This window comes from Cupressus sempervirens, chromosome 5, assembly GCF_028749045.1.
Source record: "Cupressus sempervirens isolate cs-2001-9-10 chromosome 5, ASM2874904v1, whole genome shotgun sequence".
Taxonomy (NCBI): Eukaryota; Viridiplantae; Streptophyta; class Pinopsida; order Cupressales; family Cupressaceae; genus Cupressus; species Cupressus sempervirens.
Window position 1 is genome coordinate 55,551,315 of NC_143122.1, and position 72,089 is coordinate 55,623,403.

A 72,089-nucleotide genomic window follows, 5' to 3' on the forward strand; every position below is an offset into this window, starting at 1 on the left:
GGTTTTAGAGGCCATAGTTAGAATGGGTCAAAATTTTGCAACATAAGTATTTGGGAGACAAATTGGTGGTTTTGAGGGAAGTTTAAGACACAATCATTTGGAATTGTTCAAAATTCAGGAAGCATAATGCTAAAGATAGGTGTAGGTTGTTAAGTTTTTTTTAATAATGTCATGAGCCCTTCTAGAATGGGACCCAATGATTATAATTGATTAAAAACATTAAATATTAAAATATAATAATAATAAGATAATACGATATATTATGATTGGGATATAATTAATTCTTAATCAAAATATCATTATATAAATATGAATACATGTGTGTGTGTGTGTGTGTGTGTGTGTGTGTGCATATATATATGCACGTATATATATGTATGTATATATAGATATATATGTATGTATATATAGATATATATATATGTGTGTATGTATGTATGTATGTATATATATATATATATATATACATATATGTATACATATATGCACATACACACACACACACACACACACACACACACATATATATATATCTACATATATGCACATATATATATATATATATATATATATATAGATATATATATATATATATATATATATATATATATATATATATATATATATATATAGATATATATATATATATATATATATATATGCACACACACACACACACACACACACACACACATATATATATATATATATATATGTATGTATGTATGTATGCACACATATATATATATATATATATATATATATATATATATATATATATATATATATATATATATATATATATATATGGTTCAATAAACTTACAAAGAGTTATCCATTATGAATGACATGGAAAAAATATTCTCGTGATCAAAACATCTTGATTACAATGCTGGTATAGAACTATTAGAAATGATCCTTAATGATTGGAGACAGAGAGTCAACATTATTACAATAACATCATCAACAAACATATGAATATATAATAATCCTTGATATTTGATTATTCAATTCAATTATTGATTTATATTGTATTCAAGATAATAATTATATTTTATTATGCAATTATATACATTAGTAATAATAGTGTTAATAACTTAGCAAACTTATCATAATTTTCCTCGTAGATCCATCAAGTTCAAAATGGCACTACTACATTTGCACCCAAATTATGACAACACATTCATCACAGTTATGGTATCGCAACCTATAGTCGTCACAATTACGACAACAGGTCATCGCAATTATGACGATGCAGGTTGCGATGCCATAATTGCGACAGACACGTTGTCACAATTTGGGTGCAAATGTAGAAGTGTGGGGTTCCACCCTTTAGGTCGTGGGGCCCCACACCAACTAAAAAAGTACCACCCATGAGATGATATAAACGTGACATCAAAGAATATAGAGGGAATATACTGGAATAAAGAATTTGAAGGTGGAAGGGTCTTACATACTTGACTAATTGAAGAAGACCTTGAATGTTATTGGCCATCGATAATTGGTGTGGGCTATCCTCCTGACAAAATGCACCCTGGAGTCTTCAAAAAAAAATCTTTAGCTTTGCAAAAATGCAACAATTTGTTCCTAAATTTTGTGATGTTTTCTACTATTTACCATCGAAATCAACATGAATTCACTATGAAATTTTCATAGAAGCCCATCATGTTTTAGTAATTTTGAAAAAAAAGTCAAAGGTGCATTTTGTCTAGAGGATAGGCACATCCCTAATAATTGAGGGCATCAAAGAGTGTGGAAGTAAATAAATATAGTTGAATAGTGGCAACAATAGATCAAAGTGAAAAGAGATAGGAGCAGGGAAAGTGGTGGATAATATAGGGAGCAGTAGATAAGGAATATTAATAAGTAATTTGCCATCATAACATATCATAAATAGAAGGTTTGTATGAGGATTCTGGGGAGATTCAATATTTAAATAAAATAATAAAAATCCTGAAGAAGAGAAAATTTTATCAAAGGAAATAAAGTAAATAAGGGAAAGTCAAATAAAGAGTAAACTTGTATATTCGTGGAAATAGTTCTTTTATATTTGATATGAAGAAGTTGTAAACATATTTATAAGTCATCTACAACATTCCAAATTAATTTAGGGGTTAAAACAAAATTTAGGGTAAACACCAAGTGGGGTCATTACAGATAAAGGATGGGGTTATATTCTTGATAAATCTATGTTGGAACAAGTTATGTATGCTATAAATAGTAGATTTTCATGGGTAATGATCCAAAAGATGGGTTTCCTAGGTTCTTTGAGGTGTGAGTTACACAAAAGTTTAGATGAGACAATAAACTAACTCCTATTGATTTGTCCATTTTCACAGGAGTGTTCATATGGTTATGTGTCAAATTTGACTAGCTTTATCCCTAACAAGTGACAAGCTAAGATTATTTTAGTCATAGTAGACATTTTGAATTATAAGGCAACCTATTCCAATCTTTGGATCAATAACCGCTCCATTTTAATTTGGAAGCTTTAGAAAAGTGTAACTACAACATCATTCTAGATAAACCAATGAGGTTGGTTTCCTTTTTGTCTAAGGTGAAAGTGTCTGTTGAACTTCCCAATTGGATGTATAATTAAGCTATGCATCTTCAACTCACAATTAGACATCCATACTAGGTATTTATCTTTCTTGTGGCGAAGGCTTATTTACTGTTGAAATATAGATGAAGTAACTGAGAGGGGAGGGGTGAATCAATTACCACAAACTACAATTACAAAAATAAATCCCTTAGATGTCTTTACTGTTGATTCTTGGTAAACAATGCAAGAATATTGTAACTCGGTAGATTAACTAATTACTGATTATCTAGCATTCATAGTCATTAATATGCTTGCAAAGATTAAGATAAATGAACACAGGAGACACCAGATTTAACATGGAAACCAATATGGGAAAAACCACCAAGTAACTAGTCACCAATTTTCACTCTTCTGAAGTGAGCCCTGTTAGGAGCCAACCCTGTTAAAGGTTACAAAACACACTGTAGGTGTGACCTTGTTAGAGGATTTAATCACCCTATTAGGAGTGGCCTAGTTAGAGGTCTTGAGAACAATTCAACTGAACTGTCACCTTGTTAGAGGATTTATAAAATGGCTGTTAAACCAACTTTGTTAAGAGATTCTAGATTCACTGTTACAATGATTAGAAAGCAACAATGAGGTGACCTGAATGATATGTAACTTATCTTTTGCTGATTACAAATCTCTTTTCTGCTTTACTGAATCCTTACTGATCGAATACAACTTTGCAACTCCTCCAGGATATCTAATCCTTCATTAGAATTCGCTCAATATTCACTTATTTCATCCTCATCCATATATTCACTCTCACTCCAATTCACAACTTGAACATCTATATATATACCTTTCAGATTATCAAGTCAGCTTAAATATAGGTTACAAAAAAATAAAATCATTACATCAGTTGGCCGCATGAAACAATTAAACTTAATATCAAAACAGTAAAATCCTTTGCTGGTCAACCCAGCTCAGTAACCACTGCTCTAGAATGGTTTTCTAGTGTTAACCAAGTGAAGCTCGATAAACACTGCAAACCTTGTAAAAATCCTTTGGAGACCGAGTGAGCTCGGTTAGCACTAACCTTCCTTTGCTGACCATGTGAGCTTGGTAGACATTAACTTTCCTTTGTTAACCTTGGGAGCTCGGTAGACATTAACTTTCCTTTGTTAACCTTGGAAGCTCGATAGACATTAACTTTCCTTTGTTAACCTTGGGAGCTCGGTAGACATTAACTTTCCTTTGTTAACCTTGGGAGCTTGGTAGACATTAACTTTCCTTTGTAACCTTGGGAGCTTGGTAGACATTAACTTTCCTTTGTTAACCTTGGAAGCTCAGTAGACATTAACTTTCCTTTGTTAACCTTGGAAGCTTGGTAGACATTAATTTTCCTTTGTTGACCTTGGGAGCTCGGTAGACTCTGTCTGATGACTGATATGACATTTGTGCAACATCAAGGACAATACACAATTAACAATTGTATCCAACAATTTACATGCCAACCCAAGAATGTGTACTTGAAATGGGCAACATTCTATGTGCATTAGAAGTGCAAATTAAAACCATGCTATCTTACAACTTGGAAGGAAGCAATACTGGAATAGGAATGCTTTGAAATGAAGTAACTCAAATACTTTAAAAAATCTACTACTGAAATGAAAGACATGCAATAAACTACAACAGTGTTCAGGACAATCAAACAAAAAACTATTTTGACTTATTTGGTTGCAAGAACAATCATAGGAAACTATCTCCAATAGTTACAAGAATAAATAAATTCAAGAATAATAACTACAAATGCAAGGAAATTAATGCTTAAATGGAAAGGGATTATTCACCAAATGGGCCCACTTGGATGAGTATATCCAAATCTTAATTACACTATATAAACTCATAATGTCATTGTTTTATTCATTCATCCAAAAAGTATCATTACAAATCATAAGATGAAACTAAATTACTTTTAAATTGAATATAAAGATTATATTGAGTTCTACTTTTGCTGGTTTTTCTAACCTTTGAGGAAGTTTTAAAACCTTGTTTATAACAAACTACTAACTAACTCACAACTACTTAATCAATTCCCAAAGGAATACATAAAGATAAGAGTTATTGTAGAACTAGGAAGAAGGCAACCTATCCAACTAATTAGGAACATTCAATTGTCAACTTACACCAAGAGTAAATGTATACTATCCACGTACTTCCTAAATTTGTTCTATATTAAGAATGAATATAATTAATCCATGCTTGTTCGCTTCAAATGTTGATCCTTATTGAACTGTTTGGACTTGGTCCTCATGGCACAATCCTTCATTAGTGCTAATTTAACTGAGTTGCTTCACTAATTATTCTTACACCATGGCATTTAAAAACACACAACACACACACACACACACACACACACACACACACACACACAAATCTTTATTGTCATAAAAACATTCATCAAACTATAATCTATCTATCTATCTATCTATCTATCTATCTATATGTATGTGTGCATGTGTGTGTACACTAATACATTTGGGGTCAAATTGTGATGGCTGTGATGGCCATGCGTCACCCAAGTGACACCAATAGGAATTGGCTCCTGTCGTGGGCATTAGACTTTTGCCATCGCAATTACATGGACTTCCACCACAATTGTGACACGTAAAGTTGTCGTGAATTGAAGCCAGATGGGTCAATACATCGTCACAATTACGACAATTATACGTTAGAGACACCGTCGCATGTGTGACATTTATGCGACAACTATGTGTGGGTCCAACAACTAGCCATCAAACCCATTCGTTGCAATAGAGACAGATTTGTGGCAGCAATGCTATGGAACTGATGACTAGCAATTAGAATTGTGACGACAATGTAATAGAAAAAAAAAATGGAATGTGTGACATTAGAGAGAGTACTTTCCTAACAAATCTATTTCTAAAATTCAACTTTGGTTATCAACATTATTAGGAGACTGCAATGCTCTTACCCCCATAACTAGTATTTTTATCTTTTGGGAGAGACTAGATGATTCTTGTGACTGTTAAACAAGAATCATCTGGTCTCTCCCAAAAGATAAAAATAATAGGAAAACCAGTTATAGGGATAAGAGCGTTGCAGTCTCTTGATAATGTTCATAACCAAAGTTGAATTTTAGAAATAGATTCGTTAGGAAAGCACTCTCTCCACCCTCACACATTCCATATTTTTTTCTCTTACGATTGTAAAATTTAAAGTTACTGGATTGATCCTGCTAGTCGGAAGTAATTGATTGTTTGTTTTATTGTACCTAATCCGATGACAATTCTACAGGAATTTGTAATCAACCCAGCTAATCAACAACTAGACCAATGAATCATAGTGACAAAGGCATAAAATCTGTGACTGAAGTCCCTAAGAAAATAGATTCTAACAATGAATCATTTGAGAGGGTACTAGAAAAAAAGGGAGAAAAGGAGAAGATATGATCATGACCACGATAGTGAAAATAAAAATTATGGACATACTGGAATGAATTCAAAGAAATATAATAGAAAGTATATGAAAGGTTTTGATCATAGGAACAATATTTATGGAGGTACTAGACATTATGATATTATATATGATGCACAGGGAATATACAAGAACAGAGATATGGAAAAGATTTTTTCTAATAGTAGAACTAGTAAGCATCATAGCTTTGTAAAAAGTCAAGATGATACAGAGCCTGGAAGGGTTGAGACAATGGGAGAAATAAGTAATTGGGGTAGAGATGTTGAGGACGTGATAGGTAAAAAAAAGCACGAGGAAGAGAGTAATAAGAAAGTTTTGCTAGTTGGGAACAACTGAATGTTTGTTTTATCATACCTAATCTGATGACAGTTCTACAAGAATTTGTAATCAACCTAGTTAATCACCAACTAGACCAATGAATCACAGTGACAAAGACATAAAATTTGTGACTAGAGTCCTTGGGAAAAGAGGTTCAGACAATGAATCATTTGAGAGGGTACTGGAAAAAAGGGAGAAAAGGAGAAGATGTGATCATGACCACAATAGTGAAAATAAAAACCATGGACATATTGGAATGAATTCAAAGAAATATAATAGAAAGTCTACAAAAGTTTATGATTAGAGGAATGAGATTTATGGAGGTACCGAACATGATGATATTATATATGATGCAGAGGGAAAATACAAGAACAGAGACATGGAAAAGAATTTTTCTGATCGTCGAACTGGTAAGCATCATACCTTTGTAAAAATTCAAGATGATACAGAGCCTAGAAGGGTTGAGACAATGGGAGAAAGAAGTAATTGGGGTAGAGATGCTGAGGGTGACAGGTAAAAAGCATGAGGAAGACAGTAATAATATGATATTTATGTCAACAATTATAAAAAAACATAATAGTTAGAGAATGTTTGCACGAGCCTGCAAGCTCCTTGAGATATTATTTTGTACAATTTAGTATGTACATGGTATGAGATTTATTTTCTTTTTTTGTAGACATGTTACTAAGAAGTAAAAGGTTTTATATTTTAGTTTGCCATTGACTCATAATTTGGTATGGTGGGTTATATATTAGAATTTGGTAATTGCAAGATTTATTTTTTGCTATATTTCAAAATAGATTTCTATTTGTAAATTGGCCAAACAATATTTCTAGGCTCATCATTTTGAAAATAATTAGAACTTTGTTTGATTAATATCAATAATGTACTTCACTCGAAACTTCATTTTTACCTTAAATGCATCATGCAACGAGAAATTTTGTTTGAAAAGTGTATGGGCCACTCATTTTTTGGTGGTACTATTTCTCAAGTTATTCAAAGTTAACTTCTTGTTGGTTCATGGTGGATTAGAATGTATCTAAAAGGAAATAGTGAATTTGTCAAGGTTTCATGTCAAACTACTTGTTACTTGTTACATATAATGTCTTAAAATAGTTAAGTGCTACCTAACTATGTCCAAGGCATCTCACACTGGAGGCATACTTTGCCTACCAAGCTGCCTACATACATGTATCCATGAGATCAAGACCCTTGAACTACTCACTCTAACAAATATGTAGTTCTAGTTTCTAATTGTTTTGATGTAGTTGTATTCCTATAACAATTGGTGAGCTTTACTCACCTAATACAACTCTTCGCCATCATACACTCACTTAGGTGAATCAGGCGGTTTTCTATAATTACAATCCTATAATATCCTGGTGCAACCTTTGTGTTGTAGTTTACAGTTAATGTAAGGTTAACCTATATATGTCCTAACTCACTCCTTATATAGTTATGTTTAAAAGTTTATGACAATAATCAATGTGACAAATGCTTGTTTAAAAGCACATATTCCTTTTATTAAATGTAAGGTTGATTACCTAAACATCCATACGTGTATAAGCATGGTAAGTTACCTATAATGTCATGAGATCAATCTTTAAAGTACCTAGAATGTCGTCATCACCTCTTGCTACTCCAAGGGGAAGTCCATCTTCATTGCTTATGAGAAATTCATCACACAAGCACGTCCAAGAATGTCCTCATCGCCTCCTACATAAAATGAATCCAATATTACAAAATTCCCCCTAAGAAATAATAGTTCAAGTGAAATAAACACATGAAAAATGAGAGAGAAAAAGAGGAATCTACTTGCCAATAGGCGTTGCCATTGCATCTATGGCCATGCTACATGTTGAGTGAGTTTTATCGTTTTTCTATTATATCAAGATCTCTTTGTTTACACACACACACACATGCATATACAGATATCACAAGGGCATGACAATGAGATGCAGAGATCACAAGGGCGCGACAATGAAATCCTAGATCTCCACTAATCTCCACCAACGTTCAGAACTCTCCACCCTCTTTCACGTGCAACTCTCCACAATCAATCAAAACAAATGGGGAATGATTAATGTAATGTTTCCTTTTCTTTTTTGTTTATAATCCACAATCCACAATCCACAAGATCTCTCTGTATATATACATACATACATACATACATAGAAACACATATGTGTGTATGTATGTATACACACATATATATATATATACATATACATAGGTATATATATACACACACACACATACATACATATATACATACATACATACATACATACATATACATACATACATATACACATACATACACATATATATACATACATACACATACACACACACATACATACATACATACATACATACATATACACATACATACATACATACATACATACATATATATACATACACACACACAAACACATACATACATGAAAACAACAATGCACTTTCTAAGAGTTTACAATTGTTCAACAAAATTAATGTTTTACAATAAAATATTGTTGAAACAGTACATAAATTGCTTGACATGAGAGGTCTGCAAGTGAGGGTGTTGACCAATCTTGAAAACTTGAATGCTGAAATTGATTTTGATAAGGTAGAGGTAGATATTCAGAAGTTTGATTTTCAAAATTTAAGGCACGAGAGAGAAGGAGAAGGAATGACTTTAGAAACAGAAGGAGAAGGAGCAACTTTAGAAAGAGACTGCATGACAGAAACAACAACTAGACAACATAGAGGATATTATGGAAGCCACTAGATAGAATCCAGGAAAGTGTTGCATTAGGTACTATGACATTGGAAACACCAGTTAAATTGGTCTAGTTGCTGATTAATTGGATTAATTACTTCATTATTATATGATCCAATGGTAATGTTAGTTATTGTTTTGACATACATGAAAACATTATTATTATTCATTATTATATATACATACATACATGAAAACAAAAATGCACTTTCTAAGAGTTTACAATTGTTCAACAAAATTAATGTTTTACAAGAAAATGTGTCTAAAGAACTGTTCGCTCAAAAGCAAGAAAATGTTGTTGAAACAATACATAAATTTCTTGACATGAGAGGTCCGTAAGTGAAGGTGTTGACCAATATTGAAAATTTGAATGCTGAAATGAAAGCTATCAATGATCAAACACCTATGCCAGAGTTGCAACACAATGTGAAGTTGATTTTAGATATGGTAGATGCAGATATTCAGAAGTTTGATAATCAAAATTGAAGGCATGAGAGAGAAGGTGAATGAGCGTATTTAGAAAGAAAAGGAGAAGGAGCAACTTTAGAAAGAGGTTGCATGACATAAACAACATCTAGATAACATTAAGGATATTATGGGAGCCTTGTAATTATGGCATTTATACAGGGGCAGAACTTGTTTCTTCAACTCCTTACACTCAACTCTTCACTGAAGTTATTCTTCTAGCAGTGAGAATAGCTGCTACAAATTCCTGGGAGCATTCAAAGATGAACCATCTCAAACCATTTTGACCTTGATTTTGGTGCCCTAGCCAAAAACATGTACCTCTCAATGATTTGAATTTCTACACGGTAAGGGATAATATGCATGGTTCACCTTATTCAGTGATCATACATAAATGAAGTTGAAGCTTATTGTTTGGTGAGTTTGAAGTTTTGAGGAATATAAGTGATAATCTAATCCAAGCTTCATTATCTAGCCTACGATATATCACCCCTAAATGACTTAGAGCCACCGCATGGGAAGGCATGTGGTGTCTCTCTATTCCATACCTGCACATGTATGACCATTTGGTGTTGGAGATCCAGAGCCTTAAGAATTATGCCATGATCTATGCCCCATTTCCAACTCACACCACTTGACCTTGCTTCACATGCCTTATTTTCCATATGAGAGAAACCGTATATATACCAAATGCTTGCTACGTTGCAATTCGATAAAGAGGGATGCCAAGTGTTTGATCAAATATATTCAGTGGAGATTCATCACAATTTACTTCAAGGCACTCTAAGTCAAAATTGGTTTTAATACATGCTACTTGGTGTCACCTTATTCCATGTTGTTTTGAAGATGATGAGTCTTTGGTATCCGTTGTGGTTATGTTCAAGAGAACAAAAAATCATATTCCCAACTCAAGAGGACACTACATGATTTTTAGAGATTGGTGTTTCACTTGTTGCAAACTTGGTGTTTCAAATCTGTAAAGGTTTCTTTGGACAAGAATGTAACAAGAATCACAATGCATATGAACCATTTGACAAAATAATTCAATTTTTAGTTCGCGATCAAAGAACGTTCCTATACAATTATTGGATAGCTTTCAAAACTTTTGTAACTTGTCCTCTTCGATGACAACCCATATAAAATATTACCAAAATATTTTGTGGAGGAGATTTGGAGTCTCTAAATCACCACCTCACAAATTGGATTTCTAAACTAAAGGTTCATGCTAAGCCATGAAATATTGAGCATTAACAAAATACAAATCAACTTCAAAATAATCCACCTGCAAGGGTGACTGTAGAAACTGGATAAGAAGTCAGTATCCACAAAATGATATATGAGGAACATAAATAAATGTGAAGCTTCTTATCTAACAACACTTCTTAGTAACAACTCATTAATTGGGCACTATAGACACGACACACGAACTATTTGATAGAATGCTACCATGATATTTGTTAAAAAGATTGTCTAAACTTTCATTCAAAAGTCAAACATTAGCAGGCATCATGTTGTAACTAGAGGACATCATGCTCGTGTGGAATGGAGAAAGCTTGTAGAGGCACCAGAGTGAAGGGAGGCATGAATAATTTGTTGCAATGTGTCAATAGAGAGGTCATCCCATGAGATGGATAAAAAGTGGAGTGATAATTACATATAATACAATGATCACATAATATGCACAATATGGAACCATAGACAAGCACATGAACAATTGGGCAAGAGGCCTCAAGAGACTGAGAATTTTGGAATTGATTGGTTTTATGAGTAAATTCATACAAAATGTGGCTTGCAAAAGTACCATGTCAAATTATATTTGATCATGCTAAATGGGAACAACTAATTGTTCATTTTATTGTACCTAATCTGATGACAGTTATACAGGTATTTGTAATCAACCCAACTATTAAGCAACTAGACCCAATTTACTAGGTTATGGCTAGTTTCTTTCTAAAAATATCTACTATGATGTGTTTTTGTAAAATTTCTTGCAAACTTTTCCCTTTTTTCTTGGTCTACATTATTTTTGTGGAGGATCTTGAGGCAAGTCAGTTAGCACGGGTTGAGTGAGTTTTATTGTTTTATTATTTGGATTCTAAAATATGTATGCAATTGGATCATTTTTTCTGTTGTGCCAAGATGTAATAAGCACCTTAGAAAAGATCTCTAATATACATGTTTAGAAGGAAATATATAGAGATACTTGTTTAGAAGGAAAAGAAACAAAAATTTACATAGCCCTTGAAGAAAATGACAGAGCTAGAGCACGAAAACGAAATCGCAGAGCAAGGGCATGACAACGAAATCATAGAGCAAGGGCACGATAAAAAAATGTAGATATCACAATGGCACAACAACAAAATCACAGAGCAAGGGAACAACGACAAAATGCAGAGATCACAAGGGCATGCAAACCAAATCACAGAGCAAGGGCATGACAACGAACTATAGAGATCACAACAACGAAATCGCAAAGCAAGGGCATGACAACAAAATGCAGAGATCACAACAATGAAATGCAGAGATCACATCAACGAAGGGCACAACAACGTTCACAACTCTCAACCCTATTTCCCGTGTAGCTCTCCACAATCAAAACAAATGGGGAATGATTTATGTCATGTTTTTTAATTAATTACCATGGGGCATCGCAATTACGACCCCAATGTCAGTCTTATGAGGGCGTCAATGACAATTGCAAAAAAAAACATGAAAATCAACACAAATCACATCGCCGTCACAAATTGTCATCGCAATTTGACCCTAAATGTTGTAGTGATATGTGTGTGTGTGTGTGTGTGTGTGTGTGTGTGTGTGTGTGTGTTTGTTGGGGGGGGGGGGGGGGTTATATGTATATGTATGTTTGTAAGTATATACATTGTTTCACACACACACACACACATATAACCACCCAAAGACACCGATAAACCAAGTCCAAGACACTGATAACGACATGATTCTACAACCATATCAAAGAAAACAAAGCAAACATAAACCCATTATTTAGACTCAACAACATGTATAGTTGAAGTAGTGACCAATAGAATAAGAGAGCAAAGTATTGGGGGCTCTTCATTTCATTCAGAATTGGGATGCATACATGAAAATAAATTGGCATGGATTAAAAAATCCTCCAATAATGGGACCAAGAGGGGTGTGTCTCAAGCTTTAAGAGATGTTGCTCAATATAAAAAAATTAGACTTGGGCTGAAAGAAGACTAATTTTGTCAGAGTGTCTCACGAAAACTCTGTTGGAAATATAAGAGGAGTAACTGAGAGGGGAGGGGTGAATCAGTTACCACTAAAATAAATCCCAAATCCCTTAGATGTCAGTATAAAAACATATTCTAAAAATTGAATATTGTTGATGCTCAGAAAATAAAGAAAATGTTGTAACTCGGTAAACACTATGTTTGCTTGGTAAATATTAACATGCAAGTCTTTGGATATTATCTGTGATTACCATTACTTTAACTTACTTGCACACAAGTAAAAGTAAATAGCATGAACACATTTGACACCAAGATTTAACGTGGAAACCCAATTTGGAAAAAACTACCAATTGCAACTAGTTACTAATTCTCACTCTTCTGAAGTGAGCCCTATTAGGAGCCAACCCTGTTAAAGGTTACAAAACACACTATTGGGTGTGACCCTATTAAAGGATTTAATCACCCTGTTAGGAGTGGCCTTGTTAGAGGTCTTGAAATAATTCAATAGAACTGTCACCTCATTAGAGGATTTACAAATAGCTATTAAGCCAACTCGGTTAAGATATTTTAGATCACTGCTACAATGGTTAGAAAGCAACAATGAAATGACCTAAATGAATGCAACTGAATTGCTGATTACAGATCTCTATTTTGGCTTGTACTAGATCATTCCTGATCGAATATAGCTTTGCTGCTCCACAAGGATATTCTGCTTATCCTTAGCTTCCTCTGCTCATTATCAGATCTTCAATTCACTCATACTCTTTTTCATTTTTACACACTTGCACACTTTTCATTCACAACTTGACCTTATACTTATATCATTCACATTGTCAAGTCAGCTCAAATACAATTTAGAATAATCAACATTTATCACCTTAGTCAGCTAGAATACAAGTTTACACAAAATTACAAAGTCGACCAAATTGTAGACACTCGGGTTCTAAAGACTGGCTCGATGAGGTTCTGATACTCGACATCCACTGTCAATACTCGACATCGTCATGCACTCAGTAGATGTAGAAACTCGGTCCATACTGATCACCTTCAAGTAGTCTTGAACTCGACCTACACTAGTGACTCGACAAATACTGTGAAACTTGATTCATATTACATAGCTCGGTCAACACTAGTTCCATCCAACTTTCTTTCATTAACCGAGTGAGCTCGGTTAACACTAATCTTCAACACACTTTCCTTTGTCTCCCAAATGAACTCAGTAGACACTACCTTCTAAACTTGGCAAACATAGGAACACTCAATAGACACAGAAAACTTGATATGACATTTGTGTAACATCAAAGACAACACACAATTAATCAATTGTATCCAACAAACCCTAGGGTGTCATGTGCGTAATTATAAATTAGGATGAAAACCTTATTAGTAAAGTGACTAGGTCACTCCCAAAAGGTACCAATAATATGGAAGACTTTTAAGACTGTTAGTATTGGCCTAACACGATGTTGAATATTGGGTTTAAATAAGGTGGTTGTTAAAGATGATTCTTGTTTAGTGACTATTGCATTGAAAAAGGTACAATAAAATCCTAATTAAAAATTACATAATTTGACACAATGTGAGAACCACCACCTACTCAATCATGAGCATGTAAGAGATCTCAATAATGAATGGTTCGTAAGACACCGCAAAATTGAGATGGGTATCCTCTTAAAAGTTTTGATGCTTGACCCTTACGAATGTACAAATATGCCATGCACTCTAAGTGGACCATTCATACTTATCAAAGATAGAGTCTTGTGAACCACGACTCATTAATTATAGGTCAATGACACTGAATACAAAGCTATGTAACTAGATCTTGATAAAATATCACGACATTCATTATTTGTTTGAGTGTTATTGATACCTAATACTAATTGATGATAGATAATTCCTAGATAAAAAGGGAAATGCTTTTATTATAAAATAATTTTGATTACATGCATAAGTCCTAAAATGATGTTTTTACATATCGAATAATATATGTATCATTTCAAACTTTTGAAACCCATGCTAATAAGTTACAAATAGTTCTAAGATTATTGACTTTGAAAATTGATAACTTGAAAAGTAAAAGACATATAAGCCATATTTGCACTTGTGATACTATCTTAAAAATAACATAACTACAAGTAGAAGATCTTTTCCACAACAAGTCAAATTGTGATATTGCTTATAGGATTGTGTAGTATTTGGACAAACTCATTGACCCAGGCTTCATGAGTAGTTCACATAACACATTGACCCACGCTTCATGAATCATTGAATAGTGTTTCACTCGAACTCATCTCTCATACCTCATTGAGCCATGTTTCATGAATAGTAGTTCACATGAACCTATCTCTCATGAAACACAAGTCAATAGATTTGTTTAAAAACTACACATTGAAAACCTCATAATAATATCACAACATACCTATAAATTTAATCTAATTTAAAGATAAACAAATAAAACTAAAAAATAATATTGAACAAATTTGAAAAAAAAAATGATATATCATATCAAACTAGTTTATTAAATGACGCATCAATAAATAAACAAAAATAGCCAAAGATATGCCAAATTCCTGCATTAACACTACAAATCCAAAATATCATTTAGTGTAAAATATTGTAATACAGCCCTAGGAAGAGCAATTAAATAATATTAACTAAACAACAAACATTGACATGTAAAACGACGTAAGAGCCGAAAAATTATAAGTTGAATAAAAAGAACATTCCTAGTATAAACTGCGAACAGTCGTGCAAAACCAAAAAATGACGAGGGTAGCCTCGTATTACCCTCCAATCATCACAAACGTGGAGTAACAGGGAAAAATCCCGATAAGAAGAAAGTCTATAAATAAGTGCAAACCCTACGGAAAATCTCGTCGTTCTACTTACTTACTCCTTCCGTTGAGCGCCTTGCAGATATTTTGAGATATAAGCAGTGTGTATACAGCTCTCGGCCATGTCGACTGAAGGTCAGGTCATCACCTGCAAAGGTACGCACTTAAACATTCACAGTTGATGTCTGTATAAGGCCGCTTCTTAAAAAATTCAGTGGATATAATTCGATCCCTTGACCTGCGTTAAAGAAGTCTAAAATATTGAGGCATTCAAGGTTAAGCCTAATTCATTGGCTGGAATTTGTAAGGACCGTTTGTAGCTTTCCCGAAACATACACTAATACAGTTTAGGTGTAGTTCTTTGTACATTTTGTTTTCTAAGACTACATGTGTGAATCTGGCTAGTTTTATCGAATTCCGGGGGAAAAAATGAGGTGGAAAGTTTACTTCTACTTGATTTGTGCGTTTTATTTGAGATCGGTATGTCAAAGCAATTTATGAATAATTCTGCTTGTTATTAAACGGAGCAGGCATTGTTGAAAAGCTTCGACTGTTCAATAGTTGGATGCCTGCTGAAGTTTAGTAGAGGGGTCCGCTGTTTGATTGCATATAATGCCTAAATTCATTGACTAAGATGCTTCTCAGGATCGAAATCTTAAACAATGTGTGCATGCGTTGTATTTTGTTTGTAGAGTAATAGAGTAAACTATCTTTCAGTGTGCGGTGATTTTGTATGAAACAGAGTGGATGCTTGTTGAAGTTTACTAGATCAGCATGCTGTTTGAACCCATTCCTATTCTGGTTTCTAGAGTATGTATCTATGAGACATATTCAAATTCAAAAATTAAAAGATGTAATCATGCTGTATTTTGGCACATTTAAGTTGAGATTACTGTGTTAAAGTAGACTATCAATGTATCTGTTCTGATTTTGGTATAAAATGGATGAAGTGCTAATCTGAAATGAACCAGACATTCTAGTGTAGCTAGCTAACACCACTACGATGTATTATTGAAAAGTTCTCAGTAATTAGAAAAACATGAGATCAGAACACAAGCAGCAATTTGGGACACGCAGGGGACTGACGGCATGATGGAAATCAGGAATTAGTCACAATTTCAACCCCATCCTGAAACATCATCAGTTTTGGCCATGGCTGGAGTGTCACTTGGGAGTACTGATAAGTGATGGTAGCTTTGTTCACAGCTGAAGCCATCCCAGATTACAGAGAACTTTACAGTCTGCAGATGAAGGGAGAGGTTTGAGTGATTCTGTCTTTTGGTGTGTTGAGACACTTTGACTTATTTTTCTAAATTCTCTTGCGACTGTTGAGCTATAATATCCTTTACCAGACATTAGGGATGGATCTCTTTAAGCTGTCATTGACTATAATTGTTCTTATTTGCATCAATCGAGTGATTTTATGGATGTTGGATTGTTGTTAAGAAGGTAGGAGAGTAGTAGTATTGTTGTGTGTGTGTTTTGAAGGTTGAGGATGTTCAGGAAGGCCTCAAGAAAGCAGTAAAAACTCCACAAGACAGAAAGGGGACAGTGGCACAAGTAGGAAATATGTCACTCTTTTGCAATTGCTAACTTGTGTTTATTTAGGTCAAACACTGTATATTTTCCAGTTTTATGCCTGTCTTACTTTCTATTTGACTCATATAATCTTCCCCATGATTGTTTGCACGTACTAACAACACATTGAAGTCAATGTTACTGTTTTAAGCATGTTTTGCACTAGGATCAATTACCTAATTAGTCAAAGTTTGATTGGATACTGTTGGGAAATCAAGTAGTAGAATATCCACACTAGATTTGGATGAGTTTGGTAGTAGAGCATGATTTCTGTGTGCGTTTTGATGTGGTTTGTTGTGGTGGGTGTGTGGTTTACAGAAATGCAGCTTGTCCCTCACAAGATTGCCTACTTTGAAAGGATAAGGCAATTTATCTTGCTTTACTTAAACATCAAATGCTTCAAGGGTCTAACAGTCTATGGTTATTTTACACCTCATCCACGTGCAAAAGTAGTAACTAGTTGTAAAATTAGCAGTTTTGTTTCCTTTGCAGTAGATTTTCACAGGAAGGTGTTTTTTCTTTTGATGGGGAAGGTGGTATATTTTTCAATGATGAATAAAGATCCAACAAATTGAAGAAGTAGCAAACATTTCACATTCTGTGGGGTAAGTTTTAAAGGGTGACGAAGATATTGAAGCTGTGCATGGGCAAGCTAGATTGTCTTTTGAGATTACCTTTTACTGTAGAACTGTTTCGTTTAAATATTAGTTGTTTTGTATCCTTTGCAGTAGGGTGTGCTCACAAGAAGGTTTTTATGATTTTGAAGAGGAAGTTGCTATACATATAGATGGTAAAGAAAGATCCAACGAATTGGAGGAGGATGTAGCCAACATTACACATTGCATGGGGTAAATTTGAAAGGGTGAAGAAGATATTAGAGCTGTGCATGGGCAAGCTAGAGTGTCTTTTGAGATACCAAAAGGAAGTGAAGGGTTAAACTGCAAGAACTTGAGAAGGAGCTTCCCTCTATTATCCAAGCTCCACCTATGTTTAAAGTGGAGGCTAAGATATAGATTTGTTGGCATGAGGGTGGAGTTGATGTTGAAAAGCTTAACCATTGGATGGCACACTTAGAGGTATGTTTCAGTTTGCATTAACTAATTGAAGAGAAACAAGTTACTTTTGCAAGATTTTTGGGGCCATCGTGTTCTGACATGGTTTTATAGTTATGCTCATTCCTTGGCTATGAGAAAATATTTCTTTTGGTGTGCATAGTAGATGGTTGTTTGCCAAAATTTGGTGTACAATCATTTTGTCTGAATGCTTTCTTATATGATTTGCAAATTAGTAATGAGTTTTATTTGAATCAAAGGCTTGAAATATGTTTGCATTTGTGCTTTGGTGCATTTTAATTTGAGATTGAATTTTTTTTTTAAGTAATAAATTAAAATACGAGTATGTGATGATTTTTTTATGAGTAAACACTGCTGGAAAGTTTCTTCTGATGTACATCTATAAGATGTTATTTATGATTTCTAGCTTGTTAGGATTATATTAAAAAAGGCTCCCTAAAAATAGTAGAAAATGAAGATTACCACAGATAATAACTTGGATTGCATATGTGCATGATGTACTTTTGTTGAGACTGGTCATCCAAATATCATTAAATAGAAATAGCTGATTTCAGTTTTGTCTTGTGTGCATTTGGTGGATGTTTGCTTAATTATGCTACAAACGTATCCCACTGTTTGAAATCATGCTTAGATGGTTTTCAAATTCAGGTGTTCACGTCCACAAGGTTAAATTTCAGTGAAATGTAGTGTGGATCCTTTCCTAAGTTCTTATTAGTGGTGAAAGTTTATCCAGGTTTGTTGCCACAGAACAGGTTATTTTTTCCTATAAGTATAGATTATTAAGTGTGCATGTGTTGTTGGAATTTTGTTTTTTGGCAGAGAAAATCATGTTAAAGAAAATAATGTTTGGATCAGCCTACTAGTATTTACTAATATATAATAACTTTTCATGATATAGAATAGCTACTGTAAGGGTTTATTATATATTTGCATCCAGTGACCGTTTCATGATATAGAATAGCTACTGTAAGGGTCATTATATATTTGCATCCAGTTTGCTAAAGTTTACTTTAAGTCTATAACATATACTGCATTTTGAATCTGTTCTTTTTAATTTCTAAATTCAGTATCCACGAGGCACAGCGAAACATAGTGGCAATTCATGCCAGCAGGATTTTGTTGCTGGTGAATTCCGTTGGCTGTATTCAACCCTGATTCTAGCAGTCTTTGAAAAGAAGGCTGTCAAAAGCTTAAAAAATGTGTTGATTTGATGAATTTTGGCAAATTGTTATTGAGGTTATTCTGTTAATATTAACTTTACATGAATTGATTGTATTATTTAGCTTACAAAACAAAGGTTATTTGTTAAGTCAGTTGTGCATGAACGGTCATCTTTTTGTCATAAAAGTAAAACAGAGGTATCTGCTTTTGAAAGCTTTTTCTGCATGTGCATTTATTGGATATTTGATAAAATTTAGTGTAACACATCCAACTCTTGAATCCTCATCTATGGTGGGTTTTTAATCCAGCAATTTACATCTTTGAGGTATTTATTTGGTCAATTGTATTTTAAAATTTAAACCTCTGTTATTCACAGTGAAAGTTATTATCAGGGACTGACCTTTGGTAAAAGAAGACTGAAACAAATGTTCAATAGTTTTAAAAATCTCATAACGTCTGCAATAGTTGATGCTTGTGTATTGAAATCAACTATATATCTATTGGCGATGAGTTTGTTTAAAATGGTGTCACAGTGCCAATTTATTTTTATTTTTTTACCTTTCTTGGATGCTTGTGATAATATATTAACAACACACCCTGCTTCATTAACTTTATCCTTGTATTTTTTGTGAAATTTATTAATTATTATCTGTAATGCATATTTTCATTGAACTGTTGTTTGAATCCAGTCCTTGGGGTTTTGTCACCAAGGAAAAAATTTCAAGCTTGATGTAACATGAGATATTCAGATCATTTTCTAGATTCTAGAGCATGCAATCTTGTGGTACTTCAGGTTCTCTTGTTATATGTTCAATCACAATGACATTTGGCAAGGTCTGTGGGATTATTGTTGGATTTTTTAATTTTTTATTAGTATTGCTATGCTCTTTTTCTGACATTTTGGTTTATCATGATGCAAAGCTGCTGTTGCTTGGGAGGCCAATAAGCCTCTGGTAATTGAAGATGTTCAAGTTGCTCCACCTCAGGCTGGTGAGGTTCGCATAAAGATTGAGTTTGTTGCACTCTGCCACACAGATGCATACACTTGGAGTGGGAAAGTAAGTCACTTCGGTTTAACGTAATTAGGTGTAGCTGGGTCTTTTAAATGCTTACTCTAATTTCTAAGTTTGTCATAAGTTCTTTATGAACATATTTTGAATCAAAAAATAATAATTGCTCCTGATTCTGCAATACGAAATTATTCTAGTATTTTTTTTTAAGTCAGTATTAACAGATTTATCAAGGTTTCATAAAAAAAATTATAATAATTTTTCTGTAATTGTGTAGAAATCATACTGCTGTCCTATTTAATACAGTGATAGTAGATTACTTTCTTGCATGGAAATTATGTCTGAGGGGCATCCGTTCTACTAAGATTCTACAAAGAACATTTTATCTGCATTAACGGGTGCATCCCCAGCGGGCCATGAACTTAGGTCATTAGTAATCTGAATCACCCTTCCAAAGATTTATGTGTGAAAGTCTTGGATTGATTTTATGTAACACAGTGTTTTATGCCTTTTACCAAAATCCACTGAAAGGAGTTATTATTCAAGGCATTTAAAAACAAAAGGTTTATTGGGGCCTTAACTCTTAAGACTTGTAATCAAACTTCGAGATTGAAATTGCATCAAAATTTCAAACATTGTGTACCAATATTTTCAGGTTTAATAGTTATTTATTTATATACAATTTATCATTTCATAATTGTTGATCAAGTATCCAGTGCAGTGGCATAATTTCTGACACTTTTTAATATTGATATTGTGATGTTCACAAAACAAAGGAAACTGCAAATGGTAGAAATGGCTCCTTATTGTGGATCTATTAAATGAGAGCCTCAGCTCTCCTATGTCTTCATCTCATCTAGCCTTGATTGAAACATGTGCTACAACTATTGCTGAAAGTTGACCTTTTACTGGGGGAATCTTAAACATGACCTCATAACAGGAATTGATAATTGTCCTTTGCCAGATGGAGGATTTCTAATAATCCCGCTATTCTTTGTGTCTTATAACTGTGATTTAGGATACTGTAAGTAGTTGTAGGAATTCTGTCACTTGAAGACCAATTATTGTTAATGCCTCTGCTTTGATTTGTAATATTTATTATCTCTCACTTCTTATGTGGTACTTCATGCAATATGCGCTTGCATTCTAAGCCTGTCATCACATTTATTGTGTGGAGGCAACTCAATGTAGGACTTATAGTTTATAATTTATATATTAGATTTTGGTCATACATGTATTGGTTTGCTTCTTCTTAACTCGTATTATAATGCACACATCCACAGACACACATGGTTTGAAAATTTACTGTTATTTGGCCGCAGGATCCAGAGGGTCTTTTCCCCTGTATTCTGGGACACGAGGCTGCTGGGTGAGCATGTTTGATATTTTGGAAAGTTCAATGGCTTTCTCACCTCATGTTTTGTGATACTTAAAAGTTATACATGATCCGCAGGGTTGTTGAAAGTGTAGGTGAGGGTGTTACTGAAGTTAAACCTGGGGATCATGTAATTCCTTGCTACCAGGCAGAATGTAGAGAATGCAAGTTTTGTAAGTCAGGGAAGACAAATCTTTGTGGTAAAGTTCGATCTGCCACTGGTGTTGGGGTTATGCTGAATGACATGAAAAGCCGTTTCTCAGTAAATGGGAAACCGATCTATCACTTCATGGGAACATCAACATTCAGCCAATACACTGTTGTACATGACGTGAGTGTTGCAAAAGTGGACCCACAAGCTCCTCTGGATAAGATATGTTTGCTTGGTTGTGGTGTTCCCACAGGTAAGTGTTTATTGTTATCAATATTTTAGTGATTGTGTTTCTGCATGCACATTGGCTGAGGTTATTTGTCATAGGATCTATGTCAGCATGCAAAAAGAGATGACTTTATCATAAGATATGCTTGTATTTTTAAGATTCTTTATGAATAGGGTTCTCTAATAAAAATAAGGAAACTAAAAAGAAAAGGCATGTTAGAAAACCTGTTTAACAAATTAACAGTAATACAGATTTTGTTGCCTGTTTTATTAGAAAGCAAGATTACTGCACCCTTTTAGCTTTCGAAGTTCTGTCAGGTTTCTTGTTTATTATATATACTTTGAGATATCAGAACCTGTTAGTCTGGCGATTTAATGGGTGGCAATAAGCTATGAAACAGGTCATAATGCTTGTTCCATGAATTGGCTGTTAGTAACGCTCAGGTAGAGTTTGAGTTCATGAAGCTTGAGTACAGCCTTGAGGTGTGTATTGTGCTTTGTTATATCATCGGGTAGTAAGGCAGTGAAGAGGGGCTACAAACAAGAACAAATAGATTGAAAGAACTTTGATTGCCTAGTTGTTGACATCACATGTAAGTCACCTTAGTTCATGTTTAGTTAGAAAATTGCGTGATTAGCAATTTTTTTGTGAACCACGATCAAATCACTACAACATGTTCAAATCACTACAACATGTTCTATATATCTTCCGTGACACAAAAATATCAACCAGCATATGGATGCAGAATCACAGATAATGCCAGTTTTTAAATTTGGATTTGATTAATCAATATATAAGAGAGTTTTGAAGATGGTTTTGCAGATGATGAAGCATACGGTCTAAAATTGAAGTTGATATCTCCATAGAAGGCATATCAAGTACCCAAAATATATTTGCAGTTGCATCAGTGAATGTTCACTGGCCTTGTAATAAAAATGATTTATAAATTAAAATTGGCAAATATTTACTTGAAAGTGAAATATTTGAAAAACATGTAACAAAACTGAAATACAGTTTTGGACACCCTGTGATTTACTTCTAATTACTTAAGGCTTCTATTGTTCAATTATAGATATCAAATATTTTGAGAAATTAAGTTGCAAAGAATTGCCAAGGATTCAGAGAAAAGGTGAGATGGGACATAATTGGTATTGGGATCTTATTTGCTGCGATGGAAGGTCATGTTCAGGCAAAGGTAGAGTAAAATGCTAAGCAAGCAAATGGCTCTTTAGAGAAGCATAAAGCTGGTCTAGCTGGTGAAGGATATATCGAGTAGACTATGAAAAAGTATTTGCCCCTGTTGTAAAATTAGTAAACTTTGGGCTATTTATCTCTATTGCTGCAAAATGAGTACTTGGACATGTCAAATTGTTCCTTGACTTTTGCATTCTATAAGAGCAATCTGTTTACTTTCTGTGAACAGGAGATATTGACTTTGAATGGGTTTGGAGGTCTATTTTCACTTTTGGTTCAGAAGTAATTACTTGGCAGAGCAAGCTCCAAATGGCAGTTTTGTCATCTTATACTGAAGCAGAATATAGGGCAGCAGTCGATACAGGTTCCGAGGCAATGTGTTCAAGAAGGCTATTGACTGATATGCAATTGGATCAAATTGCATGACCTCACCTTCTCGTGACAACGCAAGTGTTCTCAAGATGGTGAAGAACCTAGTCTATCATGCCAAGGCTAAACATATTGAAGTTCATATTTATTGCATTCAGCATTTGGTTGATAACAAACAGATTCTTTATTAGCGCCCTACAGAGGACCAGATTGAAGACATAATGACTTAACCACTTTCTAAAGTTAAATTTGTCGATTCTGAAGGTAACTTGAAATTTTATCTAGTTTAATCATTTAGAAGTATTAGATTAATGGCAGCATTATGGACTTAGCTTTATACTTGTTTTTTTAAATTTTTATTGGAATAAGAAACTACGAGGTTACAAATAAAACAACAGTACTAGTGGTGCAGGAGCACCTGGGCATTTAATCATTAAGCCCTAACATTGTGGTTTGTAAGACCTCGTAAATGTCATGGTGTGAATAAGGACCGGAGGAGAGTCCATTAGATAGGTTGGTTTGAGTTTGGGATGTTTGAAGTTGAGTTGTGCCAAGATTGGCCAAGTGTTGCTTTGTAAGGCAAAATGTTGTCAAAGATGCCAAACTTGGGCATGATATGCAAAAGGGTGTCATAATGGTTAGGAGGTCATGTTTAGGTGTTAGACATGTCCAGGGTGGCAAAAAACATCATTCTGTACCCTTAGATTGCATGGCTGCATTGATAAAGCGAAAGTTGCATAAGTTGCAAAAAGTTGCCATGACAACTTTTGCAACATTACAAAGTTGCTTTGACAACATTTGGGCATGATTGTGCATCTTGAGTCCAAACAGTTAGTTGGAACATGGAGTAGAGACATAGTTAAGACCTTCTAAGTCATTGTACAAAGGTTGGATGCTATATGTTTAGTTTTGCAATACAAAGTAACTGATCTTACTGGCGAAATTGTGCATAGTGGCTTTGCAACACGAGCAACTGATCTTTTCTTGATTGGCATCTGAATTTTCTTGTTGTACATAGTTAATGTAGTTAATTTTCTTCATTTGTGTGCTTTGGTGGGATTAGTTTTGAAGTTTTTCTTGATCAAATAAAATTCCAACAGCTCACTATTGTTTATTAGTAGTTTGAGGGTTTGGTTAATAAAATGCATCATTCTTGAAAGTTCACAAAAATTTCACGGCAATGGGGGATTTTCAAGCTGAGACTATGCACTTTCAATTCCAATTGGTATTTTGCTAGTGTTCAATTTTCTATTTTTGCAAGCAAGCCCTAGGTGAGCTAGTTAGTTTCTCGGCTAGGAACTTGCACATTGTAGAGAAGTGTTCTTGCAGGGGAGGATTGAATAAGTCAATCCAATGATTCAAGATTGGTGAATGGGGCAAGACTAAGCCCTGATATAGAGTTGAGACTTGGTTGAGTCCAATTGAATAGATTTTGGGCATAGAGATTGAAACCAAGCTAGTTTACCTTATAAACCACCTAATTTGGGGTTTGGCATTGTACTGAGGGTCAGAGATCCAAGACCTACAAAATAATTTAGTTCATCCAAATGGGTAGTCGAAATGGTGATTGATCATAGTGTTTGGCATAATTTGGAATTAGAGTCCAAAAACCTAGTTGGGAGGGCTAATTGTGACCTAAAAGGCTGGTAGGCCTAAAAGAGGGAAATATTGAAATCGATAGCGAAATGCTTGTGAGATCAAGCAAGATGGTTTGTTTCAAGATTTTTTTGTTAGTTTTTGAGTCCCTAAACTCTTGCAAGATGAATTTGGAAGAAATTGGAAGTTGGGGGACAAGCTTAGTCTAGTGAGCTTGAAGACTAGTGGATATAGCCTTGAATTGAGGGGATGCTCTAGGAAAAGATGGAGGTAATGAGTTTGAGCCTCCTAATATATTAGGGTTTGTGTCTTGATAGATGCCCTAGAGGGTCCTTGAAGTGACCAAGAAAAGAGATCAGTGAAGAAAGAGTAGAGCCTCCCTATCGAAGTGGTATTAGTGCCTAAAGATTTGGGCCAGTGTTGAGTGCATGTTAGTTAACGAGCTAGTGGGTGAATCCACCATGGTTACAAATGTAGAGTTAGCTAAGAAGGTAGAAGAACAAGAAGAGGAGAACAAGCTTTTTAATGAAAAGCTTGACTTATTAGAAAACAAGTTTGGTAAAGTGGAAGGCAAGATAGAAAGAGTGATTGTAAAGTTCACTGAGAAAGAGGAAAAAGAAAAGCAGAAAGAAGTTGTAGTAGAAGATGAAGTGCCTGAACTAGACCCTGTGTTTCAAGAAGAACCCTTCCTTAGAGTTTGAAAGGCATTGGGAGGAAAAGCATTAGGAGTACCTTTGTTTAGTGGTAAAATGGAACCTAACATGATCATGGAATGGATTGAGGGTCTTGAAAATCACTTTGAGTCTGAAGGTGTAAGTGAGGCACACGAAGTGAAGGTGGCTAAGTCTAGGTTGAGAGGAGCTACTCTAACTTGGTGGAAGTTTATTCAAGTAGAGAGAGAGAAGGAAGGCAAGAATCCTATTGCCAGTTGGAAAGTTATGGTGACCAAAATTAGAGACTTACGTACCTGAGGATGAGATCCAACTCCATAGAAAGAGGTAAAACCTAAAGCAAAAAGATCTTGATGTTAGCAATAGCACATATATTGAAGAGTTCCAAAAGTTGGGTTTGAGGTTTAATGTTGGCTAGATATTTGAATGGTTTAAGGTGGAATATTCAGGAAGAAATTAGCTTTTTGAGTCCTACCACAGGACATGAGTGCTATCATTTGGCACTAAAGGTAGAAGATAAGAGCAAGAAGAAGCATGAGTAGAGTTATAGGGGTAGAGGCAGAGATGGTAGAGGACATAGAGGTGGTTTTGGTGGAAGTGATTTAGACCAGAGGTCCCAAGGAGAACCCAAGCTAGCAGAGCAAAGTGGGAATTTTAGTAGCAAAGTTGGCTATAGAGGAAGGAGATCAAGCAGCAGTAGAGGTAGGTTTGGAGGATCAGGGAGAGGATCCTATTTCTCCACAATGAAGTGTTACAATTGCAATCAACTTGGAAACGCTGCTTATAGATCCCCTGAGAAGGCTTCTTCATCACAAGGAGGAGATAGGAGAGTGAAATACCTACAAGAAGATGCAACAAGTGTTAAATTACCTGAAGTTAACTTCGACTCTGAGGTAGGAGAAGACCTCATGGTAAGGAGAACTCTGATCAAAGAACCTGTCAAGGAGGAACCAAGCCAAAAAGAGATCCTTATTCAGGATAAATTGCAAGATTATGGGAAAGGCTTGTAAAGAAGTTGTTGATTTAGGTTCCACTAATAATATTATTTGAGAGGAGGCAGTTAGTAAGTTAAAGTTGCAAAGAATTCCTTATAGTAACCCTTATAGAGTCACTTGGCCCAACAAAGGTCAACATGTCGTAGTTAATGAGCAAGCTTGGGTAGAGTTCGCCCTAGGAGGGTATAAAGATAAGGTGCCTATCATCTCCTATTAGGTAGACCATGTTAGGAGGATATGAAGGCCTTCTATGATGGGGAAAAGAATTCATATGCATTCAAGAAGGATGGAGTTACCTTTAGAATTCAGTCTATAGTAGTAGGGGAAGAGGCCAAGTCCATAGGTCCTAATGTCTTATTAGTTGGTAAAAAGGAGTTCCAAAACACCCTTAAGAAAGGAGATGGTGTTGGGTTTGGTCTTGTGTTGAAACCTAAGGAGGAGAAGATAGATAAGAAGGCATAACTCCCTGCAAAAGTACAAGTCCTACTTGAAAAGTTCAAAGCCATAGTAAGTGATGGGACACCTGCCACATTGCCACCACAAAAGGTTATAAGCCATCATATTGACTTTGTTCCAGGGGCTTCTCTTCCCAATAAGGCTGCATATAAGATGACACCTCAACAAAATGAGGACATAGCCAAGCAAGTGCAAGAACTTCTAGAAAGTGACTCTAATATGAAAGACCATCAACCCATGTGTAGCATTGTGTTGGCACCCAAGAAAGGAGGTACTTGGAGATTATGCACTGATTCTAGAGCCATAAATAGAATTGCTATTAGTTATAGATTCCCTATTCCAAGGATTGAAGATTTAATGGAATGTTTAGGAGGAGCAAAGAACTTTACGAAAACTGATCTTAAAAATGGCTATCATTAGATAAGGATCAAGGAGGGGGATGAGTGGAAGACAACCTTTAAGACCAGATAAGGGCTGTAGGAGTAGCTTGTTATGCCCTTTGGGCTGAGCAATACCCCTGGCACTTTTATGAGATTGATGAGTGAGGCATTGAAAGGTTTTATAGGTAAGTTTGTAGTGGTTTATCTTGATGAAATATTGATATTTAGCAAGACAAAGGCAAAGCACCTTAAACATTTGGAAATTGTTTTGAAGAAGTTGCATGATGAAAGACTGACCATTAATTTGGACAAGTCTGAATTCATGAAGCAAGAACTAATCTATCTTGGTTTTGTGATCTCATAGGGTAACTTGAAGATGGATCCTACAAAAGTTGAAGCAATCCTCAATTGACCTACTCCTAAGACACCCAGCGAGGTAAAAAGTTTCTATGGTTTGGCTCTGTTTTATAGGAAGTTTATTAGACATTTTAATGAAATTTGTGCACCAATTCTAGACACCATTAAAAGGCATATGAAAGCCAAATTTTAGTGAGTAGAGCAAGTTAACAAGGGGTTTGAAACATTGAAAAAGAAAGTAGCTATCCAACCTATCCTAATACTACCTAGTTTTGACAAACTTTTCGCAATGGAATGTGATGCCAGTAATATTGCAGTAGGGGCAGTGCTGAGCCAAGAAGGCAGCATGTGGCATTTTACAGTCAAAAACTAAATGAAGCTAAGATGAGGTACTCTTCCTATGATTCGTAACTTTAATCATTAGTTCAAGCCTTAAGGAAATGGAGACATTATCTCCTACCCAAGGAATTTGTTGTGTACACTGATAATCAAGCTTTAAGTTGTTTGAACTCCCATGATAAGTTGAACCATACGCACATGAAGTGGGTAGAATACATTCAAGCCTATACTCTTTCTATCAAGCACAAGAAGGGTCAAACCAACAAGGTTGTTGATGCATTGAGCAGGTGGTTGTTGACAATTCAAGAAATTCAATTAAAGAGCATAGGTATTGATAGGTTCAAGGAAATATACCAAGATGATGAAGATTTATCTACAACTTACAAGGTGTGTGAAGACTTTGGCGATCACTTTCATAGTGAATATGCATATTACACATTACAAGAGGGCCCATTGTTCAACGGTGGGCAACTTTGTGTCAATGAGAGAGAACCTGATTCAAGAGAAGCGCAATGGCAGTCTAGGAGGCCATTTTGGGCTTAACAAGACACTAGAGTGGTGCAAAGGTTTTACTATTGGCCTAAAATGCACAAAGACATAAGGAGATATGTAGAAAGTTGCACAATATGTCAGAGGGCAAAATGAACATCATCCAATGCAGGTCTTTACCAGCCTTTGCCCATTCCCAACAGACCATGGGAGTGTGTGAGCATGGATTTTGTTGTAGGGCTACAGAAGACAAAGAATGGACATGATAGCATCTATGTTGTGGTTGATAGATTTAGTAAGATGACCCATTTCATACCTTGTAAGGTAACACTTGATGCATGGCAAATAGCTAATCTGTTTTTCAAAGAAGTTATAAGGATTCTTGGTTTGCCAATCAATATAGTATTTGACAGGAATCTATGTTCATAGGCCATTTTTGGAAGACATTGTGGAAGGGACTTGGCACCAACCTACCATTTGGGTCTACATACCATCCCCAAACAAACGGGTAGACATAAGTTGGGATCAGGAGCTTGGGGAACCTTTTAATGTGCTTAACCAAGGAGTAGGGCGAGTCATGTGACCAAATTATCCATCAAGTTGAGTTTGCATACAATGATATTGCTTATAGGACCATAGGGAAAAGTCCTTTTGAAATTGTTTATGGTCTACATCAAGGACATGATAGATATGAAAAAGAGGGAGGTTCAATATTACATAGATGACTTAGTCATGGTGCATTTGAACAAGGCAAGGTTACCCAAGGGAGTCCCTAGCAAACTACAAATGAGGATAATAGCTCCATGCAAAACAGTGTAACGTGGGTACTTGCACCCTCCCAAACCTCGAAGTACCCATCCTTGAGACGTCCCCGCACCGGGTACTTGCATACCCAAGTACCCCCACCTTCGCCATTCTGCAACCATGTTGCTGTTGTAATGGTACTTGAATTTCTATTTGATTTTTGATTTTTGAATGTTACTATTGGGTATGTAATATGTTACTGTGATGAATGTTCAATGGGTCTAGTTCATGTTGCAATTTTGCTATGTTCAAGTATTTTACTTTGGTATGTTCTACTGAAATGCCATTTCATAACACGGATTTCAAGTTCTATATGTATACTATACGACACCCCTCCCTACCCTATCCTCCCCTTGCTACCGTCCGATGCATTTAAACTAGGCAAGGTTACCTAAGGGAGTCCCTAGCAAACTACAAATGAGGAGAATAGGTCCATGCAAAACAGTGTAACACAGGGACTCGCACCCCCCTCCCAAAACTTGAAGTACCTATCCCCAAGATGTTTCCACATCAGGTACTTGTGTACCCAAGTACCCCCACCTTCGCCATTCTACAATCATGTTGCCGTTGGGATGGGTACTTGAATCTTGATTTTTGAATGCAACTATTGGGTATGTAATATGTTACTATTATGAATGTTCAATTGTTATAGTTCATGTTGCAATTTTGATATGTTCATGCATTTTAATTTGGTATGTTCTACTAAAACATCATTTCATAACAAGTATTTCAAGTTATATATGTACACTATACTACACCCCTCCCTGCCCAATCCTCCCTTTGGTGTCATCCCCTTGCCGTCCCCTTATCGTCCCGAAAATGAGTTCCATTTTCCCCCTGTCCCGGAAACTCGTCCCGACATCTCGATGCACCCAAGTTCTGGTGTTACATTGATGCAAAATCTTGGAAAAGTATGATAACAATGCTTACAAGATTGACTTTAGAGGAAATAGCATTATCACCTATTTTCAATGTAGTTGATCTAGTGCCATATAAGAGTTCTAGTTCAAAGGTGGATAAGAAAGTTTCTGATGTTGCAGACATGGTCCCTAAGTTGAAGCAATCACCTATTGTATCTAAGCCACAAGTAGAGAAGGTCTTAGGATCAAGAGTTGCAAAGAAGACTATGCATACGATATACATGGAACACCTGATTAAATGGAAAGATTGATTTGATATTGAAGCCACTTGGATACTTGAAATAGATGTCACCAAGATGGGTATTGAAGAAGCACTCTTTTCACCTGATGTTGCTTGAGCTCTTTTCTATTGGGGGAGAATGGTACAGGAGCACCTAGGGGTTTAATCATTAAGCCCTAACATTTTGGTTCGTAAGGCCTTGTAAGGATCATGGTGTGAATAAGGACCAGAGGAGAGTGCACTAGATAGGTTGGTTTGAGTTTTGAGATGTTTGATGCTGAATTGTGCAAAGATTGGCAAAGTGTTGTCAAGGATGCCAAACTTGGGCATGATATGCAAAAAGGGTGTCATAATGGTTAGGAGGTCATGTTTAGGTGTTAGACATGTCTAGGTTGGCCAAAAACATCATTTTGCACCCTTAGATTGCATGGATGCATTGATAAAGCAAAGGTTGCATAAGTTGCCATGACAACTTTTGTAACTTTACAAAGTTGCTTTGACAACATTTGGGCAAGATTGTGCATCTTGTGTCCAAACAATTTGTGGTGGACTCAGTTAGTTGGAACATGGAGTGGAGACATATTTAAGACCTAAGTCATTGTATGAAGGTTGGATGCCATATGTCTAGTTTTCCAATACAAGTACCTAATATTACTGGCAAAATTGTGTACAATGGCTCAACGACACGAGCAATTCACCTTTTCTTGATTGGCATTTGAATATTTTTTTGTTGTACATAGTTAATGTAGTTAATTTCCTTCATTTGTGTGCTTTGGTAGGCTTAGTTTTGAAGAATTGCTTGATCAAATAAAATTCCAACTGCTCACTATTGTTCACTGGCATTTTGAGGGTTTGGTTAATAAAATGCCTCATTCTTGAAAGTCCATGGTTGAAATTTCACGGCCAGGGGAGATTTTCAAGATGAGGTTATGCACTTTCAATTCCAATTGGTATTTTACTAGAATGTTCAATTTTTTATTTTCACAAGCAAGCCCTAGACAAGCTAGTTAGTTGCCCAACAAGGAACTTGTACATTGCAAAATGGTTTTCTTGTTGGGGACAATTGAATAAGTCAATCCAATGATTCTAGATTGGTGAATGGGGTCAGATTAAGCCCTGATAGAGAGTTGAGACTTGGTTGAATCTAGTTGAATGGATTTTGGGCACAAAGATTGAAACCAAGCTAGTTTACCTTGTAAACCACTTAATTTGGGGTTTGGCATTGTACGAATGGTTAAAGATCCAAGACCTACAAAGTGCTTTAGTTTATCCGAATGGCTAGTCAATATGGTGATTTGATCACAGGGTTGTTTGGTATAATTTTGAATTAGAGTCCAAAAACCTAGTTAGGAGGGCTAATTGTGACCTACAAGGCTAGTAGGTCTAAAAGAGGGAAAGATTGAAATCGATAGAGAAATGCTTGTGAGATCAAGAAAGATGGATTGTTTCAAGATTGTTTTGACAGTTTTTGAAGCCCTAAACTCTTGCAAGATGAATTTGGAAGAAAGTGGAAGTTGGGGAACAAGCTTAGTCTAGTGAGCTTGAAGACTAGTGGATAGAGCCTTGAATTGAGGGGATGCTCTAGGAAATAGCGGAGGAAATGAGTTTGAGCCTTGCCTCCTAATGTATTAGGGTTTGTGTCTTGATAGATGCCCTAGAGGGTGGGTCCTTGAAGTGACCAAGAAAAGAGATCAGTGAAGAAAGAGTAGAGCCTCCCTATCAAATAGGGACAGCCTTAGCTGCAAAACTAGTGTAGGTAAAACAAACATGGTAGAAAGTGACATAGTCAAATCATTAGCTGGAATTACTAAATCATCTGCTATTTTCTAATCTCCAGACAGACCTAAAAGAGCTGGAATATTAACCATGTATAACAAAACAGAGCTTGAGTGCTGTGTTCAAGAATCAATATTATAATTTATATCAAACCAAAAATTTGCATTTCCTTGAAAAACAATGGAATCGTAATTAAATGCCCAACTTTGAAAAATGAAAAGCTTTCATAACAGATGAGCAGGTAATAACCTCTCGCCAGTTCTTTCAAACACAAAAGAACACCACTTGGTGCCACCCAACAACCTCAAATGCATTGATTAGCAAGGTCAACATGGAAAAGTTAGAAAAAAGGAAACAATTATATGAATGTCCATAAGTGCCTAAATTATGTCAACAATACTTGAAAATACAACCAAAGGATGACCTTTTTGTAAAGGAAGAGTAAATCTCAAAGTAGATTGTGGTTTGTCAAATGTTGTACTGCAAGGAGTTAAATATTTTTTTACTAGAGAGATTGGACTTCTCAACTTTATAATAGTTAAGGTATCAAACATGACAATATCAATTCCGTGATAATATTTTCTTTGTTTAAGTTGACTGGACAATTTGTGGCTTCATATCTTGTATTTATCTATGTATACCTCTGACAAGATGCACATCTTAAACTGCAACAAATGATGACCATTATCTAGCTGACCCATTTTGCCCATGGCAATGATTTTATTTCATCCAGTTTCAATATTAAGGTTACACATGAAATTCACTTTGTGTGTCTTTATTGCTGAAAGCATGGGGCATCATGTTTTTTCAAGGGTTTCTTCTATGCATTCTGACACATATATGTTGAGTAACAGGGATATCTTTCTGCAAATGTAATGACACTACCATTGTTATAGGTGTGTTCCAAATGCAGATTTGAAGACTCGTAAATATGATAGGAGGAGATGAGACATGTCTCTATGGTTAATCATCATTAGTTAATATATTAATAATATAAATAACCATATATATATGAATATTTATCTAAATAATGATTTACCATCGACAATGTATCTCATGATCGAATCAATCTGACTAAAGATACAAACTTAACACTCCCTCTTCGCTAGGGAGGATTGTTATAGAATACATTATGCTCTTGAGTATATGAACAGATATCATCTCAATATGATATTCCTGGAATGGCATAGTTAAGGATATCAACATATATCCATCCACTTAGATGTTATCTTTCGATATAATCCGAAGTATGTTTCAACAAGAAATATCAATCATATGATATTCACCATACTTATTTTCTTTTAGTATGTGCATTAGCATCAAATCTTTGATGCCTACCAAAAGAATATATTATATAGTTATATGATTTTCGACACTCGGGGACAACAACTTAATGAAGTCGATTAGATAACTATTAATTAACATGTCATGAACTCTATCATGACAAGTATCATGATCTTTGGCACTCTAGGACAGCAAGTTAATGTAGTCTGATCATGATACATTCGTTATCATGACTACCAGCACTTCGGGACAGCAACTTAATGTAGTCTGTCATGATAACAGGTCAAGCTATTGATAAGATCGTCACCTTTCATGACATAATCCACATATGCAAAATAGTAACCACCATGAACCAAGACAGAGGGTGGAACAAGGGCTCTCACCTCAACTTCTATCTCATAGAGGAGAATGTATTACAAGGAATTTCACTTAGAACTTCTCCCTCATAGAGAAGATATCATTTACAAGGGAATGCACCTCAAAATTCTCCCTCTGGAATGATCATTGGGAGGTCAGGTCTTGTAGTTACTCCCTTAGAGGCTCTCTTCGCCCAAGGATGCCTGCCGAACTCCCTCTGAATCTAATATCAATCTTCCAACTTTCTAGGGATAAGTCTTTACTTCCTCATGATGTACGCAGGAGTATACCCATCAAAATCATGCAATCATACACATGTATTTCTAGACTCCCTCTGAGTATCAATCTTCTAATTGCATTGCCTTGAAGAAGTGTCAGACTCCCTCTTAATATAGAAGAATACTCATCTCTCATAGTCCCAATCATCGACGATATTTTTCCTCCCAAAAAGACTCATAGATTGAGTCCTGCACTAATGCCTTGGCATCATACCTAATGCACCATCTTCTCTTCTTGCAAGAGCATCCCTGGAGACCAAGGAATGGAACAAGAGTACATCAAGGCACATGACTCTTATTATTCATTTATATAAGCAAGAGACTCTAATAAACAAATAAGTGTAATACTCAAAATTACAAATACATATCTGTACATCAATGTCCTTGATATAAATTCTCCCAATGAAGGTCTGTATACATCAAATCAGAGAATGCCTCCAATGGGGAATGAAACACTGGTTAAGGTAATGATTCACCCCCCCTCAATGTAAAATTCCCACTCCTATATCGTTGCCTTAGTCTATTTTCACTCTCAACCATGAAGCTCTCACTCCCACTTATTCAACTCTTCACACACATCCCCTTTAGACACCGAACTTCTTAAGAACTAACAATGGTTCACATCTTTTATGTGGATAGCCAAAACTCCATTCACACTAGTGCCTGAACGTCACACTCTTCTCAATGTCTAAAGAAGTATATGAATCACTGATTTCATCTATTAGTTTGTGAGTATAGTCACAACCCAATCCTTTGTAATGTCCCTTGTCCAATCCTCTCGGATTTGGGACTGATTCCACAATATCGAATTTGATTATAATTTATCAAGGTCAATATGGATATGCAAATGCATCTCCAATAATTGAAATCCAATCAGTATATTCCCTGTAGGAGTATATGCTGCAATCTTACACCCCGATGTAGTGTAGAAGCTGTGATTCCATACCCTTTGCAACCTTATAGTTTTAGGATTTTGTGTGTCGTTTGTGCTCTTCCTTTCCTATTCAAATGCTCGAAGGTCAATGCTTTCTTTTTATCATATACTCCCTGTTGCCTTCGATATATATTTAACTCTTCTCTTTTCCTATCATGGGTCATTGACTTTACACATGCCTGAGTATCGTCTTTACAAATAAGAGTTTCTTTATGTTCTCCATTACTACAGTCTCCTGTTCCCATGTGGCAACTGTGCTGACTGTACTTTGCATAGACTCCTGACTTGACATTCCATGTGCTATAGTGTTTGGTTCAACGCTGAATATCTTCCTGCAAGTTGAATTAATGTTGAACTCCTTTCAATTCAATTTCCATGTGAATTATAATATCTGATTTATTCTTCTCTAAAAATAATCCCTTCGTTATATATACATATGCATGTACTTCATTTTTTGCTCCAAGCACTGCTGGGTTAAACCAATAGTTGATCATTCTAAAATCATTTTCTGGTTTTAGTACTCCTTTTCTCTGCTTCGTTCCATTGATTCCTCCATCTTAGCAATAGGCAACAATGCTTTTATCGTGGATGTTTAACACTTGGTAATAATATCAATGATGATAGCGTATTATATCCTTGATAATCAACATGATAATATACCAATGATATACACAGAGTATTCTTTTCTGTACGAACTAGTCTCTCTTAGTTTTTGACTTCCGCTGACCACAAAGAACAAAATCTGTCATAAATAGTAATTGCTTTAATTTCTTCAATAGATGCATCTGTAGAACAGATTAAAAAAATGAATGAGCCAGAAGACAGGAATAACACAAATGTGACTAGCTGTCTCAACCATCAATTCCTGAGATCTCATATTGGGTGTCTTGGTATTGGAATAGAAAAAGTATCCTATTATACGTTGGCGATGACTTGATGAGCATGGAATCTGCACTTGTCAATATACATTTTATTGTCATCTCTCTCTATTAGATTATTGTTGACGCTTCACATTCTTTTATCGACAGATTGCACTTCCTGATATAAATCAATTAGATTATTTCTTCCTTATCATTTCTTAGTCTCCACTGATCTCATTAACTGTTATGCTAATACAAGATTGATAAGCGTATATGGTGCTTTCCTTTCTTTATGTCCTGCAGTTTGTATATTCCCTCCTTGGTCGTTCTGGGTTCTTTCATCTGTGATTTTTTCGTAAAATGTGAATCGATAATTTTCTATCGTCTTCCTCCAGACAATTCTCTGCATTGCTTCCCTCTATTGCTTGTTTTTCGATACCCAATTTCGTTACAAAGTAGTGGCATGCGGAATGAGTATATACTACCTATGGTGATCATACTTTCTTCGTTCTACCTATTGATGTAAATGCCAGGTCAAATTGGCACTATCCCTCCTTGTATGGGTACGATGTCATTTTTCATGTCGTCGTCAAATTGAGTTTACTCTAATTTGTTTTTGCAGACCGATTTAGGATTGGCTGCCTTTATTAATGGTCGACTCTGCTTATCTGAATGAGATACAGTACTTCCCGAGATAACATTCGTTGTTGTACTCCACAAAACATGTTTGCCTAACTGAATCGATGAATAGGAAAATTTCAATTTAATATAACCCTTTGTTTCTTATCCACTTGTTTGATGTCTTCTGTAGAATAGTGTCCGCAGATCCTCCTCAGTCAAATTCATTGTACCTGTTGATGTATGTATTCATTGTGCCCGTGAGGATTCAATATATATATTTGTCTTCGACAACGATGATAAGGATATTATGTTGCCTGCAAATTTTCCGTTGCTGATCATATGTGGCATATATTATTGTTTTCCTTTTATATATTGATTTTATTACATATGCAACCTGGCTCTGATACCATGTTGAGTAATAGGGATTACTTTCTGCAAATGTAATGACACTGCCATTGTTATAGGTGTGTTCCAAATGCAAATTTGAAGACTCATAAATATGATAGGAGACATGTCTCTATGGTCAATCATCATTAGTTAATATATTAATAATATAAATAACCATTTATATAAGACTATTATCTAAATGATGATTTACCATCGACAATGTATCTCATGATCGAATCAATCTGACTGAAGCTACAAACTTAACATATATATTAGCATTTTTGTTGATGTGAAAATGGTTGCAGTTTCAGTGGAATTTTTGTAGTCAAACAATAATTTTGAAGGTGGTTTTGCAGTTTTTAACTGGCTTAATTGGGTTATTTGACTAATTGTTTCTTTTAATTATGTAGAATGTGAGATTACCAAGTCCATAGCAATGGCATGTCAGCACTCTTATTTATATATTTTTCACCTCAATCATAAAAGGGAATCCGTGCAGGTCTTGGAGCAGTTTGGAATACAGCAAAAGTGGAAGCTGGATCAATTGTTGCAATATTTGGTCTTGGTACAGTTGGTCTTGCGGTAAGATGTCTGACATAATATGAAAGAGGAAATAGTACTAAAATTATCTAAATAGCTGATTTTGATTTTTAAATCCACAGGTGGCAGAGGGTGCCAAAACAGCAGGTGCTTCACGTGTTATTGGCATTGACATTGATCCCAAGAAGTTTACGATTGGTATGCCAAAACCTTTTTTATTTTTTCCGAACATAAGTCAGAATTATTATGCTCATAATTTTAAAGTGTTTTGATAGTTGTACATAGGTCTACGAAATCTTAAATGGTGTTTTCACGTTGTGAATTCCAGCTAAAGATTTTGGAGTCACAGAGTTTGTGAATCCCAAAGATCATGATAAACCCATTCAGCAGGTTGGTGCATACACCATACACCTTTGATTGCAATGGATTAGCATAATTTGTGTGACTCTTTGTCAGACGTGCTTTGTAGAATCTTTTGCGTTTCTAAAAAATATACTTGTTTGGTAGGTGATTGTTGACATAACCGATGGAGGTGTTGACTACAGCTTTGAGTGTATTGGAAATGTTAGTATAATGCGAGCTGCTCTGGAGTGCTGTCATAAGGTGATTTTCTTGATTTGCCAATGTATTTTTCATGCCTAAGAATGCATTCCAAAACATGCCTTCGTTCTTTAGATTTATATTGCATTCTTATGGTTGCAACACCTCTGCAGGGCTGGGGTACATCTGTTATTGTTGGTGTTGCAGCCTCTGGACAGGAGATTTCTACTCGACCATTTCAACTGGTTACGGGGCGTGTATGGAAAGGCACTGCTTTTGGTGGCTTCAAAAGTCGTTCTCAAGTACCATGGCTTGTTGACAAGTACATGAAAAAGGTCAGATTCATATGATTATAATATGTGGACCATGTAACACATTTTTTTAATATTTCGTTAGCTTTCCATTGGTTACCAAATATGACATAGTTGAAGACAGTCATTTGAGCTGTGCCTTGTACTTGCAGGAGATCAAAGTGGATGAGTACATTACACACAATTTGACACTTGACCATATCAATGAAGCATTTCATCTGATGCATGGTGGGAATTGCTTGCGAGTTGTGCTGAAGATGCACACCTCTTCAGGCAATCTCTAAGTGTATTGAATTCAATGTTTTCAACCATAGACGCTACAGTTATGTTGTACGAGGTAAAATCTTAAATATGATTTATAATGGTATTTTTGTTGTTTTGGAACAAACATTGGCACTGATAAGGTTTGTAAATGTTAAATCAATGGAAAGAGTGATAGATGATGGTCTGATGCTCTTTTATATGTGCGTGTCAGTAGTGTTTGAAGTGAAACTAGAACGCTTATAATTTTGAGATGGGTAAGGTAATCCCATGGTTAAATTACCAAGCATGAAAAAAGTTATATGCTGATTAATAGTCTATCATATTTATCTGGCTTTCTGAAATTGTTACTTTCATCTCTCAGAAGCTCTTCAGACGTGCTACCTTTCTCTTATCAAGAGAAGTTTCTTTTCTTTAATCCACTGCAGCTTATTAGTTTCTCCTTTTTCTATATTTATGTGGTTCTACTGTTTGTAGTTATACCATGCATTACATAATCGCTTTTTGGTTTGTGGGCCTGTTTAAACATGTTATGATATAATGTTTATATTAATGCTTAATTTACTTAGCTAGAAATTCCTCTAGTGTTTTGAATATCTTCTGTTTTCTATGTTTCAGTCTGCTTGGTGGACTTTGTATGCCAACCTGTTTCTCAAGTACTATATCATGACCTGATAAACATTTTTTTGGATGAAATCACAATCTACTGTAATTAAGGTTTTAAGTTGCATGTTTGGATGATTAGATAACCAGTATGTGATAGATTTAAAGTTCTTTATCTGTACAGCTGGCAAGTTTGAGTTCATCTTCTGAGCTTTGTAACGAGGTCAAAACCAAAGGAGGTATAAATTATTAAGGTACAATCTGTTCCGAAACAGCCAGGTCACAACCTAAAAAATTAAAAAATTGTCGTCCTGTGTACATCATTTTCTGCTTTGAACGTGATGGGATAGGGGACCAAACATCTGATTTTTCATTCAAGGTCTAATTGGCAAAATTTTAAAAAAGATTTTTTCTCTAAATCTGGTGTCAACTAAAAAATTGTGAAAGAACTGCAATAAGAATTCAATGGGCAGAACTAGAGAACGCTAAGAATGACCTAACCCATACCTGATTAAAGTGGTAGTCAAACCTTCTTTGGTGGGTTCATCAAGCTTAATTTTGATGTTACTGAGCACTAAAAAAGGAGGAAATATACAGGCATAATTAGCAAATAACCCAGGTGACATTGTTTGTAATACTGATTGTGTACACTTTCTGAGATGCCAGGAAATTGTGCAAATGGCAAATAGTTTTTGTTACCTCTCGGGTTCATACATCTTTAGATGCTAACTAGAAATTCGCACAAATGCATTTTAAAACACTGCCTAACTCTGTGGAGGTTGTTTATGATAAAGGAAATATATGCTATGAAGGAATACGCTCCATACTCCATTTGTGTCAAAATCATTTTAAGTTGGAAAAAGAATGTATTGTCAGGAAGGTGAACCACAGTAAAAATTAGTGGACGAGACAATTTTTTGTCTCACACATTTTAACAAATAAACATTGATGGAGTGCACAAAATTAAACGTCACAAAGCATATGAATAGTTTCCTCGCCATCGGAAGATGATGACCCTTTAAATATAAGTTGATTATAAGGGATAAAAATGAATGTGAAGTTTCTTATAGATGGCAAAAGTTTTCTACGGTTCACGAAATACATATAAACTTTTGGATAACAGTGTTAGAATTTGTTTCAAAAGGGATTCATCATTAGGAAGATGGATCATGGAGTTTCTTATTTTGTGAAATATTAAATATTAAATAAATTTTTCATATTTAAATTTGACAGCTATCCAAAAGGGTTATTAGTCTACTTCATTGTAATTTTCTTCCTTTTTAATTAAATGACTTGATATTAAAATCATTGTACTGAACCATGCATTTCATATTGATGCAATATCTTTTGTTATTTCAAAATTTAGAGTTATTGTTAAATTTGTGTATCTCTAATAGACAAAACAATTACAATAATGATAACAGCAGAGAATGTCCTTACTTGAATAGTTACAGTGCTGAATATATATTCTCCTTTATTGCTTTGCCATTTGATTACGATCTGCCTTCCTTCGACTTTAGATTGGAATGAATGAAAGGAATATATTTAATATGAATTGCTTTGCAAAGTAAACTGTTGTAAACAATGTATATGGTCTTATATGGTCTGATCGCATGTACAGGTGATGTTGTGGATTGATGTCCTTCAACTGCGATTAGAGCGGCATATTTATATTTGTGCAAGGGGCCATGACTCTGAAGAGTCAGAGTCATGCCTTTTCGGAGGCATGGCATTCCATAACAAAACAATATTATGTGCTTAACACAAGCTCGATAATCATAAGGCCCAATAACATATAATGAGGCACGATGAATATATATGCAGATAACAATATGGAGCCCAATAACAGTATAGTAAATGGCTGTTGTTAATCCTATTCAATACATACACTATTACGTGTATATATATATAGACAAACAAACACACACTTACATAAATGTAGTTATGATGATCAACAACAATTTAATTCATTTATAAGCTCAGATTAGTATATCAGATAATCCATGTTTTACTTCCACTGACATTAAAACATTAACACTCCCTCTTTAGCAAGGGAGAAGTAAAACATCATTAGATTAGAATCAAAATCATTATGTAATCAACACAATGTATATTAAAATCTCTTAACAACATAAAGTATTTCCTATGATCTCTACTTGCACTTAAGTAATGTCTAGAGATGTCCATAGTGATTAAAATTTTCATGATCTCTACCTGCAGTTAAGCAATGTTTAGAGATATCCATGACACACTCATGATCTCTACTTGCACTTAAACAATGTCTAGAGATGTTCATGATACACATATGATCTCTACTTGCACTTAAGCAATCTCTAGAGATGCCCATAATACATTTAGGTCTATTATTTACAAGATCATCACCTTGCAAATAATTTCCTTCTAATGAATATGTCCATGAAAGATTGTCACCTTTCATCACATATCAAATGTTACTAGGTAATCAAATAGAAGCATAAACTCAAATGAAGTAAACATTTAGTTTAAATTTTATTATTACAATTAATCATACCAAATTTGTCTTTGAAGTATTTCAACTTTTCTTTAGCAAGAGGCTTGGTAAAGATATCAGCTGTTTGCTCATTTGTACATATATATTCTAGTTGAATGACTCATCGATTCACCATGTCTCTGATGAAATGAAACAAAATTTCAATATGTTTGGAATGATTGTGAAATACTGGATTTGATGAAAGTTTAACGCAACTTTGATTATCACAATAAATCATAGTGAGCTTCAAATGTCTTTTGAATAAGTCTGATAACAACTTCTGTAGACAAACGAAGATGCAATGTATTCAGCTTTGGTGGAATTTATTGCAATTGATGTTTGTTTTCGACTAGAGCAAGAAACCATCCCAGATCCAAGACTGAAGCAATATCCTGAAGTACTCTTCCGTTCAATAGAGCTTCTAGCCCAATCAGAATTTGAATATCCAAGAAGTTCAATGTTGATTTTATCATATTTGATCTTCATTCCATTAGTGCCTTTTAGGTATCTCAAAATATATTTAGCTGCATGTAGATGTATCTTCTTAGGTGCACACATAAAATGACTCAAGGCATGAGTAGCATAGCATATGTTAGGATGAGTATTTACCAAATACATAAGGGATCGAATAATTTGTCTATAGTAAGTAGGATCTGCAGGTTCAGATTCGTTCATGTCATCTTTCAATTTGTGTAGATTTATTTCCATAAGAGTAGTAGCTGATTTACATTCCATCATCTTGAATTTGGTTAGAATATCAATTTGTACATTTTCCCTGATTTAGAATAATAGCCAGACTTCTAATTTTAGAAAGTAGTGAAGTAGCCCTAAGTCTTTCATTTCAAATTCTATTGTGAGTTCTTGTTTGCATTTCTTTATGAGATGTTCCTCACCTGTTATTAGCAATCATCAACATATAATACAAGGATAATCATATCATCACCATCAGTTTTGAAATATAGATTTGGGTCAACTTCATTTTTGGAATATCTTAACTTCAATAGGTGGTTATCTATTCTTTCATACCATGCTCTGGGAGTCAGTTTGAGTTTGTAAAGTGTTTTTTTAAATTTACAAACATGAGTTTTGTTGTCATAATTATTGAACCCTTCTGGTTGTTCAACATAGACTTCTTCTTCAATCTTGCCATTGAGAAACATTATTTTGACATCTATCTCATGTACCTTCCATCCTTTGGATGCTGCGATTGCTAAGATGGTTCTGACTAAAGTATACCTGGCAACTGGAGCAAATATTTCTTCATAACCAATGCCTTCTTTCTGAGAGAACCCTCGAGCTACAAATCTCACCTTGTATTTTTCAATATTGCCATCTGATACATGTTTAATTTTGAACAACCATTTGGAAGAGACAACTGATTTCTTCTTAGGTTTTGGTACAACATCCCATACATCATTCTTTAATGTAGAGTTATATTCCTCAATCATTGCTTCTTTCCATGATTGATGTGAGAGTGCTTCTTCAACATTAGCAGGTTTTGTTTTTATGAGTTTAGATAGCAATGCAACATAACATGATTGATTTCTAGTGCTTTTGCTTTCTTGAATTACTTCATTTGGTTCGACTTGGTTTTTTTCTATCATTTTCCTAGCCCAAAGAGGTCTCTTATTATTATTATTATTATTGATGTTTTTAGACTCTCTATGATTAGGCATGGAAGAAGGATCAGAATCATCCTCCCTCTCAATTTCTGTAGGTTTATCTTCTTCAGATATAGATTCTGTAATGGATTCATCACTATTACTTAAAAATTTAAAAGTTGTCTTCTTCAAATTTTACATATTTGCTAATTTCAATTATTCTTTGCCCAAGAATGTAGATCCTGTATCCTCTCGTGGTTTCACTATATCCAATAAATATTCCCTTCTTTATGGAAGGCTCTAATTTTGTTTTTTTGTCTTTTGGTATGTGAATATAAACTGGACATCCGAATATTCTCAGGTGACTTAGATCAAGTTTAATGCTTGTGAATACTTCCTCTGGGGCGGTGTTCTCTAATACGGAGTGAGGGCATCGATTTTGAATGTGGACTATTGTATTAGATGCTTCAACCCAAAATGAATAATGAAGATTTTGATCATGCAACATAGCTCTGGCTGATTCAACTATAGATCTATTTTTTCTTTCAGCTATTTCATTCTGTTGAGGATTATAAGGTACATAAAACTCTCTCTTAATCCCAACAGTAATGTAGAAGTTCTTAAAAAATATCAGATATGTATTCACCTCCATTGTCTGACCTTAGGGTTTTGATCTTTTGTCCTGATTGGTTTTCAATTAAGGCTTTAAATTCTTTGAATCTGGATAAGTCTTCAAATGACTACTTTTGTTTTAAAAAATAGATATAAGTTCTCCTAGAGTAATCATCAATAAAAATTATATAGAAAACACACCCATTAAGAGAGGGAACTGACATTGGGCCAAGAAGATCTATATGAATAAGTTCAAGAATGGATTTGGATTTATGATTACTTTTAGGAAAGGAATGTTTAGAATTCTTACCTAATGCACATCCTTTAGAAATACTTGAGTGATCATTTTTCAGATTAGGTAGACCTTTTACAATTTTTCCTATAGATGATAATGCCCGATAGTTAAGATGACCTAGTCTCCTATGCCAAATTTCAGAGGAATTTGAATGATCATAACTAATAGTTAGGTTTAGGTTTGGATTTTGATTATTACAAAGCTTATAAAGACTTCCATCTCTAGTTCCAATGGAGATGGCTTTCTTAATAGTTGAGTTCTTGGACCAAGATAGAACTCTATCATCTTGAAATGCGATTCTGTATCCTTGATCAACAAGTCCGAAGATAGAGAAAAGGTTTCTCTTAATTCCTAGTACATATAAAACATTTTTGGGTTGAAGTGTAATTCCAAAATTCAGTTGGATTGAACAGGAACCAATGCCTTTAATAGGATGAGAGGAGTTATCTGCAATGGTAACTTTTTTTGATGCATGATTAGTAAAAGTTCCAAACTTATCCTTAAATCCAGTGATGTGACGAGAAGCTCCACTGTCTATGATCCAAGTATTGTGGTTAGAGTTTAATTCGCTTGAAAGGGCTAAAAAAAATGCATAATATTCTTTATCTACTTTCTCAACATTTTCATCTTTAACTTCTGCTAATGCTGCTTGAATTTTCTACTTTTCCGGACATACATAATAAGAGTGACCAATTTTGTCACATTTAAAACATCCAACTTTGGACCAATCACATTGTTTGTGGGATTTGTGATTTTTGTTGAATTCCTTCTTGTTATATTTAAACTTTCTTTTCTTGTTTGATTTTACATAAAGTGTTTGGATTTCTCCCTCTTGATTTGCACTTAGTCCTCTTGAAGCTAGTCTGGATTTTTTTTGAGTACATTCATTCTTTAATTGATCAAATTTAGAAAGTTTGGGTCGTGAACTTAAACCTCGAATGAAGGTTTTTCATGAAAGAGGAAGACCTCTAAGAGCAATCATGCTTAGCTTCTTATCATGAACTTGATTTTTCATAGTTGCGAGTTGATCTTTTAATTTAGTAATCCTTAAGAAATATGAGGTTATAGATTCTCCATTTTTCATCTTTATATATAGTAGATCTTGTTTTAGAGTTAATAATCTACTAGTATTGTTGATTTCAAATGTATTTTCAATAGAGGAGAACATTTCAAATGCAGTCTGAAAATTAGCTATGGATGGAAGAATATGATCTTTTACTAAATCTATAATGATCTTCATTGTTTTATTATTATGCCTTTTCCAAGTTATTTTTTCTGATTCATTTTCAGGCATTGATAAATTTGATTCAATATGTTCCTCTAATTCCATTCCTCTTAATACTATTAATAATCTGATTTTCCATGAGGAGAAATTTGATGCCCCCTCAAGCCTATCTTCTATTCTCACATGATTCACCATTTTAATAATATGTTTTTAACCTCTTTCTTTTTAGATTTTGAAGTTTCAGGCTTTACTTTGTAATAGTTTTTCTTATCAGTAGAGCTTTGATACCATGTTAAATTTGTGGATCTCTGATACACAAAACAATTACAATAATGATAACAACAGAGAATGTCCTTACTTGAATAGTTACAGTGTTGAATATATTTTTCCTTTATTGCTTTGCCAGTTGATTACAATCTGCCTTCCTTCGACTCTAGATTGGAATGAATGAAAGGAATATATTTAATATAAATTGCTCTGCAAAGTAAACTGTTGTAAACAATGTATATGGTCTAATCGCATGTACAAGAGATGTCGTAGATTGATGTCCTTCAACTGCGATCAGAGTGACATATTTATATTTGTGCAAGGGGCCATGACTCCAAAGAGTCATGACTCTACGTGGCCTTTGGGCCATGTAGAGTCATGCCTCTTTGGAGGCATGGCATTCCATAACAAAACAATATTATGTGCTTAACACAAGCTCGATAATCATAAGGCCCAATAACATATAATGAGGCACGATGAATATATATGTCAATAACAATATGGAGCCCGATAACAATATATTAAATGGATGTTGTTAATCATATTCAATTTATACACTATTATGTGTGTGTATGTATATATGATAATCACCAGCAGTTTGATTCATTTATAAGCTCAGATCAGTATATCAGATAATCCATGTTTTACTTCTATTGACACTAAAACATTAACAATTATAAGCATCTTATAGATGCTTGATGATTCATCTCTTATTAGTTCTTGCCATGGGAAGAATACCTATGCATTCAAGTAAATTTACTAAATGTAACAGTATCAAGTAATCAACATCAATAACTAAAATAGGCTCACCAAATTCTTAAAGTTCGTGCTAAATTTTAAAAAAAAAATTTAGCATACACATTGTTTTATTTCTAATCAATTAGATAATGATGCTTTGAAGTTTTATTAGGGTTATAACATCAACCAATGAGAAACAAGAACTAAAATAGATTAACCATTCTTTTGAATGTTTATATTTTTATTTCATTTTCATCTAATAGTTATTTCTTTTGATGATAAGATTATTAATTTTTTATAAGATAGTATATACCTAGCATAATAATTGAATAACTAATAATTAATAATATAATATACTTTATACATATTAATGAATGATTAGAATAGGTTATCTATAATTACATAAACTATACTTGTTTTTTAAATTAAGCACTATCATGGTATAATAGGGTAGCTCCCTCAATTCATGAACAAATAAAATTACATCATTATTATAGCGAAGGCCAAGCCTTTTAGAGATTTTCTTGTACTAGCATTACTTGAACTATTTCAAAATAGTACCTTAAACTAATAGAAAGGTCTATATGCAGTTGCTAGGCTAATTCTGTTTGGGGAGCCCATGGCTCAATGCAACTACTAATATTGTTGATAATCATTGTAATATTTTTTTTTTTTATAAAAGTGAGAAAGTTTAGTAATGTAAAAAAAATTAAAAAATTAAAAAAAGAAAAGGACATAAATTTATGATGACACAGAAATATTTTCAATAAGTAGGGTCCTTTTTCCTTCATAGCTTCGGTATGACAAGCACTCTCCTCCACCATGTACCAAATGGATTCTTTTATCCAATACCACACATGGGAAGCATGAGGTTTTTGGCCCTGCTTTAAAATCACTGATTCATCCTGTGTGGCACTGTGGAGAGAACAATCCCATGCCTATTGAGGATATCCTTCAGAAATGGGCCCACACAATCTGGGCTTTTATCAATGAGATGGATTTCCTAAGTGTTATGCGATTGTCTATATTAGTTGGCATAATATAGTAGCAAACATATTCCTCATTCTCTTGAATTGCCTTAGCCACCCAGTCTAATAGCCTCTTCCCTATCCAATCAAAATTTTGCCTTCTTCCCGTTTTCGATTATCCAAGAGATATGAGTTTAAGAATCTGCTGCTCTAAATGTATTACTAGATCGCTAACCTGCCTAAGGACTTGGCTTGTGCCAAGCTTCGTGAACTCTCATTGTTATTGTTCAAATATTTTTCATCACTATCCAACAACAATGCTTCTCTGGTTCCTTAAATATTTTTCATGTTAAATTCATCCCAAGAGCCAAATTCTAAAACTCCATGTCTTAATCTAGCTGTTGGAATATTAATTGTGGTTGGTCGTTTCTCCCTGGAGCCAAACGCCCACCTACCTCCCTGACGATTTGCAAAACGATCAAATGAATTTATTGCATGGTAGGTGAAAATTTTGAAATCTAAAAAGAGGGGGAAAAGTATAACAAAAAGGAATGTTCTATTCATTCGACCAGTAGAGACAGACAAAGAGAAGAAGAGCAGATCAGAAGTTGCAGAGAAGGAAGAAGAGAGAAGTGATCAGCAGATCCAATTGTCAGAGTGTAGAGAAAAGGAAGTTCATTTCGTGCCTGCAGTTGCACGTGTTTCTTCTCGAGTCATTCTGTAAGTTTATTATTTGTTTGATTCGACTTGTTGAAGTAGTGATTGCTCTAGGCATTGTAGTATGCAGGCATTGGAGCTGTAAGTTTGAAATTTTTCCAGTTTGAAGTTTAGAGTTATTTTAAGGTTTTCTGGTTGAAGCCGAATGCTCCTAGATTTTGTAATGGTTTAATCCAAGTTGAATAGAAAGCAAGCAGGCATACTTGAATCTATTTGTCTCCTTCTATTCATTACATTTGATAAGTTTATTGTTGAGTATTTCAAGCTCTGGCTCTCTGGTTTTAATGGTGGAAGTTGTTCACGTTATAAATCATCACTCGATGAAGCCTTGTTAAAGTCCTTTTTTTTGCAGTGGTCACCGAGTTCACTCGGTGCTTCCTTCTACCGAGCTCCACCCTGTAGTGGTTACTGAGCTCACTCGGTATCTTTTGGCTACCGAGTTGTTGTTCTTTGGTTACCAAGCAAGCAAAATTGTCACTCGGTAATAGTGTTTACCGAGTTTTTTCTTCATCTACCGAATTTCTCTTCATTCACCGAGCTAACTCAGTAAACTCTCCTGCCACTCAGTTTCTTAAGTTACCGAGCAAATTTTGGCACTCGGTAATAGTTGTTGCCGTGTAAATTTTTAGGTTTAGGGTTCTGAGTTTTGAAGTTGTATTAATATTTCTCACATGGTATCAGAGTTTTGAGGCCCCACATCCACAGTGAGTTAGGGCATTTGTTTTTCTGGGATATTTATCATGGTAGGAGATGTAGGAAAGATATGGCAGCAACCACCACCCTTCAATGGACATAATTATGATACATGGGCAAAGAAGATGAAAACCATTATGGTTGCAAATGATTTGTGGGAATTTGTAGTTAATGGGGTTCAATGATGTAACAAACCCAACTCAATATGCTGCTCTGACAAATGCACAGAAGACTCATTTGAAAGAGTCAAGGAGGAAGGATGCTAAGGCATTAAGTTTGATTGAAGCAGCAATGATAGAAACTGTTTTTCTCAAGATTGCAGCAGCAAATTATGCAAAAGAAGTATGGGATATCCTTGAGACGAACTTCAAGGGGACTGATAAAGTCCGCACAGTAAAGCTACAAAATATAAGGAGGGAGTTTGAGAACCTTCAAATGAAGGAAAATGAATCAATTGCAAACTTCAATTCAAGGACCTCTAATGTGATTAATCAGCTGAAGTCAAATGGAGAAGACTATCAAGAGAAAAGGATAGTGGAGAAGATATTGAGGAGTTTACCTCATAAATATGACAATTTGGTCATGACCATAGAAGAGGTAAAAGACCTCACTATTTTGACAATGAATGAGTTGATGGGTACACTTCAAACCCATGAGCATAGGATCAACAGATCTACTTCTTCTACTTCCCAAGAGAAAGCATTCAAGGCTTAGTCAAATCCAAGAGGAAGGGGGAGAGGAAGAAATGGCTCCGTAGAAACTCCAGAGGCAGAGGTCGAGGTAATGGAGGATAAAGGAATGCTGCAGCAGAAAGCTCAGGAAGAGCAGATGGAGCAAGTAGCTCTCAAAATACCTCAAGAGGAGGTAAGAAAAACTAGAACTCAAATAAGAGTAATGTAGAATGCTACTACTGTCATAAATATGGGCATTATGCAAATGAATGCTGGAAGAAGCAAAATGATCAGTCAGGACAAGCAAATGTGGCTGATGTGAATATGGGAAGTGGAAATAATGCCACTGCCTTCATCATGTGTAATGTTGGTGAAGAAGGAAGCTCTGAGGTTTGGTACCTCGACAGTGGATGTAGCAACCACATGAGTGGTAATGAAACCTTGTTTTCATTCATTGACAAGAGTTTCAAATCAGAAATTAAGATGGGTAACAATGGAACCCTACGAGTTGTGGGCAAAGGATCTATTATGGTCCGCACCAAGAAAGGTGAGAAGAGGGAAATACAAAATGTGTATTTCACCTCTGGTATGAAGCACAATTTGATGAGCATTGGCCAGCTCATTCAAAATGGATACAAAGTGTTGATGGAGAATGACATGTGTGTCATTCAAGAAAAAGATGGGAGCAAGAATTTACTTGCAGCAGTTCAAATGACCAAGAACAGAATGTTTCCCTTGAAGATTGAGACATGTTTCTCATCTCAAGTTTGTGCTGCACCTCCCACACAATCAGCTCTAAGGAGTGTGATTGAAGACCCCTCACAACTATGGCACCTCAGGTATAGTCATCTTGGCTATGCTGGTTTAAATTTATTGTCAAATAAAAGAATGGTAGAAGGTTTGCCATGTATAGAAAATTCATGTGACAAGTGTGAGGCTTGTATTTTGGGTAAGCAACATAGGCTTCTCTTTAATTCTAAAATTTTTAGGAGGGCTAGATATCCATTAGAATTAGTGCATACTGACCTAGTCGGTCCTATGCAAGTTACTTCCATTGGGGAGAGTACTTATTTCATGACATTTATTGATGATTTCAGTTGTTGGACATGGGTGTATTTCTTAAAGAATAAATCTGAAGCATTTGATAAATTTGTAGAATTTAAAGCCCAGGCTAAAAGAGAATGTGGACACTATATTAAGGTCCTAAGATCAGCTAGAGGAGGGGAGTATACCTCCAATTCTTTTATAATTTTTTGCAGGAAACATGGCATAAAGAAAGAGCTCACAGCCAGCTATACACCACAACAGAATGGAGTGGCTGAAAGAAAGAACAGGACCATTGTTGAAATGGCAAGGAGTATGATGAAAGAGAAAGGTCTCCCAATTGAATTTTGGGGAGAGGCTGTGGCAACAACAGTTTACTTAATTAATAGGTGTCCTACAAAAGCAGTCTGTGATAGAATTCCAATGGAAGCATGGTCACGAAGAAGATGGACACTTGAACGCCTAAGGGTGTTTGGATGTGTTGCATATGCACATGTGCCTAAAGAGAAAAGGCAGAAATTGGATGACAAAGGTGTGAAGTGCATCTTCACAGGGTATAGCTCAGAATCAAAGGCATACAGATTGTATGACCCATTGAACAACAAGATGATGCTTTCAAGAGATGTGGAATTTCTTGAAAATCAGTCTTGGTATGGTTCAATTGATGAGTCATCGAGCAGTTCAAGTAAAGTGCCAATTATAAGTGAAGAGGATGCTGATGAACAACAAGAAGAAGGAGCAGATAGAAGAAAAGGCAAGTAGCCTCAGTCATTACCGAGCTCCTCTAGGCATGACCGAGTGTCAATGCCAAGCAGCAGCAGCGAAGATTCTAATCCCACACTCTCCTCCCTGTTACCAAGAAAGACCAAGAGTCTTAGGGAGATATACCAAGATGAAAGGTATGAAGATTATGATGAGAGTGTTAATTTTGCATTATTTTCTCATAGTGATCCAATATATTTTGAAGAAGCAATCAAGGAGAAGAAATGGTGTAAGGCCATGGATGAGGAAATAGATGCTATAGAAAGGAATGAGACATGGGAGCTAATTGATTCGTCTCCCAAGAAGCAAGTGATTGGAGTGAAATGGGTCTATAAGACCAAATGCAATGCTGAAGGCAAGATTGATAGGCATAAGGCAAGGCTGGTAGTCAAGGGCTACAAATAGCAGTATGGAAGAGATTATGATGAGACCTATGCCCTGGTTGCAAGAATGGAAACCGTGCGTGCTGTTATAGCAATTGCAACTCAGCACAAATGGAAGGTATACCAAATGGATGTGAAGTCCGCCTTCCTAAATGGTGTATTGAAAGAAGAAGTATATGTGGAGCAGCCACCTAGTTATGAAGTTGCAGGTGAAGAACACAAAGTATATAGATTGAAGAGAGCTCTTTATGGGCTCAAGCAAGCTCCACGGGCATGGTATAGTAGGGTTGACTCATATTTAATGAGCAATGGCTTTAGCAAAAGCAATGGTGAGCCCACTCTTTACATCAAGGCAGCAGATGATAATGTATTGATTGTTGTCTTCTATGTAAATGATTTAATTTTTACTGGTAATGACAAGACTCTAATTGGTGAGTTCAAAGAGGTCATGAAAAGTGAATTTGAGATGACAGACCTAGGTCTCTTGAAATACTTTCTAGGCATAGGAGTAAAACAAATGCATAATGGCATCTTCATCTCTCAAGAAAAATATGCAAGGCAGATCTTGGAGAGATTTAAAATGCAGAATAGTAAGGCAGCCCCCACACCAACAGCAACAGGTCTGAAGTTGAGCAAGGAAGACTCTAGCAAGAGAGTGGATCCAACACTATACAAGAGTATGGTTGGAAGTTTAATGTACTTAACTGCAACTCGGCTAGACCTAATGCATGCAGTAAGTTTGACTTCTAGATTTATGGAAACACCAAAGGATTTCCACTGGCAAGCGGGAAAGAGGATCCTAAGGTATGTGAAAGGTACCAAGGGATTTGAAATTTCGTATACTGCAAATGATGATTTCAAGTTGGTAGGTTACACTGATAGTGATTGGGCTGGAAGTTTAGATGATAGAAAGAGCACTTCCGGATACATGTTCCATATGGGATCGGGTGCAATTTCATGGGCATCGAAGAAGCAACCTATTGTTGCTCAATCTACAACAGAGGCTGAATATATAGCAGCAAATGCAGCAGCATGTCAAGCAATTTGGCTGAGGAGGATCTTGACAGATTTAAATGAAAGGCAAGAGGATGGAATCACAATTTATTATGACAACATCTCATCTATTGCATTGTCCAAGAATCCAGTCTTCCATGGGAGAAGCAAACATATTGAGATCAGATATCACTTCATCAGAGAGTTGGTGGAGAATGGGGATATCAAGATGGAATTTTGTAAGTCTGAGTAGCAGCTAGCAGACATTTTTACCAAGCCATTAGGCGTTGGAACTTTTGTACACCTAAGAGAGAGTCTTGGTGTAGTTGATTTGGATCAGCAGTGATCCTTGTTTGTTTGGCTCGGGATAAAGGAGGAGTGTTGGACTATTAATTGTGGTTGGTCGTTTCTCCCTAGAGCCAAACGCCCACCTACCTCCCTGACGGTTTGCAGAACGATCAAATAAATTTATTGCATGGTAGGTGAAATTTTTGAAATCTAAGAAGAGGGGGAAAAGTATAACAAAAAGGAATGTTCTATTTATTCGACCAGTAGAGACAGAGAGAGAGAAGAAGAGCAGATCAGAAGTTGTAGAGAAGGAAGAAGAGAGAAGTGATCAGCAGATCCAATCGTCAGAGTGCAAAGAAAAGGAAGTTCATTTCGTGCCTACAGTTGCACGTGTTTCTTCTCTGGTCATTTTGTAAGTTTATTATTTGTTTGATTCGACCTATTGAAGCAGTGATTGCTCCAGGCATTGTAGTATGCAGCCATTAGAGCTGTAAGTTTGAAGTTTTTTCAGTTTGAAGTTTAGAGTTATTTTAGGGTTTTCTGGTTGAAGCCGAATGCTCTCAAATTTTGTAATGGTTTAATCCAAGTTGAATAGAAAGCAAGCAGGCATACTTGAATCTATTTGTCGCCTTCTATTCATTACATTTGATAAGTTTATTGTTGAGTATTTCAAGATTTGACTCTCTGGTTTTAATGGTGGAAGTTGTTCACGTTATAAATCATCACTCGATGAAGCCTTGTTAAAGTCTTTTTTTTTGCAGTGGTCACCGAGTTCACTCGGTGCTTCCTTCTACCGAGCTCCACCCTGCAGTGGTTACCAAGCTCACTCGGTATCTTTTGGCTACCGAGTTGTTGTTCTTTGGTTACCGAGCAAGCAAAATTGTCACTCGATAATAGTGTTTACCGAGTTATTTCTTCATCTACCGAGTTGCTCTTCATTTACCGAGCTAACTCGGTAAACTTTCCTACCACTCGATTTCTTAAGTTACCAAGCAAATTTTGGCACTCGGTAATAGTTGTTGCCGTGTAAATTTTTAGGTTTAGGGTTGTGAGTTTTGAAGTTGTATTAATATTTCTCACACTAGCACCCCCCATTTTCTTTGGCAAGGCAAGTAATATTCTACAGTATAAGAGGTATGCGTTTATCCTCCGCACTCTCCCACAAGATTTTTTTCACGAAGCTTTCTGGTGCCCCAATAACTTGGGGAGGAAGTTTGAAACATGAAATAGCATAAATAGGCAACGCTGAAAGGACACATTCGATCATTATAATCCTACTCACTGGGGCAACCTCTTAATTTTCCATCACACGATTTTAGGATTACACTCATTGATAATATTTTCCCAATATTCACACCTCGTTGCACCAAGAAATAAAGAACCTCCAACTATTTTATTGTCAAGCTAGATATTGAGAACTTCAAGATATCTGCAATTCGTTTTTGTACAACCTTGTTTGAGCTAAAGAACATCATTATTGATTTTTCTTTGTTTACTTTTTGACCGGATGCTTCAACATACTTTGCAAGTGTATTATTGATGATCCATCTCTCTCTGCAAGAAGCTTAACCAAATAGGATTATTCCACCAATGAATTAGAATTGTGTAATTGTGTCCATCTTCTCTACCAAGAAAATTGCTTTTGATAGTCTCTGCATTCTTAGCTTGTTGATATATCTTCACAATGATTCAACAATAAGCACAGACAAAAAAAGGTGATAGAGGATCACCTTGTATAGTCCTTTTGTAGCATTAAAAACAACCAAAAAGATCCATTTGCTAGCATAGAAAACCTCTCAGATGATATATACACGCTTTGCTGATTTATATCCAATTCTTATCAAATCCAGATCTTTCTTACTTTTGTCTATTTAAGCACTATACCTCTTCTCTAATCATTGATGGAATGAATAACTCTTAAGCAAGGATAATGTTGTCCATGCTTTCTTTCGCCAATGTAAGGCCATTTTTTTCCTTTGAGACTAGCTTCCCCATGATTTTCTTTAACCTGTTTTCCAAAGCTTTGGAGGTTATCTTGTAAATAATATTGCACAACAAAATGGGCTGGACGTTTTACATTCACTCTTTTCAGGAATTAGATAAATTAATATGTTATTAATTTTCTTGAAAAAAAAATTCACCTTCTTGTTATGTCTTCCACTAGCCTGTAGATGTCTTCCCTCATAAAGTCCCAACACACTTGGGAAAACTTGGTCGGAAAACCCTCTGAACCCGAAGATTTTTCTAGATGTAATTGGAAGGTAGAGACTTTAATTCTTCCAAAGTGAAAGGTTGCATTAACATTTAGTATCCTCTTCTATAGCCAACTTAGGAATGGAGTCCAAAAATTCAGTGTCTCTCCTTTACATACTATTGTCTCAGCAAGTAGATTTTGAAAGAATGTAATTGATGCCTCACCATTCTCTGCAATGTCCTTGATGCACCTACCATTAACATCCCATATCTCATAAATTTAATTTGTTGTCATTGTGGACCTGGAAGATGCATAGAAGAATCTTGTATTGGCATCCACATTTTTAATTCATTTCTTCTATACCAGTGATGAAGCAATCTGAAATGTTAGTGAAACCCATCTTGTGATTGGTCCAAGTGTAGGAAACCATTTTCTGGGACACAGTCTACAACTTCATTGTATTCTACAAAACTTTTGAAGTCCAACATTACCCTCTTGAGATTATTCAACCACTACTCTTTTTTTTAATCAAATATTTAAAGTCATCCCATGATGAGATTACCATTGCAACAAGTCTTTAGTGCATCTTTGACTTATTCCCACATGGCCAACTTGTCATCCATCCTTTTTGGTCCATGGATGTTAAAAAGGTGAAATTTCAAGTTGAAGATTCTACATACTGCCTCATATCAAGTCAAGTTTTTATGTGACCTTGCTGTCCCCAGCTTGCATGCATTGAGATTTCGTAAACACCCAAGAATCCACCAGCAAGATTAATAGCTTTTGAGAAACACCCTTCCCATCCATGAAAAGATGGTAAGAAATTTCCTTGAACTCCAAATCAACATTTGTCTCTTGAAATAAAACTATACATGCATTCACCTTCTCGAGCTAGCATTTGATTAAGTGTCTCTTGTCAAGGGATAATAGGCCTCTAACATTCCATGAAATTATCTTCATTGTGTGAACATGTGGTGCAGGAGCACCATTCATTTTATGTCTCATGGATAAATTCATATTTTAAATTATCTTTAATATGGTTTCAATGTTATGTAAGGACCTATTGGAGTTCATTCAAATTATTTTGTAAGGCTATAAAAGCTATTAAAATCATAGTGACTTACAAGGTCCTGAAAAATGTCAAGTATGAGAAAACCACTAAAAAATATAAAAGTAGGGTGGAAATGGTTTAAGTCTTAAATTCATTTTTATCATCTTTCAAGGGTTTATAGAAAGTCTGAAGTCATTTGGATAATAATTGTAAAAGTTGCCAAAATTGTAATGACAACTTTTACAACTTGGTGACAACTTTTTAAAAGTTGGTTTAAAGGTGTTAATGGGTAGTGATAGGTTGGTTGGAGAGTTTAATATACTTCCAAATTATATATATTTGGTTTCAAAAATACAAAATTGTAAGTTGGAGAATTTGGAGAAGGATTTGGATGGAAGAAAACTTATTTGATGTTGTATATTTTAGTTTTCTAGTTATTTTTTCTTGCAATTTCTCTTATGTTTTGATTGATGTGAACTCATCATGAATGATACAGACCTACAACTTATATTTTTGGGAAGGTATATGAGTTATCTTTAATTTAGTTTTGGTTTGGATTATTTTCATTACGTTTGGAAGAAGTTATGGTCATTTTGGTGAAGACTAGTCAAATTCTATCATAATATGAATAGTTTTGAGGAAAGTGCAATAAATTTTATTTTCTCGCTTATATTTGGCTATAAATTAAAGAAAATGTTGGTAAATCATTTTTATTGAATCTCACAAAAATGATTGGTTTAATTCTTTCATTAATGAAAGTTATTAATGATTGATTAAGGGTTTTATATTCTACCCTAGTTGAGAAATTGTTCTTAAAAGATGAAAGATTCTTGCATTCATTTGAATGGTTGAAAAAGATTATAAATGTGAATCCATACCTATAATTTCAAAGTTTTGTGGAAGGCCCATAAAGCACACTTTTGTTGTGCTACTCTACATCAGGTGGTATCATAGTTCAAAAGGTTTGGGTAAAAGATATTTTGTGGTTGTTTGTTTGTCTTTTACAGGTTGAAGAGAGAGAACCTAGATACCAAGAGACTAGGCCAAGAGAGAAAGGAGGAAAAAGGCCTAACGAGAGGTATCAAAGATAAGAAGAAGAAATGTAAAAGAGCCTTTCTTGAAAATGGATTTGTTTATAAAATTTATGCATGGTAATTTTCAGGGTATGGATTCACAAAAGAAGAAGGAAGAAAAAAATAAAAGACAAGAGAAGATAGAAAGATTGATAAAGGAAGAAAAGGATCATACAAAGAAGTTGGATACACTTCTTAATATCCTAGAGTAGAGAATTGCAAATGGTGAGGGAGATGAAGAATTTAATTTTTTTGAGGTTCAAGAAGTTGAAAAGATGTGAAACAAGAGAATGAACATGAGGAAGAACAAATAGAAACAAGGATAGAAGAAACAAAAGATGAAGAGTTGATTGAATCTAATATGTAAGCTGAACCAATCAAAGACTCCATGAAGATGGACGTTGTGTTGAAGTATTTTCAGATATAAAGGATAATAATGAACAAATATTAGAGAGTGATTAGATTTATGATGAGAATGATGGTAAAAGGGAAGAGTTGTCAAGAAGCTTTGAGAAGAAAGATGTAAATTTTGGGATTGATTTTGATACAAATCAATTGATTTTTGCCCATGATTTTTTTGTTATACTCATTTGAATGCAGGTGATGAAGAAATCATATTGGAGAGGACATAAATTTTCTTAATAGGTTCATATTCTCAAGCAAAAGAATTGAAAGACCAAAAGTGAACATGAAGAGATCTTTGAAACCCCCATTTCCAAGAGGACTTGAAATTTTTTTTAAGTTGGGGGGTATGGTGCAGGAGCACCTATTCATTTTATGTCTCATGGATAAATTCATATTTTAAATTATCTTTAATATCGTTTCAATGTTATGTGAGGACCTACTGGAGTCCATTCAAATTATTTTGTAAAGCTATAAAAGCCATTAAAATCATAGTGACTTACAAGGTCTTGAAAAATGTCAAGTATGAGAAAACCACTCAAAAATATCAAAGTAGGGTGGAAATGGTTTAATTTAAGTCTTAAATTCATTTTTATCATATTTCAAGGGTTTATGTTAAGTTTGAAGTCATTTGGATAATAATTGTAAAAGTTGTTCAAAAGTTGCTAAAATTGTAATGATAACTTTTACAACTTTTTAAAAGTTGGTTTAAAGGTGTTAATGGGTAGTTATAGGTTGGTTGGAGAGTTTAATATGCTTCCAAATTATATATATTTGGTCTCAAAAATATGAAATTGTAAGTTGGAGAATTTGGAGGAAGGATTGGAATGAAAGAAAAGTTATTTGATGTTGTATATTTCAGTTTTCTAGTTATTTTTTCCTGCAATTTCTTTGATGAACTCATTGTGAATTATATAGACTTGCAACTTATATTTTTGGAAAGCTTTATGAGTTAGCTTTAATTTGGTTTTGGTTTGGATTATTTTCATTACGTTTGAAAGAAGTTATGGCTATTTTGGTGAAGACTGGTCAGATTCTGTCATAATATGAATAGTTTTGAAAAAAGTGCAATAACTTTTATTTCCTTGCTTATATTTGGCTATAAATTGGAGAAAATGTTGTTAAATCACTGTTATTGAATCTCACAAAAAGGATTGGTTTAATTCCTTCATTAAAGGAAGTCATTAATGACTGATTAAGTGTTTTAAATTCTACCCTAGTTGAGAAATTGTTCTTAAAAGATGCAACATTCTTGCATTTGTTTGAATGGTTGAAAAGGATTATAAATGTGAATCCATACCTATAATTTCAAATTTTTGTGGAAGGCCCATAAAACACGCTTTTGCTGTGCTACTCTGCATCAACATGTTGAATACCTGAGAGGGGGGTGAATCAGTTATTCCCACACAAATTATAAAATTTTTCTAACTATCAATCAACATGCACCCACTACTACTTAAGATCTTTCGATTAAAGCACAACAATCTATCATCAGAATGATAAACACAAAAGCACATATATACCAACGCAATGAATACCATATTTTATGTGGAAATGCTAACTAGGAATATCACGAAGAAGCTAATTCTCATGAAATGATAACAACACCAATTAAGGTGACACTAATTAGGTGATTTTGTACACCAAGGCTAACTGTTTGAGTAGCTACACCATGAAATACAATAATGCTCACTATTGATACAATAATGCTTACTACTAATAAAATAAAAATGGAAACGAAACATAATGTAGTGTCAAGCCTCTACTATTCCAGTTTATAATTGCTCTCACCTCCCCGATCAACTATCTAAGTTCACATTTCCCTTATTGGCCCACATCGCTTCCCTGAAAGGAAGCCTCCCAACAATGATTTAAAAATACATGAAGTGGAAAATCATTGGATCAATGCATACACTGATGCTCATTAATGAGAAATAAGAAGGGCAAAATGCCCAACTTACCTCTACGATAAAACTATATTTGCACAAAGGTTTGGTGAATATATCTTCTATCCACACCTTTGTGTGTATATACTCTCATTTGACTTCTTCTTTGACCTTCTCTTTGATAAAGTGATATTTCATATTAATATGCTTCATTCTATTATATATCACTAGGTTTCTTGATATTCAAATAACTCTTGTATTATCACAAAATATCAGAATTAGTTCAGTAAAATTGATCCCAATACAAAGTTTCCTTCATACATAACACCTGTGTACAATATGAGAATGTTACACTGTATTCAACAGTAGAAAGTGTTACAAAATATCACTTCTTTCTCAACCAAATGACTAACTGAGAACTAAGAAATAATGCTCCTCCAATGGTACTCTTTTGATCAACCAATGATCTTTCCTAATTAGCATATGTGTATGTTGTCTATTAGATAAGATAAGATAATTTATTAATGTCCAATAGGAAACCACAAATGGGTCTAAGGGACTGAGAATACAAATAGGAACCACAAGGAAATCAAACCACCAAACGATGTCAATGTACAACAAAAAAAAACATAAACAAGCAGGCTAAGAAGATACCACAACCCATAAACTCTAGTCCATTTTAGATACTTGAGGCTCATCTTTCTAGTCATAACATGAGATTCTTTCATCTCATGCTATATTCTAACAAACTACATACATGATATCTGGTCTAGACACACTCACACCTCCAATCATTGATCTATACTTGCTTGCATAATCCTTTAGTGAATCATCTTCTTTTGTCAAATTACAACTAGTAATCGTAGAAGTGCTTATGGATTTTAAGTTCTCTAACCCAAAATTCTTCAAAAAGCTCCTTCCCATACTTGGATTGAGAAATCATTATACCTTTCTTGTTCTAGTTCACTTGCAATCTAGGAAAGAAGTTCAACTCATCAATTATATACATCTCAAATTATTTCTACATATCATCAAAAAACTTCCTGCACATATCATATTTTCCTCCAAAGATAATATCATCAACATACACAACATCAATTAGAATTCTGCCAGTATCAACTTTGAAGCACAAGTTGTTGTCAACCCTACCTTTCTTGATTTTTTAATTGATCAAATAACTCTCTAACTTGTCATACTATGCCCCGGGTGTTTGCTTCAATCCATAGAGTGCCTTATTCAACTTGAGAACTACATGTGGACCTTCCTATGATCTAAAGCCTTGTTTTTTCACTGTAAACCTCTCCCTTCAACTTATCATATAGAAATGTCGATTTCATATCCATTTGATAGAATTTAAAATTATTGAACATTGCAAATGTCAAGAATATTCTGATGACATCCATTTGTGTAACAAGTGCATAAGTCTAGTCAAAATTGATTCTTTTAATCTGAAAATAACATTTCAATAGAAGTCTAGCTTTGTTCCTCACAACTTTGTCATTCTCATTCAACTTATTCCCAAAAACCCATTTAGTTCCAACAATATTCTTTCCTTTCAGTATGCAAACAAGCTCCTAAGTCTCACTCTTCTCAATATGGTTTAGCTGTTCTTTCATTTCTCCTATCCAACTCTGATTTTTTTCCACGCTCGTACATATTTTGGTTGAAGTTCTAAAAGAAAATAATATAATGCTTGTTCTTTTGCTACCTTACTTTTAGTAAAAAAAACCTTTTCTTGTATCGATGATATTTTGTTTCTTAGAATGATGTCTCTATACATATTTGATGTCTTACTAGTAGAAATAGGTGTTGATCTTGACTCTTCTTCTTCTACTGTCTTCTCATATTCTTTCTTTTCATCAGTATTAGATTTATAATCAACAAAAAATTTTTGTTTCTTCTGAAAATCTTCATCAACTCTCACAGTCTCACTTTCAACAACCTTTCTTAGCCTTTTGTTGTAACACCAATACATTTTTATTATGGTAGAATAGCCTAGAAAAATACATTCTTTATATTTATTGTTAGACTTACCCAAATTGTCTTCGTCTCTTTGGATATAGCATTTACTTGTGAATGTCTTGAAATATTTCATAGTTGGTGCTCATTCATGTCAAAGTTAATAAGATATTTATCTATATCTAAACTAACACATGACTTTATTCACTGTGTACACAATAGCATGCAGAACTTCCTCCCAATACATCTCTGAAAGATTATCCTCTTGCATCATGGTTTGTCACTTCCTGGATTATTTTATTCATTTTCTCTACAACACTATTCTTATGTGGTGTTCTAGTTATAAATAACTTTATTTTCATTCCATGCTTCTTACAGTAACTCTCGAATTCATTAGATGTCAACTCTCCCCTATTAGATCTCAAACATTTAAGTTTATTTCTAGATTTATTCTCTAGTCTAGCCTTGAAAATCTTGAACTTATCAAATTCATATTTTTCTCTCAAAAAGTCAACCAATGCAAATATAGAATAATCATCAATGAATAACATAAAATATATTTCACATGTCTAGGTTTGAACCTCTTTCTCCTAGTAGACCTATCCCACCTTCTAATATTTATATTGGCCCTACTACTTTTGTTGGTCTTGATAGATTTTCTAGATTTGTCTTGCCTCCCCTACTTTATGTTGTCCCTGCTAGGTTGCATGATAATAATTAATAAAAGAATTGATTATTATATGCCTAAAGTTTAGCTTAATTAAACTAGAGATAATAAGTGAATTAATAATTAAATCAAAATGATTTAATTAATAAGGAAATATCTTATTACTCTAACAACCCCCCTTAAGATAAACTTAGGGAGTAGCTAAAAACCTAGAAACTACTGCTGAAAGGAAATTGGGTCTCCGCAACAAAGCCTGATGAGGTACCCAAGCACAACCAAATCTTTGTAAAGAGGAGAAATACAGAAAAACCACATAGGAAAAACCCTACTCCAAAAAGAGACAGAAAGAATGTTCTAGAAGATATGAACAAAAGATGATCATGAAGAACACCATTGAAGCATGATTCTACAAACATTGCCAAATTGCTGATCTAAAGAACCTCCACTGTATAGAACATGACTAGATAGAGAAGACTAAGTCTGCAGAGCTGATCAATTGAAGATGGAAGGTATCTTCATGGCCTCCAAAAAAAGGCATGAAAGAATGTCTATATGGTAAATGATCCATCACACCAAAATGCATAGGTATCTAGCCACTACAATCACCTAGTACATAGGATCAATTGTTGCATACATAGCTCACTCGATCAAACCAAGAAACCAATAGAACCAACATAACCCCCTATAATCTTGAGAGGTAAGACATGAACATTGAAATTGAATGCAACATCTCCTGTAGAAAGAACAAACAAGAACATCGAGAGTGAAAAAGAAGTACAAACACCTATAATGGCACATGTCATCAACACATCATGAGGCTAATGTCGTGGAAGGAACACTCACTTGACAAAGGAAGATGGTGAATATGACCAACATGAAACCCCCCAAGGCACTTTATAATGTAGTGTGAGTATTAAAAAACACAAAGATGTACAAGATCCCCAATGCAATTAAGTGGCACTTTATCCCAATGCATTTGAAAAAATACTACAAAAGGATGTCAACAAAGATCAAAAGAGACATAAGGCTGATGCAATAGATAGTACGATCCATGACGAATCATCTAAAGCAACAAAATCGATCCCCAGACTTGAAACAACCAAGATATCTAGCAGAATGCAAAAAATCAAAAGACTAAATAGAATGTGTTTGGAGAAGAATTTAGAAAAAAAGCTAGCATCACTAGAAATATATTGGAAAGATCTTTCCAACGATATAAAGTATTCCCAAATCAGAGATCAGATACTCAAGGTATGTCTTCTAGAGTGCAAAATAGAACTTTTGGCTTTAATTGAATAAACAAGAAACCAAATAGCATCAAAAGTCAAAATAACCTACACCATCATGACGGTCTTGGAAATAGCTTTTCAGTAATATAAATTTTTTCAAAAAATAGCTTCGTATGATGAAGATATGACTAAAATACTGTCAAGTGTTTTTTATGACCAAAAAACTTAAAAAGCTGACAGTTTGAAGGCTGTCAAATTTTGGCTCACATCACGACCTACACTGCTATCAGCCATACCTACCTACATTAGTACCTTGTTGATGTTAGGATTGTGCAGGCGGACCCTACTGATGTCATCACTTTAAATGCCAAAAGTGCGTGCATTTTTTTAAAAAAATAAAAGGAGATTTTTTTGATTTGTTTGTTTTCCAAACTTTAAAAAAAAACAATGACCATGTGTTTTTTAAAAAAATTAAGCACTTTATTTAAAACCTTTTTTTTGAAAAAATAAATCATCTCTCCTTGGGAAGTGTGCCCAAGTCTAGGAGCAATTTTTTTACCTCAAATTACAATTGTGTCCAAATTGGACAAATTTTATATGGAAATAGGGATTTTTGGGTGCTATGAATCCAATGGTAAGGTCCATTTTGGCTCAAAATGCACTGAAAAAATGACCCTTCTAGATCCAATACAAAAATACTTTGAAAAATGGAAACCCTTTGAAAGAAAAACACATATCTAAAAGCCAAGCCAAAATTCTCATAAATAGAATAGAGGCATGAAGATCTGGAGCTCTGATACCATGTTGAAGTTGATGAAAGATCAACCCCACAGCTCTCAAGAATCACTTGCATGCAAACACCTGTCACAGAAAGAGAAGCAAAAAGCTATGGAGGTAGGAATTGCCATATCCATAGACAAGATATTCTTGACAAGCAAAAAAAGATATTGGTATTATCAAAGTGAATGAATAAATTACAAGAGATAAATCCTTATAAAAGGAGATCAAAACCGTAATAGGGTAAAAGCTAGGTTGCATGATAATAATTAATAAAAGAATTAATTATTATATGCCTAAAGTTTAGCTTAAGTAATCTACAAATAATAAGTGAATTAATAATTAAATCAAAATTATTTAATTAATAAGGCAATATCTTATTACTCTAACAGTCCCTACTACTTTTGTTAGTCCTTCACTAGGACCTTGTCTTCCTTTCGAGGGTGTGGATAATTCACTATTGGATTCCATTGCATGACAAGATGCTACTACTAGTGTGGAAGAGATTTGTATTACAGTTGAAAAGAAAGAAATATGAATCTTCTCAGTCCTCATTTGATATGACCCTTTGTTCTTATAAGGGTAATACAAAAGGTAAATCTTAGTAATGTTTGGTTCTTCTGGGTTGTGTTGTGGTTTCACAACACATGGCCCATTTTCAACTTCAAAAATGGGAACCCCTCTTTTTTTGGTTCACACAAGCTCGTTCCTCAAAATAGGGTATGTTCCAAGGTGCCTTGGGGAGTGGAAACTTTGTAGTTCAAGTTTAGGAGTCTGGTCAGTGAGTGTCATTTTTAACCTCTAGTACTAGTATATTGATATTTATCTTTTGTGTAGATCGTCATGGAATCCTCATCATTCGTAGTAGAAAAAATTGCCATGGTATTGCATGTGCATAATCCAACATAGGTGCCTTGGGATTTTAGATAGAAGGATAAGGAGTTCAAGTCCATGAAAATGTTAGACTATAAAGAGGTAATAAATCATCAAAAAGATTGGGAATAAGTACACAAGAGTGCTCCTAGACCCCTTCTAAGAAGAACCTAGAAACAACTTTCAAAATTGAGAACTTTGATTTTTTGGTGAATTGAGCACCTCAAAAACTTCCTTAGAGGTGCACAGGTGCGAAGGTATGCAGGTGTACAATTATAAAGTCTTGGAGATGCCCAAAGTCTCAAAGATGCTAAGGTGCATAGGTGCACAATTTTACAATTTTTTTAAGATGCATAAGTGCATATGTGTGCGAGGTGTACAAATGGGTTTTTTGAGATATTAGAAATAACTAGACAAGAGTGGTCTTAGAGCCCATTTGAGAAAAACCCAGAAATCATCTTCAAAATTGATAAGTTTGATTTTTGGGTGAATTGATTACCCTGGACACTTCCCTAAAGGTATGTAGGTACACAATTTGATGATTTGATGAAGGAATTGTCTCTTAAGGTGTGCATGTGCACATATCCAAATCATGTAGAGGCCCTCGAGGTCCATAAGATTAGAATGGCTTCCTCATCTTTTGCAATAGCTAAGATCACAATCAAACCCATGATTTTTAATTTCCAAGCAGTGTCCAAGAAGTCACACATCACAATTTCCATAGGGAAGTGAGGGAAAAGTATGAAGCTTTAGACTTGTTAGATCCTCAAGGAATCACCTCCACCACCCAAAAGTTCAAAGGGGAACATCCACACATCATTTTGGTTGGATCTAACCAAAACCTAGATGTTGGAAACTAAAACTTGTGGAGCTAGAAAAATTCTCACTCTTGGAAAATTGTAGAGTTAGAAACATTGACACTCTTGAAAAATTGTGTAACTAGAAAAACTCCACTCTTGGAAAATTATGGAGTTAAAAAAAAAAACTCTTGGAAAATTGTAGAGTTAGAAAATTTCTCAATTTGGAAAATTGTAGAGTTTGAAAAAATCTCACTTTGGAAATTTTTGGAGTTGGAAAAATTCTCACATTGGAAAATTATGGAGTTTGAAAAATTCTCACTCTTGGAAAATTTTGGAGTAGAAAAATTCTCACTCTTGGAAAATTGTGGAGTTCAAAAAATTCCCACTCTTGGAAAATTGTGTTCAAAAAATTCTCACTCTTGGAAAATCATGGAGTGAGAAAAGTTTGTCAATTTTGGTCCTATCACCTAGAGGTGCACTTTTCATAATGTGTACTTTTCAAAATGTGCACTTTTCACCAAGGTGCACTTTTCATAAGGCGTGTCAAACACTAAGGTGCGTCGACTATTTTGATTAGTTGTAGTTGCACCAATAGTTAACTTCCAGTTGCTATTTTTGAGCATTTCATGCACTAAAAGTATGTTTTGACGACAATTTAACTCCCATAAATGCCTAAAGAAGGTCAAGATTACATTTTTGAAGCTCTAGTGACTCTGAGATTGTCTCATGGCTTCTCTCATCTTATCTTTTTTTTTAAATTGTTTTAAGTCATGTAAAGGCTCATGCACTCATTAATTGATATAAACAAGGGTGGAGACCTACTTCGCACCATTTAGAGTGTCAGTTTTTTATATAGTTAGCTTTATTTTATTAGTTTGTAGCATAGTATTTGGATTAAAAGATCTCTCACTCCTAACAAAAAATAAGGAGAGGGATTCTTATAAATAGATGGATGTAATATGCACCCTAGCTCGATATTTTGATGCAATAAAAAATGCTCTTGGTGCTCTTATTCTGAGTGTAGTAGATCTTATCAGTGTCTCTTATTTTATGAATTCATGTTCATAACTAACAATCGAGCTAATGGTTTTGTTGCATTGTGATAATTGTGTGATCTTTCAATTTTGGTGTTTATCTTATGTTAACAAATTCTATTGTTGTGACAAATTGGAGAAAGGATCACTTTTGTTCTTACATAATGTTTTGTCTTGTATGCGCACACTTTCTATGGCTGCATGATTTGATGAATCATGAAACATCTTTTAGTTTTCATTAAAATTCCCATTGATGATTGCATTGATGGAGTTGAAGAAGTTTTTCTCCTAATTTCATTGATTTTCTATCGGGTCCTTTTGATAATTTAGTTCACAAACGCGTTGTTTCTTTGGCTTATGTCCATTAGGAATTTCTCTTTTAGTATTTTGCTTTAATCTCTTGTTACTCTATCGTCATTATTTGTTTTTCAAAACACATGGTCAAAATAGGAATTCATATAGTTGTATTGATAAGAAATTGCATCCATCATAGAACAGAAAATACAAAGATATATTGGTTTTGAGGTTGTGTTTCATAAAAGTTGTGTAGAATTGGTAGATACTAGCAAAGGCCTTCTTGTGAGCATTCACATTTATCTGCAATTTAGCTATCTAGCAAGTTGAAAAATAATCATTCATAACCTTGGAGTTGGCCATTGATTCGCTTTTCAAGAGAGAAATCCATAAGAGTTTCTGTCATTAGCATCGTGCAAAATGATCGCTCAACAATAGTGGTGCTAGAAGGAGGATCTGAAAATTGTTATGCCCAAAACATGAAGTTGTTGTTTGACAATTCTGCAAATTTCATAGTTCTATTTTTTCTAATTTTTTTCACAATCACAAGGTGCGCTTTGTAGCAAGATGATTTTTTTGCATAGGTGTACCAGGATCCATAGTGTGCTTCCCCAGAGGTGCACAAACTTGAAGATCTTGACCCACCATCTCCCTTTCAATGAGCATTGAGGTCTTCGCTTGACAAGCAAGAGTTCTTGGGACTCAGTCATTTTTGTAAGCCTCATATAAATAAAGGGATACCTAGGCTCCACCCACTCACATTGCAAATTCCATCATCATCATCCACTCTACATTCTACTTCACCCATTCCATCATCATGCACCATGGCTCTCTTTAATGCCCAAAGTTCACCTTTGAACCTAATTGGTCCATTACACAACTTGCCCAAAAATCTTGAAAAGTTTTTCCCAAGGTTCATCTTTGAAAAATCACAAACAACAAAAGATCTGTGATGACCCTTTTATATATATATATATATATATATATGTTCTCAATGCTTAATAGCATATATCGATTTAATTCTATTAATATGTATTCTCATACCCATGCAAAATACTTATTAATTCAAATCTATATTTGAAATGGTATTGGACTAAATTCAAAATCACACAATTCACAACATAAGATTCTATACCACATGTATCATTTAATGCTAATATCATATGTCATGAATCAAAAATGATTATTCTATATTTCAATATTATTGCATTCGATGCTTGAAGTATACGGAGGTCGGGTAAACTTGAACTTCCACTATGATGGCGTTGTCCGACAACATCAACACTGTGGGACAGAGGTACTCTCGTACTTCAATGCATAGTATAATAGTGATGTCGTGAGGATGGCCAAGCGTCTAGCAATGTGCTTACAGAACTGGATGCGTGATATAATATTGTTACCCCCTTATTTATTTTTTCCTCTTGTTTTATTTATGGCTTTTTCCTTCCTTTTCCCCGTGTCCTTACATATTGCGCCCTAAGGCTATTAATACATTTAGGATTTGTCATGTCAATGCTACTTACAACGTTTAGGGTTAGGTTTAGGTTTTTAATTAAATATTTAAAAATGTATAGTAAAGATTTTAATTAATGCATTAAAATTAATATGTAATTTATGATGTTTGATTTAATTAATATATTTTTAATATATGTTAAAGATAGCAATCATTTTATAAGGTAAAAATTAAAAAGATAGGAATTAATTGAAAAGACATCACATATAATAATTCCAAATACGGAATTAATTAAATAATTGTAATGCATGAATATTTCAAAGAAATATTAATCAAATTCATTAAAGAAGAACTATATTAATTTTGGTTCATGACAGTTCCCCCATCCTAAAATTGCTTGTCCCCAAGCAATGTTGAGTGAGAGATGGCTTCCTCTCCAACCCATGTAGCATCTTCCTTGGGAAGATTTTTCCATTTTACTAAATATTCTAGAATGATCTTGTTCCTTAGTCTCCTATCACACCTTTCAAGAATAATCTCAGGCTCCAAGATGAGTTTCCTTCATTGTCTAATGGTGGTAGATCAACACAAGGATTTATATGCCTTTTGAGGACTTTCTTAAGTCTAGATACATGGAAAATATTATGGATCTTACTATTTTCAAGCAGTTCTATCTCATAGGCTACTTCTCCTATTCTCCTTAGGATTCGGTATGGTCCATAGAAACGTGGTTTTAGTTTTTCTGCTCCACTGACTTTTTGTGAAGATTGTTTGTAGGGTTGTAATCTCAAAAATACCAGATCTCCAATTTGGAATGACCTTTCCACTCATTTTTTATCAACATATATCTTCTGTTGGTTTTGAGCATGGTGGAGATTGTCTTTGAGAATTTTCATAATATTAGTGCTTTGTTGAATGAAGTCCTTAGCTCCTAGTACCTTGCTCTCTTGAATGATTAGATCCCCAAATGTAGTGGCCTCATATCCATATAATGCCTTAAATGGACTCATCCCAATTGACATGTGATGGGTATTATTATAACAATATTCTCCCAAGTACAACCATTTGGTCCATGCATTTTGTTGTCTTGTCACATAGTTTCTGAGGTAACCTTCTATCCATTTGTTAACGATTTCGGTTTGGCCATCTGTTTGGGGATGATAACTGGTGTTGGGGGTTAATTTAGTTCCTAAAAACCTAAAGATTTCCTTCCAAAATAAGCTGAGAAATTTGCTATCCCTGACACTTATGATATTCCTTGGCAACCTGTGTAGTCTAAAAATCTCTTTGAAGAATAACTCTGCTATTTGTGGTGCCTTATAATGCACAGATATGGGAAAGAAATGTGCATATTTGGTTAGCCTATCTACCACTACCAGGATGGAATTTTTTTCTTGTACCTTTGGTAATCTTGTAATGAAATCCATGGAAATGCTTTCCCATTTTTGATTAGGGTAATGGTTGTAATAAACCAGCTGGGTAATTATGTTCAAACTTATTTTTTTGGCATGTTATACATTCTTGGACATATTTCATAATGTCCTTCTTTTGACCTTTCCAAGAGTATCTCTCCCTTATCTTCTTACAAGTTTTGTAGAATCCAATGTGTCTAGTGTGATTTCCCTTCCCTAGTACAATATTACAAAACCTAAATGTTATGGGTATGATTAGGATTCAGGAAAAAACAAGGACATTAGATGATATGTTTTAGCTTCTTGTGAAGAGGACATGAATTTTATATATAGTTATCACTACATCTAATGCAAAAATGAGGGTAAGGAGGTTTTAATTTATATATGTCATGAGCGATAATTTACTTATCAATAATGAACTACAAGATGTTGCTTGAGTGGATATAGATTTTAGTTATTGCTAGGTTAAATAACCCATTTAGTTGCACTAGGTCCATTAGGGTAATGAATTATGTGAGGCCTCACCTGATCCGTCATAGTGTAGATGACATAATTGCATTATGATACTTTTAATTTGGTATTTTGATATACTCTCGAGACTATAGGGTTATGTTATTTTAATATTGCATTTTGATGATCCACACTTATGTCTGCACATTAAGGCCTAAATGATATAATTAATAATTTTGTTCATGAAATTGCTTTGATAGAGGTTGAATTGAAGAAGTGCTTGTGATTCAATGTTTATGGGGAAGTTTGATATTTGGATATTTGACATTAGTCAAGATCTAGTAGGACAATGACTTACTTTATCGGTTGATTCTGACACTTACAGTAGAATTATGCTTCTATGATATGCACTATGAACTTGATATTTGTAAATGGAATGGTCGAGCACATATAGATAAGATTAGATTATAATATAATGCTTATGATGATCTATGATTAATGAGATATGCAAACATGTGTTAATTTGATTATGATGGCTTATGATGTAGATAAATATTCATTTGTTAATAATGATTTAATGAGGTATGTGGATAAATGTTAGTTTGATTATGATGGTTTACAATTTAATGAAATATGTAGATAAATGTTAACTTGATCATGATGATTTAATGTGATACACAGACAAATGTTGATTTGATTTTCATGGTTGGTGATATGCAGATCCTGATATTTTTATATTTTGAATAATTGATTTGAAATGATTAGGAAAGGAAATTTATTTGAATTATGCTAATAAGATTTTGTAACGTTTGAAATAATATGCATTTATGATATTTATTTATATAACCTTCTTGGACTATTGATGCTCGAGTTGAATGTGCAAGAAGTGGAACCATGGAAATTTTTGGGGGAAACAAGTTCCTAACCTATGTGAACACAGTTTAACCAAGGTGGATCTTTGGAAGATTCAAAGTCTCGTTGTGAAAGTATTTTTCTTTGTAAATGTAAGGTTGCTTGTTTGTAGAGATG

The 72,089-nt window shown here is 34.6% G+C and overlaps 1 protein-coding gene across 1 annotated transcript; it reads left to right on the forward strand.

The window, feature by feature from the left end:
* The first annotated feature begins 15,662 nt into the window (after nucleotides 1-15,662).
* Nucleotides 15,663-39,481, forward strand: HOT5 (GroES-like zinc-binding dehydrogenase family protein). The gene is made up of 10 exons (XM_089828569.1): nucleotides 15,663-15,777; nucleotides 20,355-20,491; nucleotides 21,766-21,812; nucleotides 21,897-22,222; nucleotides 37,985-38,067; nucleotides 38,148-38,223; nucleotides 38,354-38,415; nucleotides 38,533-38,628; nucleotides 38,739-38,900; nucleotides 39,029-39,481. Exons 1-10 carry the CDS (start codon nucleotides 15,744-15,746, stop codon nucleotides 39,158-39,160), a joined length of 1,155 nt encoding a protein of 384 aa, XP_089684695.1. The 5' UTR covers nucleotides 15,663-15,743; the 3' UTR covers nucleotides 39,161-39,481.
* The last annotated feature ends 32,608 nt before the right edge of the window (nucleotides 39,482-72,089 follow it).

Bases quoted from the DNA above. Each gene is read 5' to 3' on its own strand.
- HOT5 (XM_089828569.1), top strand. From the start codon at position 15,744: ATGTCGACTGAAGGTCAGGTCATCACCTGCAAAG. The intron at 21,813-21,896 runs GTGAGCATGTTT...CATGATCCGCAG, and splicing joins CTGGGACACGAGGCTGCTGG to GGTTGTTGAAAGTGTAGGTG. The intron at 22,223-37,984 runs GTAAGTGTTTAT...GAATCCGTGCAG, and splicing joins TGGTTGTGGTGTTCCCACAG to GTCTTGGAGCAGTTTGGAAT.